The sequence below is a fragment of the Physella acuta genome, unplaced genomic scaffold, assembly GCF_028476545.2.
Source record: "Physella acuta isolate Inbredline_101_S28 unplaced genomic scaffold, ASM2847654v3 ptg000133l, whole genome shotgun sequence".
Classification (NCBI taxonomy): domain Eukaryota; kingdom Metazoa; phylum Mollusca; class Gastropoda; family Physidae; genus Physella; species Physella acuta.
In genome coordinates this window covers 1-72089 of record NW_026731652.1, presented here as the reverse complement: position 1 = coordinate 72089, position 72089 = coordinate 1, and the positions used below count along the sequence as shown (strand labels likewise).

General features: G+C 38.9%; 1 protein-coding gene across 5 annotated transcripts; it reads left to right on the top strand.

Annotated features, from left to right (window-relative positions):
- Positions 1-33536: 33536 nt before the first annotated feature.
- Positions 33537-69293, top strand: LOC131935151 (collagen alpha chain CG42342). 5 transcript variants are annotated; one of them, XM_059291504.1, is made up of 23 exons: positions 33537-33590; positions 33848-33874; positions 36273-36308; positions 36496-36522; positions 36757-36825; positions 39008-39082; positions 41681-41788; positions 41945-42007; positions 48454-48543; positions 49211-49336; positions 49742-49813; positions 49969-50058; positions 51244-51285; positions 51508-51540; positions 51872-51907; positions 52053-52088; positions 52301-52345; positions 53244-53270; positions 54916-55005; positions 60586-60639; positions 62265-62357; positions 67597-67729; positions 68873-69293. In XM_059291504.1, the coding sequence occupies exons 1-22, from the start codon at positions 33579-33581 to the stop codon at positions 67702-67704; spliced, it is 1359 nt and encodes a 452-aa protein (XP_059147487.1). In that variant the 5' UTR covers positions 33537-33578; the 3' UTR covers positions 67705-67729; positions 68873-69293. The 5 variants fall into 5 exon arrangements, with proteins under 5 accessions (XP_059147487.1, XP_059147486.1, XP_059147489.1 ...); XM_059291503.1 differs by having other exon boundaries at positions 68870-69293; XM_059291506.1 differs by lacking the exon at positions 39008-39082 and adding an exon at positions 37756-37788 and having other exon boundaries at positions 68870-69293.
- Positions 69294-72089: the final 2796 nt, after the last annotated feature.

Sequence of the window (72089 nt, the reverse complement as noted above, 5' to 3'; positions counted from 1 at the left end):
AGTGGACATTTGCACACGAGTGTTGAGTTGGGCATTTTATACTGTTGTACACACTGTGTACGTTGACGCCTGGTACACACCTTGTAAGCTGACTTCTACAGTACACCGTGTGAGTTGACGCGTACATCTCAACCGTGTATGCTGACGCCTAGTACACACTATGTAAGCTGACTCTTAAACCACTTCGTGTAAGTCGACATTAGTGTATGGGGATCTTACAGAGCTGTGCAAGGACTATTTCACCAAATAGTTGTATGCGAATGTAACATACATGTTTTACACTACACTTCGCTGTTAATTAGCGGTCTATATCTGTGGTGTATTAGCAATCAACTGTAGTTTTGTATTAGCGGTCTATACTAATTTTAGAGGTATCTGTGATTTTGTTGTATGATGGGGGTGTGGGGGGGGGGTCTATAGCTATGTTGTATGAGGGGGAGGGGGCTATAGACATGTTGTATTAGGGGGAGGGGGCTATAGACATGTTGTATTAGGGGGTCTACAGTCATGTTGTATTAGAGGGCCTACAGTCATTTTGTATTAGGGGTGGGGGTCCTAATATTAACATGTCCTATATATGTCTAATTATTAGCCTGTCCTATTTGTGTGTTACTTATTTTAAGATGCAGGTAAAATATCTGACATCAGATATTGAGAACATGTCATAATCCCCCTCCCTCCCCCACCCCGTATTTTTTGTCATCAGCTATAACAGAGGTAAGACCTCAGAGAAAAGGAAGGGGGGAGGGGGGAGTACATGACGGGCTGAATTTGCAGACGACCCGTCGGCTTTAAGACACAATACAATCAAAATGGCGGCAAATCAAAGGCGGGTTTACCTGACTAAATACCCTGAGGTTTTCTGGCTTAGGGCTGTCTGCAGACGACAGTGGGCAAACACAGATCTCAAACTTTTCGGGGCTCGCCCGGACACGGCCCGCAGATACCCCGTAATTATCTGCTGCGTGCTACTCAGTTATCTGCTCCGTCCTATACAGCTATCTGCTGCGTGCTATACAAATATCTGCTGCGTGCTATCCAGTTGTCAATTTAAAAAAATAACCACATCCACTTTTTTAAATTCATAATTTTGTGAAAAATAACAGAATGATTCCCCTGTACATCGTAAAATGGGGCATTAGGTGGAGGTCGTTTGTGAAAAAAAGCTTTCTGATTATACCTGTGGTGTGTGTGTGTGCAAAACACACACACACATATATTTATATATTATATATATATATATATATATATATATATATATATATATATATACACATAAACACACACACATATATATATATATATATATATATATATATATATATATATATATATATATATATATATATATATGTATATATATATATATATATATATATATATATATATATATCAGGGGTCTCCAAACTACGGCCCGCGGAGATCTTTTTGTCCAAGGAAAAATCCAAGGAAGTTGGACCAGAAAATGGCTGAGGAAGTTGGACCAGAAAAATCAAAGACATGCCTGGTAGAAACTGGCCCCCGAACTGAATTTGATAGTTAATGCGGCCCTCGGACTGAAAAGTTTGGAGACCCCTGATATATATATATATATATATATATATATATATATATATATATATATATATATATATATATATATTTGTATGTGTGTGTGTGTGTGTGTGTGTGTGTATGCGTGTGTGTGTGTTATCGGTTAGGTTGAGGGTTGGAGTTTATAAAGTCATGTAGGCCCTATATCTCTAGCTATGATAACAGTGGAGCACCAACTTAGGTCTTGTTTGGTGTTAGCGAAAGGCCCTTAAGTCGTGATTGGTGTAAACTACACCAAGTCCTACGACTCGTGTTTGGTGTAAACTACACCAAGTTTGCCCCCCACCATTCGGTTTATTATCTCTGTCCACTCCCTGTCGACTCTCACTGGGCCTGCAAACTTCACAAAACAATCAGGTTTTGCACCAAGTTGATTTCAGTGACGAAAGCCACATTTTTTAGCAAACCTGAAAGTTTGGATGTTTTAGCCAACACTTGATGATAGTTTAAAACTATTCTAGAGGTTTATGTTATGTCTAACCCTGACTTAGTGTTAGCGGCATTTGTTCCTAAGGTGGATCAATACGGTGATATTTTAAGGTTGAGTCTTTGTTAGACAGACCATCAGACCTGTGTTTAATGTGAAAACAGTGCCCAGTGCCAATGTTTTCCGAGACAATGCCTTGTGCTATAATGACTTAAGACAGTGCCTAGTGCCCAGACGACATGATATAGTGCCCAGTGCCGTCCACAAATTATCACAAAACCAACCCAACCACCGACCCCCAGTAATCTCTCACAATAAGTCGTTTAGAAAAAAAAACATTTAAAATTTCACTGTTCCAATCCAACATTTCAGTGGCTTCTAGAGTTGTCTCCCTGCCGAGGCTCAGCATATTGGAGGACGAAATGTATCTTTCAGTTTTTTACTTTCTCGTATATACGAAGTATAGAGAAAGTCTTGTAATCGTGCAAAAAAAAAAAAAATCGAGATTTTTGCAAATCTCGACGTTTTACATCTCACTGATACGGAAAAACATAATTTTGCAATCTTGTCCGTATGTCTGTGTGTCCGTGTGTGTGTGTGTGTGTGTGTCCGTGTGTAAACACGATAACTTGAGTACCGTTACAGCTAGGTTGATGAAATTTCATATACAAGTATTATATCAAAATCGTAGATCCGTATCAACTTTTGAGCGATTTCGGATAAGCGGAAGTGGTACTTTTTCTACTTTGAATTTTTCAAAAGCCTATAACTTGAGTACTATTTCAGATAGATAAATGAAATTTCACATGTAAGTAAAAGATCTAAATCTCTACCTTCTGTTAAATTTTGAGTAATTTCCGTTGACCGGAAGTAGTACTTTACGCTACTTCCGATTTCTCAAAAAACTAATGTAAATTTATAAAGTACTAATACTATTGCGCACTATTATACACACCTTTATTAGGCGTTCGCTTGGTGCGCAATTGTTTTTTACTGAGATTCTATTCTATTTTTAAAAGTTTCAGTATTTAAAATGGATTAAAGATCATAACTATATCCCCAGTTACCATCCCCTGTTGTTTTATATAAGAATATTCGAGAAAGTTTAGGGGAGATCACTACCGGTTTATTTTAATTAAGAAATCTGTGACGTGTTTACGTTTTGAAGGTGTTTGATGATCGTGAAGGTTGTAGATGAGTCGTTTAACGTCGACTAACGGTGACAAGACGAGGACCGTTACTTGACACAGGCTACCATAAAACCAAAGGCGACGGCGTTTAACTGTCCTCGGTCGTGTTCAACTATCGGTCTTTGATAGTTTTATGGCCTGTTTATATCTCATGGAGGAGGATTTTATGACAAGATTGTACTTTCTCTTGTTGTTGATGTGTGGGTGTATGGGTGGGTGTGGGTGTATGGATGGGTGTGGGTGATTCACGGTTGGATGTAGGTGTTAACATGTTGTTGATACATAGGTGGATGTAGGTGATCCATGGATGGTTGTGGGCGGGTGATACATATGTGGATGTAGGTAATACATGGGTGGATGTGGGTGATACATAGGTGGATGTAGGTGATACATGGGTGGGTGTAGATGATACATGGATGGTTGTGGGTGGGTGATACATGTGTGGATGTAGGTGATACATGGGTGGATGTAGTTGGATGGGTGGGTGTAGGTGATACATGGGTGGGTGTGGGTGATACGGGAGGGTATAGGTGATACATGGGTGGGTGTAGGTGATAACATGTAGTTGATACATAGGTGGGTGTGGGTGATACATGGGTGAATGTACGTGATACATGGGTGGGTGTGGGTGATACAGGGGTGGGTGTGGGTAATACCTAGGTGGATGTATGTCTCACTATGTATAGTTTGTGTTTGTATGTCTGTGACTATATTTATTTAGTTTGTCTTTGTATGTCTGTCACTGTGTAGATTTAGTTTGTCTGTCTGTATGTCTGTCACGTCGCGTGTTTAGCCTGGTCTTTAAACCCAAATAAAAATGTTGTTTTGTCTCCACATTTCTGATTGAAGTTGTGTCCCATTCACCCTGAACTGTTGTTTCGAAAGAAAAATAAAACCCATTTTACCATACCACAAAAACGTTTTAAAATGTCTGATCACTTTTTCATGCAAATTGTCAATTTCAATTGGCCAAAATCCATCTAAAAAAAAAACAACAGCAGAACCCCGTCTAAAGCCATACCGCGCCTAAAGGACAGCTTCGCTTGAAGCCAAGTTTTTGTTTGAATAAATAAATCTCATTCTTTAGACAGCACCGGATAGAACTAAAACGCCCCAAATCTTTCAGCTGACTTACGAGAAAATTATGCAGGTTCGGAGCCGGGTGAAACTTTCACGTTTTTCAATATCAAACTGTTTGTATAAATGGGTAATACTTTATTCTAATTGAATGGCTTTCTGAATGGCTTTAGAAAACATTAGTTTAAATCACGCGTTGAATACACATCGCAAAGTCCTTTTGTTCGTGGCTTCTCCCGATAATTTATTAGCTCTATAGAATTATTTTATAAAAATAAACTACAATTTGATAAGGTGATTAGATTAAGCAGGTAATAAGCTTTAATTTCCTTTTCAATTATAAATCTATTTCGTAAGATTTCTTTAAGCACACTTGAAAAACTGTTTACTTTTAGCGATTGTTGTTTTTCTCTTATTTAATTTTCGCGTTCGAAATTAGATTCGTAAGACCAGCACCTAGATGAATGTATGTGGTGTTAAAGAAAATCTTCCTAGAGCTTTTTGTCTTCTTGATGACCAGCTTTAGGTAAATCTCCTGAAATGGGAGCCGGAGGGGGGGGGGGGGGGGGGGGAAGGGACAGACGGATTCACGTGACAGGACGTGTATGAAGACAGAATTGAAAACACTCGCTTATTCTTCGAATGAGGGGATGATATTTTTCGAGTTTAAAAAATAATAAGAGAAAGGGGTTGGGGAATTTTGAATACCTGAATCCAATCGTGTACTAATTCTTTGTGCTCCACCTTTCTCTATTGGATCCACCCCCAACCCCCGTACATTGTACGACACCCCTGTAGGGTCCACGCCCTTCTCCCACCACACACACCGTGTTGGGGAAAATGTGAATGTGGTAGAGAACACGAAACTAAGACGGCCTGGCTTTGATATTAAATGAACCATTGGGCTGTCTGTTGAAGATATAGAACTGTACTCTCTTGTAGCCTTATTGTAACATTTTTTACAGGAACCTTACATATTTGTATGGTTTTGGGTGGGGATGTAATGCATGGCTTAAAGGCTTCAACAGCCGGATTTTGCCGGCTCCCAGCTACAAATGCCCCCACCTTTAAGCTGGAAGCTAAGAAAAGAAAAGACCTTTCATGTGACTCGGAGAGGCGCTATGAAGGGCAAAACCAGGTAGAAAAAAACGGGTCATTTACCGAAGTTTTGAGGGGAAAAAATCTGTAGGAGTGGGTGTTGGGGCGATAAGTGTGTGCTAGGTAGGGCAGGAAGTGATGGGGGAGTATCACGTGACAGCAAGTGGTTCCCTGCCCGAGGTTTAACCAGTGCAACATACACCATTTGGTTCAGTGTAGCTGACGCCTTGCGCTTTTGTCTTACTCACTAGATGTTGGTACAGCATGGGACTGTTATGTGTTGATATAGCCTCACGGACAGTGACTCTAAACACACAGAGAGACTTAAGACTCCCCACAAAGCAATGACTCCTTACACACAGAGTGACCCAAGACACTGACTCCCCACAAAGACTCCTGAGTATACACACAATCAATATCCACATACACAAAGAACGAATGCAACTGAAGAAACGCAAACACAGCCCCTAGTCACAGACAAGAAATCTTAACCCAAACATAACACCTGTAAAGAGCTACAACATAATGTTTTCCCCTGTGAAATTATTCTTCAAATGTTGCTCCTTGCTTTGATACCCTAGAGATGAACTAATTCTGTAAATGCGCCCCAGGGTGGGGGCGATACACGAGCTGGCTAGTGTTGTGGGAGGGCGGGGCTGATACGACACCGAATGGTGACAGCCAGTGGCTGCTGTTAGTCCGTACAAGAAAAGTGAGCTCCTTGCTTGAAAACTAATTAAAGTTTGCCACAACAAGGGGAACCAGTAGAACGAACAGACAAGACAGTTCCTTATTGTTGTGTTGAACTGTCTGGTCTCATGTTCCAGCTCAATGGCAGTGCGGGTAGTATCTGCCTCGAGAAAGAAAAGTAGCAAATCTTTTCTTGAAGAGGGCGGCACGCTGTTATGTAGCATAAGTGAGCGTCGAGTTAGAGATATTTGGTGTGAAAATGACAAGATTCAAGTTACTTGTCTAGTTTGGATAGGATCGTGTGGTCGGACGGACGAGCAAACGATTGTTTATCATAGTCCCGAGTTTGGATCTCGGGCACGAAATCGTATTACACCCCTGAGCTAACTCAGCTCTAAGAGGTACCTGACTCACGGTAGGAAAGTAAAAGTGGCTGGACATGGAACTGACCAAATTATTCCATCATAAACCGACACCACAGAAACAGGTTTGTAAGCAAAGAAATCTAGTGTGTTAGAGTGAACACTGTGATGACAACGACAAAAATAGCTGCGGGAAATACCATTGTTGTTGTCACTGAAACAGGCATAAGTACTGGTTGCTACTGTAGGCAGAGGATATATCGGTTTTAACAAATAGCACACAAACTGACGTCACGTTCAATGCATATATTGATGCCGTAGAATAGAACATGTTAGTACTACCATCCATGACTACCCAACAACGCTCTTATTAAAAAAAACAATTACCACCGAGTTCGCACCTCCCCCAATATAATTCAGATGAAAACAATTATCTAGACCTACGTGTTGTTGTATTAAGTTCCGTAGGGCCTTACACCTGAGATTAGGGACACCAGGTGGGGATTAATGCAGCGTGGATCAATTCACTAGAGCCTGAATGCTGTCCTCGCTAACGGCTACACTTGAGATAATCCCAGTCTACCTGCAGCAATACCGCACAGACTGACTTGCTCGTTGTGTAGGGGGCCACCTAACTTTATACGCACAATTGTGCTACCTGTTTTTATACGCACTGTTGTGCCACCTGTCTTAATACGCACCGTTGTGCTGCCCACCATTATACGCACAGTTGTGCCACCCGTCATTATACGCACAGTTGTGCCATCCGTCATTGTAAGCACCGTTGTGCCACCTGTCTTAATACGCACCGTTGTGCCACCCACCATTATACGCACAGTTGTGCCACCCGTCATTATACGCACAGTTGTGCCACCCGTCATTATACGCACATTTGTGCATTAAGATGGGAATACGACTTTTGATACTAAATAGGTAGACTATAAGGCCTATAACTTTTTGAAAAGTCTGCGATGGGGATGACGAATAGAGAGGATAAAATGGGGGGGGGGGGGACGAGTAGGTAGGACACAGAGACTATGATGGGGGTGGGTGGTGGTGGCAGAAAAGTCCCAGAACATACATCTTACTTTGTCCATGATGTCTAAATCTCCTTAAACCCTTGACATTCAACCTCACTTCGCGGATTAAAGCTCTCTCCCCCTCTCTCTCTCTCTCTCTCTGTCTATCTCTGTTTCTCCTTTTCTCTCTCTCTTTTTCACTCTCCAAATCAGTTTTTAACGTGTGGATGCGACACAATGAAAAAATAACTTGAATGAGAAATATTTTTGAAATAATTTTAAAAAAAATGTTTTGGTTGCTGATCAGGAATTGAACCAGGCAGCGAAGGGCACAATTTGTAATGTTAACATGTAGAAATTAGATGCACAAAATAAAAATAATAAGACTAATCCAACCAAAGGAAACCAGGGAAAACGACTCTAGGAGCAAATCTACACCAGGGGCAACAAAACTGGCTGTCTTAGAGGGTTGGGTAGTCGCAATATTAGAGGTTGATTTAAAGAATTTTTAGTCATTTGATTGGTTTTGTTTACGGTTGGATTTTCAAAATTAAATTTCAAAATGGTGGAGTTTTTAAAATTTTTTTTTTACTCTTGATATCGCCACAGTGAACACCTGGTGTAAATTTTAAGTTCAATTTATCAACATTTCAAAAAGCTTTGAAATTCGATCTGCAGGTGCCAGTGCAGGCCTGATGTAGCACCCTGTAGACAACAGGTGGTGCTGCGCAGGTAGAACATTCTAGGGCCGCTGTTGCTTATATGTGACTTGGTAAACCGTGTGGATTGGTTTGAGGATTTTGATCATAAAATGTTTTATATTTAAAGTTACTTGAGTAATATATTTGGCAGTGGCCGCGGCCTTGTTGACGAGAAATGGCTGGACTAAATCGAAGCCAAACCAAACTTGTTTTCACGTGATAACAGATGTTACTTTTTAAAACTGAAACAACACTTTGAACATTAATGTTTTTTTTCCTTTTTAGGACGTGTCCTTAAAATAAGAATTCGTTTTTTTTTATATTTCATGGGTTAATTGCTTGTTTTATTGATGAAGTAATCATAATTAAGTTATCTTAATTAAATACGCTTGATTTGGATTAAATTGTTTTATACAAATCAATGACATCAAGAAGCGCGATTTTTATAGTCATGACGTCATACGTTACTATAGTTACTAAACAAGGACGAAAGATTTTATTAGTCCAATCATAATTTCAGATTTTTTAATGCAAAATCGTAATAAAATTATTATCATCTATACAAAAATATTGTCGTTAGATTTTTCTATTTCTGCTGTCCGTCTCTTGGGTCTCTCCTGAACTGACAGCCGATGTTTTGAGACTTCCTGTAAAAGTGGGTAATGGGTTTAGACTCAGCTCCTCAGTTGGGGGTTGGCCTGTATTAGAATCTCCTCAGTTGGGGGTTGAACTGTATCAGAATCTCCTCAGTTGGGGGTTGGCCTGTATTAGAGTCTCCTCAGTTGGGGGTTGGCCTGTATCAGAGTCTCCTCAGTTGGGGTTTGGCCTGTATTAGAATCTCCTCAGTTGGGGGTTGAACTGTATCAGAATCTCCTCAGTTGGGGGTTGGCCTGTATTAGAGGCACCTTTTTGTACCGGATATAGCAGCATCATCACTGTCATTGGATGTCATTGTCAGGAATCTCTCAGCCGACAGCCACTAACTGTCACATAGAAAGCACTCTGAAAAAACTGAAATCAGGAACATGGGATTCTTTGCTCGCGAGAAATCCTAGCCTCTCCTTGGATCAATCCACTTTTAATATAGACGAACACATTCAGACGGCAAAAAATGATAATAAATGTATAATACATACGCGACACAGACATTCGAAAAATAAACACTCCACAAACACCACACGCACCACACACACCACACATACATTCTACCCCCACCCCCTCCCCACCTCCCCCTGGCCCCTCGCCTCCAGCACGCGTCTAGTTAATTCAAGGAATAAAAAAAAGATGGATCTTCCTGTCGTTCACGAGACAAACATTCTGATTGGCTAATATCGTGGAGCACATCTAACGGTGCTAACACAGGAACATTACCGCGCATGTCAACATCGTCATTTCCGTTCAATGTCCTCACCGGAACTAGAATAAACCGTCGGTACAGCTGCTTTTCTGGCAATCTGTTCGAGGCATGCGTTTAGAGTAGCCAGATTTTTAAACTTTCGCTGCCATTGTTTTGATATTTAAACTTTTATCGCTTTTTACTATCAGATTTTTTTTTACAAATGTCAGCATGAACAACAACACACCTCCCCATCAGCTTCAAACTTTAACAACAACGTCAACATCCACACCACCACTCAACAAACCCGTCCGCCGCTACAAGAGTACTCACCTATCAATGAAACAATCTCAGGTTGTCCGCGCATCATGACACGCATTCACGCACGTGCTGTGAGCAGGATTCCCGGAGACCGCTCAACCAGAGATGTTGAGCGTGTACAAAATACATTCGGCTCGGCTGTCAAAACACGCGCGCGTGAAGCAGACGGCGAGGGTGGTAGGGGGGAGGGGGGAGGGAGATGGGGTGATAAAGTATCTGGACGGGGGATGAGTGGGGGAGGGAGATTGTATACCCCAGGAGAAGAGGCACCCCAGGGTGAAATGGTTTTATAATTGTCACTAACGTTTTCAAGAGCGAGATCAGATTAGCTGCAAATATAAGTCAAATTTTAGTGGAATTATCTTTCCATTCCCAATAGGTTTCGTTCCTACACCAGCTCATGTTTTCCTGTGGAATGTTCTCGACAGCATTTAATCTTTATTTATTTTTAAAAATCGAAACGGAAATTTCAACAAATCTGAACGTTTTACACTTCATAGAGTTTTAAATTACTAACTTTTGAGCGATTTCCGTACCGGAAATGGTACTTTACTTTGTTTCCGGTTATACAAAAACCATCGAAATTTGATAATATTTATATTATATTCTGAAAAAGCAACATATTCTAAGAACTTCCTCACATTTATCATAACACACAAAACTTCCCAAACACACATAATGTGTGAGAGAAAAATAAATTATAGCAAATAGAAAAAAAAAGAAAATATTTATTTTGTAGGGTGGTATTTTGCAGATCTGAATTACGTGCCATATTTTGATGACATTAATTGTTTTTTAAATGCTTATTCGTGTAAACCAGGTTCAACACTAATTGCTATTATTGAGATGGCTTTTCATATTCTGTAGCCTGATAAAAAAAATTCCACTTCGTTGTATCACACGATGCAGTGTTGGAGAACTAATCTTGGTAAAGCTGGGATGAATGTAAGCAGAACTTTGCTTCATCCTCAACATCTCGTCATCCATATAACGTCGTCATTATAAGGGGAACACAGTTCCTCCTTGTGTTAGAGGAACACCTCGTTTTAGTGTAGGGGGAACACACTGTCCTAGTGTAGGGAGAACAGGCCTAGATTAGGGGGAACACATTCCTAGTGTAAGGAACACAGTCCTAGTGTAAGGAGAACACAGTCCTAAGGGGAACACAGTCCTAGTGTAGGGAACACAGTCCTAGTGTAGGGAACAGTCCTAGTGTAGGGAACACAGTCCTAGTTTAGGGAACACAGTCCTAGTGTAGGGGAAACACACCGTCCAGTATAGGAATCTTAGAACTATGATTCTAGAGATTTACATAAAGAGATTGCTGGGGATTAACTTCCTATCATTTCTGTGCGAACTTTTTTTTTATCTCACCATGCATTAAACAGAGAACACGAACATTACAAACACAATGTGATTTGTTATACAGCAACCGATGCCATTTTATTTAACATGTGAAATCTTAGTTCTGTTTTGTTATAGTGTAAAAATGGTTTCACGATATTCGTAAGTCAACCTTCAATAAAAACAAAAGCTCTAAGTTGACCAGCTGGGGTGTCTATGAAGGTGTCTTGGTGTTTAAGTGTGGTGTCTATCCAGGAAGTGTCTGGGTCTGTTTTCTTAAATAACAAGTTTCTCATATCACATATATCACAAGTTTATACGTCTTATATCACAAGTTTATACGTCTTATATCACAAGTGTATACGTCTTATATCACAAGTTTACACGTCTCGTATCACAATTCTCTCAAATCACAAGTTTCATATCACAAGCGTATACGCCTTAAAAGTTTATCACAAGTTTATGTGTCTTATATCACAAGTGAAATAATTCCTCCCTCACTACTTTACAATAATTCTCGTGACCCCCCCCCCCCTCCTTGTTTCTTCCACACGTACCTCCGACCTGGTTACGTAAAGCATCCAGTAGACAATTTTCACCTGTCTGTTGGCTAATTCTCTAGCTTTAATCTCCCACGCACAGGTAAATCAACGTAACAAATGGCCTTGACATTTGACCCTCATTATGTCAAAGTTAACCTGCGCATTAACCTCCACTTAAGACTTCAGGATGTTTTGGAGCGTGACCGATGTGTCTGCTGCGAGACATCTCTAAACTGTCTCCGGCTGGTCACGCTTGAATGGCTCACACAAGACAATCATGTAACAAATGTCCATGTGTTACTGGACATTTTGTCAAACGTATGACTGCTATCTCCGTATCACATGGACATTTTGTCAAACGTATGACTGATATCTCTGTATCAATTTTGTCAAACGCAAGACTGATATGTCAGTATCACATGGGCATTTTGTCAAACGTATGACTGATGTCTCTGTACCACATGGACATTTTGTCAAACGTATGACTGATGTCTCTGTACCACATGGACATTTTGTCAAACGTATGACTGATGTCTCTGTATCACATGGACATTTTGTCAAACGTATGACTGATGTCTCTGTATCACATGGACATTTTGTCAAACGTATGATTGATTTGTCAGTATCACATGGGCATTTTGTCAAACGTATGACTGATGTCTCTGTATCACATGGACATTTTGTCAAACGTATGACTGATGTCTCTGTATCACATGGACATTTTGTCAAACGTATGACTGATATCTCTGTATCAATTTTGTCAAACGCAAGACTGATATGTCAGTATCACATGGGCATTTTGTCAAACGTATGACTGATGTCTCTGTACCACATGGACATTTTGTCAAACGTATGACTGATGTCTCTGTACCACATGGACATTTTGTCAAACGTATGACTGATGTCTCTGTATCACATGGACATTTTGTCAAACGTATGATTGATTTGTCAGTATCACATGGGCATTTTGTCAAACGTATGACTGATGTCTCTGTATCACATGGACATTTTGTCAAACGTATGACTGATGTCTCTGTATCACATGGACATTTTGTCAAACGTATGATTGATTTGTCAGTATCACATGGGCATTTTGTCAAACGTGTGACTTATATGTCAGTATCACATCGACATTTTGTCAAACGTATGACTGATATGTCAGTATCACATGGACTGTTGTCACAACATAATAGAAAGCTTACTAGTTCAAAAAGATGTCGAGTATAAATTACCTAGCTACAAAAATATTTGATGCTCTATGTGCTAATAAACAAACACATCGTTTACATAAAGAATTTGAAATTATATGTATTATGTATGCCTGTATAAAACATATGTAATTTTTATAATCAGTAATCATAAAATTGCAACTTTTAAAAAATCTCATTTTAAACATTGCCTTACTTCCCCTTTTAAAATAATCAAGGGAAGCTACCAACAATTGTGTTCCAAAAATCATTAAAATAAACTGAAATTCAAGTGTAACAGGAGTAAAAGTAATATGCATTGCTATTTGTCTAAATTAACTAGATAATTTTATTTGTCGTACAAAACTATTGTCGACGTTTGATAAGACGTTATACTTGTATTATAACTTGAATCTAGCTTTAACAGAAAAACGGTAAGCTTCATTAGATATGAAATCTATCAACAACAGTTAGTTCAAAGTTAAGTTACTGTGACTCGTCTAATAATACTAATGTTGTTTCTGTTTTTTTGGCCATGTATAGCAAACCTTAGCTTAACGTTTGAGAATGAGGCTACGTCAGGGGTCGGCTACCTGCGGCTAGCGAGCCGCATGCGGCTCGTTTGATATCAAGATGCGGCTCTCCAGCTCCTTGAAAAAATACTAATAATCTTAATAAAAAATTAAAATATTTGAAATAAAAAAATGTTAGTGGCTCTTTAAAACCAGGGAAATTTTGAAAATTGTAACTTTTGGCTCTTCCGCTTCAAAAGGTTGCCGACCCCTGGGCTACGTCAACCAAACAAAATAAACAGAAATGCGGCCATTTTACTTTATCTAATTACTGTATAGATGCACTTCATTATCACGTGTTTGAAGCGGTATATAAGTCTCTTTAAAGAAAAGGTTTTTATTATATTCACAAATCACAAATGGAAAATACACTAAAAAGTAAATTTAGTTTAGTGAAACCTTACTAAAGAAAAAGTTTTTATTATATTCACAAATTACAAATGGAAAATACACTAAAAAGTAAATTTAGTTTGGTGAAACCTTACTAAAGATGCTGGTATGACCAAAAATAAAAGCATGGGCACTCAATTATTAAACATTAAAATTATTAAACTAGGTCTTATATTATGTAAAAGAATGTACACCTATCAATGAACTTCCTATGAAAGGGGATATATTTTCCATAAATGAGCGCCCAGGCTTTAATTTTTAGTCATACCAGTATATATATATATATATATATATATATATATATATATATATATATATATATATATATATATATATATATATATATATATATATATATATATATATATATATATATATATATATATATATAATCGGCCTTAGTTTTTTCTTGGTGTTTAAAGGTAGGCGCAGTGTTAAATACAAGTTATTTCAAGTTGTTTTAATTTAGGTGACCTCTGTGGTTTCCGCTTTAGAAAGCACTCATTCATGTTATTGAATTTCTTTTAACCACTTTTTCCCTGCGTTACAAAGCAAATGACTTGTTACAACCTCGTCCATTGGACTTAGAGAACACCCTAGCAATAAAGCCACGAGGAACAAGCGCTGCTACGTCACTGACATCGCACGTGCCCACTATTGTACCGCTCACTACCCACAGCCTCGTTCTGGCTTTGTTACCATCTCTGACATTAGGACTACTCACGCGCGCACGCGTAAAGCACGCGTAACGGCTCAGCTCTAATCTTGACCATCGCTCACTCTTTATTCCAACCGTCTCGTGTTCTCGTTCAGCTCTCGGTGGCTTTAAAGTCTCGTCTAAAGATCTCCGTCTGAAATGAGGTAATTGATGATTGTAGAGCCGATCTCTGATCTTATTCGGCGCACCGGGAGGGGGGGGGGGGCGCTTCTAACTGCTGGGGTCAAGTGGCTGTTGGTGGTGTATGGTCGGTGTGGTGTGTGGTTAGTTGAGGGTTAGGGTTGGTTGTGGTGGTGGTGTAAGGTCGGTGTGGTGTGTGGTTAGTTTAGGGTTAGCGTTGTGGTCGTGGTGTAAGGTCGGTGTAGTGTGTGGTTAGTTTAGGGTTAGCGTTGTGGTCGTGGTGTAAGGTCGGTGTGGTGTGTGGTTAGTTTAGGGTTAGCGTTGTGGTCGTGGTGTAAGGTCGGTGTGGTGTGTGGTTAGTTTAGGGTTAAAGTTGGTTGTGGTGGTGTGGTGTGTGGTTAGTTTAGGGTTAGCGTTGTGGTCGTGGTGTAAGGTCGGTGTGGTGTGTGGTTAGTTTAGGGTTAGCGTTGTGGTCGTGGTGTAAGGTCGGTGTGGTGTGTGGTTAGTTTAGGGTTAAAGTTGGTTGTGGTGGTGTGGTGTGTGGTTAGTTTAGGTTTAGCGTTGTGGTCGTGGTGTAAGGTCGGTGTGGTGTGTGGTTAGTTGAGTGTTAGGTTTGTGGTTGTGGTGTAAGGTCGGTGTGGTGTGTGGATAGTTGAGTGTTTGGTTTGTGGTGGTGGTGTAAGGTCGGCGTGGTGTGTGGTTAGTTTTGGGTTAGGGTTGTGGTGGTGGTGTAAGGTCGGTGTGGTTAGTTTTGGGTTAGGGTTGTGGTGGTGTGGTGTGTGGGTAGTTTAGGGTTAGCGTTGTGGTCGTGGTGTAAGGTCGGTGTGGTGTGTGGTTAGTTTTGGGTTAGGGTTGTGGTGGTGTGGTGTGTGGTTAGTTGAGTGTTAGGTTTGTGGTGGTGGTGTAAGGTCGGTGTGGTGTGTGGTTAGTTTAGGGTAATGGTTGGTTGCGATGGTGTGGTGTGTGGTTTCATGGTGTTATAAGGTCGGCTGAGTGTGGTGTTAGTCTAGGGTTACAGTTGGTTGTGGTTGTGTGGTGTGTATGGTTGGGTAATGGAAGTGCAACCTTTAGCTTGGCGTGGTGCTTGGTTAATTTTAGTGTTAGCTTTCGGATGAATGTCCATGGGGTAAGGTCGGCGTTGAGCCCTATTTATCATCAGGGTTATCCTGACCAATGTTATGCTGTTTAGGCTTAGACTACGACACATGCACGTGAGAACATATTTCAAACACTATAAGATCGTATTGGAAACATTTTTCTTGTTCGCTTCAACTTTGAATATCTTATCTAACAGCCGTCACTATCACTTTCCAAGAAACTCGAGTGAAATACTCTCCTTTGGATTAGAGTGGCCTCCCGTGGCTCATTATAAATTGAATGGCTCTAAAATGTAAAGAGCAAGAGAAACAACTACGCGTTGCTTGTTTGAAAGGAATATTTATGCGGACCTCTTGGGAAACATTTGCATTGAATATATATTTCCACCCTCTCGAGGAAGATAGAATTTGCTTGTTAATGCCCATTCTTGTTGTGTCCAATAATGTGAAGCAACGTTTGCAAGGTTAGACACCACCAAATGTCCACGACATCATCCCATCAAACATCAACAACAGCTGCCACGGTCAGTTAACCGTAGATATCCTGCCAGTCGCTGATGGTCCATCGTTAATTATTTTTTTAAATGAGCATCTCTCCATCCCCACCCCCACCCCTAGACCACTTACCGTTCTTTCCTCACAAGACCCCGATCCCACACCCTTAATGCTTTCTCCTGGCGACCGGATTGTTAGACACTACACACACACACACACACTCACACACACAAACACTCACACACACTCACACACAAACACACACACAAATATACATATGAGGTAATTATTTGAAAGTACTAAACATTTACTTAATTTCATATTGTTACTTTAATACTATAAATTTCTTTAACTTCGCAATTTATTACAAAACATCAATTTTAAATGCTTAATTGTTTTTAAATTTAATTTTCAATGCTTAAAGAAAGCAATGAACATACAGTCCCTTTTGTCTTTAACTTTAGACATTTTGAATCATGTTAAAAAAAAATACCACAAAGCCCGACATTTTTAAAACGTTTTTCTTAACTCAGCTTCGCGTTTGTTTGTTTGGATGTTTGTTGTTAAAATTGACATCGAAAATTAGCCCACTTCTGATTGCTCTAGAGACCTGAAATTTGGCATGCATGCTACTTTCGCCTAATAATTTCAGATGCAATCATAAAAACTAGCAATTAGTGACCGTAATTAGCTTAATTTAATTACGCCCCAAGGACCATAAAATTGAGGACATGATTTCTAAAGATACCGACAAGACTGAAGTATTGACACAGTTACTTCGGCCCCAATCGATGTGAGCGCGCTGGCCGTGATCGTATAGTGGTTAGTACTTCGCGTTGTGGCCGCGACAACCCAGGTTCGAATCCTGGTCGCTCAAGATTTTTAGTCCGTGTATTTATAAACACTTTTTTAAAAACCACGTTTTTTATATGTAGCAACGGACTAAAAAGGAGAACGGACACGGTAACACATTGTTAACGGTGACACGGTTGGTACGCTGGGCATGCTAAAATACACATAAACACGTTTTTCCTTAACTCAGCTTCGCGTTTATTTGTTTGTTTATGGGAGATTTGATCACGTGATTCGTGAGTAGATCTCCACGCCAGCAACGTAAATTACACCCTTTCTCTGTTTAAAGCGTATCGGTCGCTCAAGATTTTTTTAGTCCGTGTATTTAAAAACACTTAGTCAAGTCATACCTAATCAAGTGATTAGATAAAGTAGAAAATAAACTATATAAAAAACTTTTTAAAAACCACGTTTTTCATGTGTAGCAACGGACTAAAAAGGAGAAAATAAAATACTTAAAAAAAACTTTTTTAAAAACCACGTTTTTCTTGTGGACTAAAAAGTAGAAAATAACTATTTACATACATTTGATGACAAAAAACGTGGGTCGGGCAGATGGGTCGGGAAGTTTGATGGTGAACGTACCCACGTTTTTTGTCATCAAATGTATGTAAATAGTTATTTTCTACTTTTTAGTCCACAAGAAAAACGTGGTTTTTAAAAAAGTTTTTTTTAAGTATTTTATTACCTTAAAAGTGTTTTTTTCTGACAGCCTTAGAAGCGTCTGGGGCTTAACTCTACACACAAATATCATGTAGCGCGGGTTGAAGTTCTCTCCCCTTCCTGAAAGTGATCGCCCCTTTCATTCTCCTGCATGAACAACAGATGGTTGTGGGCCTTGAGTTGTCTGATCTTGGTATGTTTGTTAGTCTTGTGTCGCAGGCTGGGTGGTAGTTGCAAGAATTGTGTGTCGTTCATTAATTGGGTAGTTGCGAGAATTGGTTTTGTGTGTCGTTCATTAATTGGGTGGTTGCGAGAATTGGTTTTGTGTGTCGTTCGTTAATTGGGTAGTTGCGAGAATTGGTTTTGTGTGTCGTTCATTAATTGGGTGGTTGCGAGAATTGGTTTTGTGTGTCGTTCGTTAATTGGGTAGTTGCGAGAATTGGTTTTGTGTGTCGTTCGTTAATTGGGTAGTTGCGAGAATTGTGTGTCGTTCATTAATTGGGTAGTTGCGAGAATTAGTTTTGTGTGTCGTTCACTAATTGGGTAGTTGCGAGAATTGGTTTTGTGTGTCGTTCACTAATTGGGTAGTTGCGAGAATTGGTTTTGTGTGTCGTTCATTAATTGGGTAGTTGCGAGAATTGGTTTTGTGTGTCGGTCATTAATTGGGTAGTTTCGAGAATTGTGTGTCGTTCATTAGTTGGGTAGTTGCGAGAATTGGTTTTGTGTGTCGGTCATTAATTGGGTAGTTGCGAGAATTGGTTTTGTGTGTCGTTCGTTAATTGGATAGTTGCGAGAATTGGTTTTGTGTGTCGTTCATTAATTGGGTAGTTGCGAGAATTGTGTGTCGTTTATTAATTGGGTAGTTGCGCGAATTGGTTTTGTGTGTCGTTCATTGATTGGTTATTTGAGAGAATAGGTTTTGTGTGTCGTTCACTAATTGGGTAGTTGCGAGAATTGGTTTTGTGTGTCGTTCATTGATTGGTTAGTTGCGAGAATTGTGTGTCGTTCATTAATTGGGTAGTTGCGAGAACTGTGTGTCGTTCATTAATTGGGTAGTTGCGAGAATTGTGTGTCGTTTATTAATTGGGTAGTTGCGCGAATTGGTTTTGTGTGTCGTTCATTGATTGGTTATTTGAGAGAATAGGTTTTGTGTGTCGTTCACTAATTGGGTAGTTGCGAGAATTGGTTTTGTGTGTCGTTCATTGATTGGTTAGTTGCGAGAATTGTGTGTCGTTCATTAATTGGGTAGTTGCGAGAACTGTGTGTCGTTCATTAATTGGGTAGTTGCGAGAATTGGTTTTGTGTGTCGTTCGTTAATTGGGTAGTTGCGAGAATTGGTTTTGTGTGTCGTTCTATTATTGGGTAGTTGCGAGAATTGGTTTTGTGTGTCGTTCATTAATTGGGTAGCTGCGAGAATTGGTTTTGTGTGTCGGTCATTCATTGGTTAGTTGCGAGAATTGGTTTTGTGTGTCGTTCATTAATTGGTTAGTTGCGGGAATTGGTTTTGTGTGTCGTTCATTAATTGGGTAGTTGCGAGAATTGGTTTATTGTGTCGTTCATTAATTGGGTAGTTGCAAGAATTGGTTTTGTGTGTCGTTCATTAATTGGGTAGTTGCGAGAATTGGTTTTGTGTGTCGTTCATTAATTGGGTAGTTGCAAGAATTGGTTTTGTGTGTCGTTCATTAATTGAATAGTTGCAAGAATAGGTTTTGTGTGTCGTTCGCTAGGTCTTTCACTATTGGACTTTTAATTACGAAAACATTAATTAGTGTATTAGAACAGTTAAAAACAGTGGAAGAACAGCAACCAAAATAGAAAACCAATCGTAGATGTCTTGCTTTGAAAGAATTATAATTGTGACTTTACTAATCATTATTAATTCAATAATTTAGTTTCTTTTAGTCGTTTTCTTGTTTTTTTTTGTTACATTTTATATTTTAATGCAACTTTAGAATTTTGGTTTCAAAAAGTTGGATACTGTACGTAGTGAATTCACTTAAAAGATAAGAAAAACAAAATAACGTAAATGTGAAGACTGCTTAGCTTCGACATGATCACAAGGGGAAGCAACTCACACCTTGTCGAACACAGCTTGGAGTTATCGGTCCTGTTGCCAGGTAAACGGTTCCGTGTGCCGTGTAACGATTCGGCGTGGAGTCCTATCTATTGTTTCTGCTAATGGCCTGCGTCTGTTCAGCGTGGCACCGGAAATGACTTCTACCCCCTCCTCCCTCACCCCGCCATGGGTTGTAAAATTTAACTACGCCGGTAGTTAACCTTTACCTTTACCTGTCGTTACTCGTACCTGTACCCCGCGTTTTGTAAACCTGTCAGTTCTATTTTTAGAACAACGTTCCCTATGTCCCCCATATATTGGCTAAAAAAAAAACTCCTTGCTCACCGGCTCGCTTTGAAACCCAACTCTCCAGAAGATGACGATGTTTTAAGCATAGTTTCATGCAATTAGAGTTGTTTACGGTCGTGATTAGAGATGTAGATACGATTTTTGCAAGGGCAAATTGGCTGGTCGGATATTTAATTTTTGTACAGGAAGTAATTTTCTTGTTTTTATTGGCTAAAAATTATAATATATTTTTTTTTCAACCTGCTGAAAATTTAGCAGAACTAGAATTTTTTACAACAAACATGTCGTAGATTTCTTTTCAACTTGAAATGAAACATGAGTCTAGTTAAACTACGTGCGTTGAAGAAAATATAAACAATTCTAATAGGAGAACAACAAAGAAGCTCTAATAACTGTATACATTAGGATTGTGGCATTTTAAGATAGTTTTTAAAGATTTTAGTTACCTTCTGGTTAAATGTAACATTGATTTATATTTTCCGAAAATAGCTATTGAGTTTATTTACTTTTAAATAAAATTCTTTTAACATTTTAACACGTTTTTATTAACTCAGCTTCGCGTGTGTTTGTTGTTAAAATTGACATCGAAAATTAGCCCACTTCTGATTGCTCTATAGATCTGAAATTTGGCATGCAGGCTACTTTCGCCTAACAATTTCAGATGCAATCATAAAAACTAGCAATTAGAGACCGCAATTAGCTTAATTTAATTACGCCCTAAGGACCATAAAATTGAGGACATGATTTCTAAAGATACCGACAAGACTGGAGGCCTATTGACACAGTAACTTCGGCCCCAATCGATGTGAGCGCGCTGGCCGTGATCGTATAGTGGTTAGTACTTCGCGTTGTGGCCGCGACAACCCAGGTTCGAATCCTGGTCGCTCAAGATTTTTAGTCCGTGTATTTATAAACACTTAGTCAAGTCATACTTAATCAAGTCATTAGATAAAGTAGAAAATAAACTATATAAAAAACTTTTTTAAAAACCACGTTTTTCATGTGTAGCAACGGACTAAAAAGGAGAAAATAAAATACTTAAAAAAAACTTTTTAAAAAACCACGTTTTTCTTGTGGACTAAAAAGTAGAAAATAACTATTTACATACATTTGATGACAAAAAAACGTGGGTCGGGCAGATGGGTCGGGAAATTTGATGGAGAACGTACCCACGTTTTTTGTCATCAAATGTATGTAAATAGTTATTTTCTACTTTTTAGTCCACAAGAAAAACGTGGTTTTTTAAAAAGTTTTTTTTAAGTATTTTATTTTTTTAAAATTACATTTATCTATGAATCTGAAGAAGTACTTTTACAAACACTCTACACACCAAAGCTAAGACCTTGTATAATTTCCAAATAGCCAATTGACACTAAATAAGTTGAAAGTTGGAAAGGTTTCTAACGTTGAAACATTGTGTTGTAACATATCAAACATTCATTTCATGTTAAATCGTTACCTTGTACTACCTCCAGCGCCGAACTAAACCTCCCACAAATTCGTACCTTAATTAAGGGGTCGTCTATAAACCAAGTCACACTCCAAAGGAGTGACGAGATGGGTTTCACTTTTGTGTCGGCACACTTATGAAGTTTAAAAGTAATGTTAGAAACCGGATTTCAGCCGTTATATCGCGTTTTTTTTTAAAGACTGTTGTGGAAATTGTAATAGAAATTGATTACAATACTGCAGAAATCGATGCTTTTAAAAAACCAAAACTAATTTTGAAGGGTATTAGGGGCTGAGTTGTAACATCATTTTCTAGCTATTTGTGACGATTTGTGATGATGGGGAGGAGGGGGGGGGGTAAAACTATCAAAATAACATGACGTCATTTGTGGATGCCCCCTAACTGCTCTCTGTTTACTGTGGTCGTTTAAGCTCTTCTCTGTTGGAATTTTAAAGATATAAACAACCCAGGGATTAGACGATAAAGTGAAAGCCAGTACGACATACAAGCTCACGTTGTAAATTCAGTCATCCCTCGCTACTTCGCGGTTCAGTTATCCCGGCCTCAGTACATCGCGGATTGTTCAAAAATACATAAAATGCATGGAGTTCAAAACTTAAGAATTATTATTGCTATTATACATACACATAAAATGTACGTTTGTTAAAAATGAGAGGGTTACACTACTTCGCGGTTTTCATCTATCGCGACCGGTTCTGGTTCATATTAACAGCACTCTGATACACAGAGTAAATGCAACAACCCCTCACTCCGTGTTAACACGACACTCCGAATTGATGTAAGTACGACACTCATACACTCCAACAAAACCACAACAATCCCATGCACGGTGTAGATACAACACAAATACACACTAAATAACCGCGAAACCCCACACTCGGTGTATAAATTTGACACTCCTATACTGTTAAATAACCGCGAAACCCCCCCCCTCCACTCGGTGTATAAATATGACACTCCTATACTGTTAAATAACCGCGACACCCCCCACACTCGGTGTATAAATATGACACTCCTATACTGTTAAATAACCGCGATAGCCCCACACTCGGTGTATAAATATGACACTCCTATACATTTAAATAAACACGACACTCCCACACACCGTCCTTACGTAAACAACCTGATGCCACTCACCTTTGTACTAACCAGGTCATGGACCCGTGTTGCTATGGAAACGTCATTAAGTGGTCATTAGAAACATCCGGGACGCTCGTTAGGAACATCAGATTATTTGTGATACCATCACTAATTTTTAGCCGTATAATAAAAGTACTTTTTAACGCCATTTAGTAATTAAGAAATCAGGTGAGGTGAGGTGGGGGGAGGTGTGGAAGTACCCTGACCCAGGTCAGGGATACCTCAAACATGGGTGAGCAGATGAGAGGGCGCGTGCGACCACACGTGCAAGTTTTTTGCCCTCACTCTCCAGGTGCAGACAACTCCAGTGGGGTGATACAACACGAGTTACCTCACCTGTTGACAGTGGGGTGATACAATACGAGTTACCTCACCTGTTGACAGTGGGGTGATACAATACGAGTTACCTCACCTGTTGACAGTGGGGTGATACAATACGAGTTACCTCACCTGTTGACAGTGGGGTGATACAACACGAGTTACCTCACCTGTTGACAGTGGGGTGATACAACACTGATATTTTGTACTATCTGTTTAGTTCATGAATTTTACACGTGTATTCTTATATTACCAGAGTTTAAACTATATCCTAATTTTTTTTTTTAATATTGTGAAGTCAAGTGATTGAATTAATTAATACTCCACAAGGTATAACGCAAGGAGTCCCATATCTTGCGAATAAAGTTTTCCCAAAGCAGGGAGGGGATGTAATTTTATATAAATTAACATTTTAAATTTCGTCTAAGAGGTGGGGTGGGACTGCGGTAGACATGATCCTAATGGGGTGGATGAGGTCACTTCCTCTCCGCTCGAAGATAGGCCTGAAAGAAACTCTGATCCCTGTGTTATACGGAAGACGACCCCTATATCTTACGGATGTAAACTAACCTAAACAGAAGCAAGCCACGGCTCACCCCAGCATGAATAGATTACAGGTCACGCCCCTGGAACAGCTGGTACCTGTACGGCCACCCGGGAGTTTAGATTGTTGCCCTGAACTTTACATGATGCATGACGCGGAGATAGGTAAATGTCCCAAACATGCATCTCCCCCTCCCCCCTCCGTCACCCACACCTCTTGTTTGTTGATGAGTGGGGATGTGAGCGATGACATCACACTATGACATTGTTTGCACGTGCTGATCACAATGTGAGTCGTACAGGTATTCACAGGTGTGGAGGGTACACAAATAAGGTTTCACTTTCACGGATTTTGTTCGATTATGCTCGTGTACATTGTACCTTGTACCGTTTTACACCCAAATTATGCCATCCATATGCTAATCAACATTAATTAGTGTATGTGGTCGAAAGTACAAAATAAAAACCATTTAAGAAAAAATTGGCTCCATGTTTCGTCAGATATGGGACGGCGTGGCCTACTGGTAGCGAGCTAGACTGTTAGCCCGGGAGTCTCGAGTTCGAATCCGTGGAACTTACTTGAGGCCAATCAGCTCTGATGGGTACCTTTTTCACGTTAGGGAAAACAAAGGCGGCTGTGTATAGTGCTGATCACGCTATCCCTTCATATGTCGAGGTCTCTGAAGCAGTTGAACTCAACTATATCTGCCCCAAGTGCTTTGATGATGATAATGATTTTGCCGGATATCGAGAGAAGAGATGAAAACAAAAAACATTTCTCCTAAGAATGCTTGACTTGACCTGATTCTAGTTGATCTAAATTTCATCTAAATAATGTGCTAATATTAAGTTATGCGATTCATTGTCAAAATAGAAGATTGTTACAAAGAGTATTGTTACAAAGAGTATTGTTACAAAGAGTATTGCCACAAAGATGATTGTCACATGACTACCACAAGGATGAACATCCCGAAGAAGGATCTAGCCAGACGTCAACCAAACGAACGTTTTAAAAAACTGCGCCAAACCACGACGTTTCGAAGATGGCTTCTACTGTGTAATGACAATAAAATACCAAGAAAATATAATCCTTATAGATCTAAATATTTTCGGTAGTTTTTTTTTCCATTTATTCCGTCCATGTTTTAACATCATTACTTTAATATTATATTGAACATGGCTTTAATTTTAACGCTGTTCTTTTTTACACGCCCCCCACCCTCCGGCATTGTCATTAGACCCGCTGATCTAGACAACACTGACATGATAAGCGTATAGAATCCCGTCTGGGCGGTACTCTGGGGGGGGGGGGGGAGGGGGGGCGGCTTTAACGCCCCCCCCCCATCCCGACCCCCTACGTGGATGTCCGGGCCAGCCGGATGAGCTGGTTTAAGTAATTGATGGACTCAGCCGGACAGCATGCCGGAATAATCCGGCCGTGGCGCCTGGCATGATAACGGAAGGACAACAGCTTTGTCAAACTCCATCACTGCGCATGTCTGTCAGGGGCTTGGTGGAACTAACTCCATACGTTCTTGCTAAGACATACCTTTTACGTTTCCTTGTGTTTTCTTTTTATCAATTTTTTTAAAGATAAATCCCACTCACAAAAATGGCGTAAGAAGTTAGATATTTGTCAAGAAAAAAAATACATGTAACGCAACTAGTTCTATTTAAGGTGGGGATATCTGGTTAAGATATAGATATCAGCAGCGGCTTGGGTCGGTTGTCATTGGCAACCGGGTGTTGCAGATAATTTGGGAAAACAATTTATTTTAGAGAGACACAACCAGCGTTTGAAGTTATCAAGTTTTGTAACATGGCTACTTTTTTAACATCGCTAGTTTTGTAACATCGCTAGTTTTGTAACGTCGCTAGTTTTGTAACATCGCTAGTTTTGTAACATCGCTTGTTTTGTAACATCGCAAGTTTTGTAACATCGCTAGTTTTGTAACATCGCAAGTTTTGTAACATCGATAGTTTTGTAACATCGCTAGTCCGTCAGATGGTTGGTTTAAATAATGGTTATTTCAGAAGGTGATCATTTGAACAAAAAGCTAGCTGGTAAGATGGTCAGCTTCCAACAAGACACCACTCCAGGCCATCCGTAAAGCTTGAAGGTGTCAGCCTCCCGTCCATCCCTTGTCTCCCCCCGACACAAAACAAACGAGTTTGAGGGCCAGATCTTGTAGATGTGCTAGGGGCAGATTTTGTAGATGTGCCCCGCCATGTCAGGTGCCAATTAGTCAGCCGGCGGCAAGTCTCAGGCACTAAGCCAAGCCGGTGTAAACTTAAACCCGGCCATAGACCAGCGCTGTTAGATTAACCCTAACCCATACCTCTATGACACTCCAGATAAGTTAACCATACACTCAGAACAGTGCTGTTAGATTAACCCTAACCCATACCTCTATGACACTCCAGATAAGTTAACATCAACCTTAGACCAGCGCTGTTAGATTAACCCTAACCCATACCTCTATGGCAGTCATGATAAGTTGACCATATCCTCAGAACAGTGCTGTTAGATTAACCCTAACCCATACCTATATGACAGTAATGATAAGTTAACCATACCATCAGAACAGCGCTGTTAGATTAACCCTAACCCAGCCCTCTATGACAGTCATAATAAGTTAACCATACCCTCAGAACAGCGCTGTTAGATTAACCCTAACCCATACCTATATGACAGTAATGATAAGTTAACCATACCATCAGAACAGCGCTGTTAGATTAACCCTAACCCATACCTCCATGACACTCCAGATAAGTTAACCATACCCTCAGAACAGTGCTGTTAGATTAACCCTAACCCATACCTATATGACAGTAAGGATAAGTTAACCATACCATCAGAACAGCGGTGTTAGGTTAACCCTAACCCATACCTCTATAATAAACCGAATAAGCAATAACCTCAAAACAGACAAGACAGTTCCCCTAACTCCTGATAACAATACTGATATAAACTATAACCAAATAACAAGCTCATTGATCAACCCCGGTCTATTGTTAGGCTAAACATAACTCCAAAACTGTTTTTCTGGTTAACTTTTGGTGTCCTTAACACCGTTGCTGTGTCAAACTAAGCTGATATGTTAGGATGTACTAACACTGTATGGTAACACATCTGTCTAAATGCTTGCCTCATTCCAAGACGTCTAGTGAATAACATATGGTATTGAAACCTTCATATACTAGAACACATCCTATATTAAAGCACATCCTAAATTTAAAACACATTGGCCCACAGATCTCTAAGACAACGAACGCCCTCAAAAGTTTACCCTACCCCACTCGACAAATTTAGCCTCGGCCCATCTCTAAAATCGTCGCTCAAGTTCAGTAACACATTCAAAACAAAATTCCACGCTGCTTATAGCTTCCCTTTACTCGAACATTTTCCTTTTGAAACATTTAGTTTTCTAACCAAATACGATCCCGACGGTCGAAAGCAAACATCGAGGGTCAGAAGTGCTCTTTTACCTGAATAAAGGTAAACTTAAGTCTCTTAATGAAGGATTTAACAACATAATTAAATAAGGGGAGACGGCGGCAGCGGTTTGCTGTCAGCTGAGAGGGTCGCTCGGCCATTGAGGGCGGCAAATCGCAGGCGCGGGGCGGGTTTATTCATAGGGCCGCGGGAGCCGGGGCCGCGATCTGAACAAACATGTACTAGTCTGAGCAAGCGGCTCCTGTTTCAGCTCTGCTTTCAGCGGGAGTTGCCGTTCTTTGGCTGTTTGGTTAGAGACGAGAGGGTCAGTAAGGTTTTCTACGACAGGGGTACAAGTTGACTTCGTGTAGGGGTGGGGTTGGGGGGGTGGGGTTGGGGTTGGGGGGATCTTCATTCTACACTAAATATAAAAGGAAGATTTACCACAGCAATATAAAAAAAGTAAGATACAGTCTAGCAACACTCCCCTAAATAATGCCCCCCCCCCCCCATCACGACCCATAGCACTAACAAGACATACCAAAGCACGATAGACCCTATTAAGACATATTCAAACAAGACCCACCCAACAAGACACCCCCCAAACAAGTCTCACCCTGCCAAGAACCACCACAACATGACCCACGCCCTACACACCAGCCACAAAAACCCACGCCAAAAAGATTCACCACAAAATTCCCACCAACAACCGCACACACACACATAAAAAAGACCCATCCCAACAAGACCTATTACTATAAAACCAAACCCAACATAACCCACCCACCAAGACCCACCCAACAAGACCCACCCACCAAGACCGACCCAACAAGAGCCACCCCCCAAGACCCACCCACCAAAACCCACCCAACAAGACCCACCCCAACATAACCCACCCAACAAGACCCACCCACCAAGACCCACCCAACAAGACCCACCCACCAAGACCCACCCACCAAGACCCACCCAACAAGAACCACCCACCAAGACCCACCCAACAAGACCCACCCACCAAGACCCACCCACCAAGACCCACCCACCAAGACCCACCCACCAAGACCCACCCAACAAGACCCACCCACCAAGACCCACCCACCAAGACCCACCCAACAAGAACCACCCACCAAGACCCACCCAACAAGACCCACCCACCAAGACCCACCCACCAAGACCCACCCACCAAGACCCACCCACCAAGATCCACCCAACAAGACCCACCCAACAAGACCCGCCCACCAAGACCCACCTATAAAGACCCACCCACCAAGACCCACCCAACAAGACCCACCCAACAAGACCGACCCAACAAGACCCACCCAACAAGACCCACCCAACAAGACCCACCCACCAAGACCCACCCACCAAGACCCACCCTAACAAGACCCACCCAACAAGACCCACCCAACAAGACCCACCCCAACAAGACCCACCCACCAAGACCCACCCAACAAGACCCACCCCAACAAGACCCACCCACCAAGACCCACCCACCAAGACCCACCCACCAAGACCGACCCAACAAGACCCACCCACCAAGACCCACCCAACAAGACCCACCCAACAAGACCCACCCAACAAGACCCACCCAACAAGACCCACCCACCAAGACCCACCCACCAAGACCGACCCACCAAGACCCACCCAACAAGACCCACCCACCAAGACCCACCCACCAAGACCCACCCAACAAGACCCACCCAACAAGACCCACCCACCAAGACCCACCCACCAAGACCGACCCAACAAGACCCACCCAACAAGACCCACCCAACAAGACCCACCCAACAAGACCCACCCAACAAGACCCACCCACCAAGACCCACCCACCAAGACCCACCTATAAAGACCCACCCACCAAGACCCACCCACCAAGACCCACCCACCAAGACCCACCCACCAAGACCCACCCAACAAGACCCACCCATTATAACCCACCCAACAAGACCCACCCACCAAGACCCACCCACCAAGACCCACCCACCAAGACCGACCCAACAAGACCCACCCACCAAGACCCACCCAACAAGACCCACCCAACAAGACCCACCCAACAAGACCCACCCAACAAGACCCACCCACCAAGACCGACCCAACAAGACCCACCCACCAAGACCCACCTATAAAGACCCACCCAACAAGACCCACCCACCAAGACCCACCCACCAAAACCCACCCACCAAGACCCACCCACCAAGACCGACCCAACAAGACCCACCCAACAAGACCCACCCAACAAGACCCACCCATTATAACCCACCCAACAAGACCCACCCATTATAACCCACCCACCAAGACCCACCCACCAAGACCGACCCAACAAGACCCACCCAACAAGACCCACCCAACAAGACCCACCCAACAAGACCCACCCACCAAGACCCACCCACCAAAACCCACCCACCAAGACCCACCCACCAAGACCGACCCAACAAGACCCACCCAACAAGACCCACCCAACAAGACCCACCCAACAAGACCCACCCACCAAGACCCACCCACCAAGACCGACCCAACAAGACCCACCCAACAAGACCCACCCACCAAGACCCACCTATAAAGACCCACCCACCAAGACCCACCCACCAAGACCCACCCACCAAGACCCACCCACCAAGACCCACCCAACAAGACCCACCCACCAAGACCCACCCCAACAAGACCCACCCAACAAGACCCACCCAACAAGACCCACCCAACAAGACCCACCCGCAAAGACCCACCTACCAAGACCCACCTACCAAGACCCACCCAACAAGACCCACCCAACAAGACCCACCCACCAAGACCCACCCAACAAGACCCACCCAACAAGACCCACCCACCAAGACCCACCTACCAAGACCCACCCCACCCAACAAGACCCACCTACCAAGACCCACCCCACCCAACAAGACCCACCCAACAAGACCCACCCACCAAGACCCACCCAACAAGACCCACCCAACAAGAACCACCCACCAAGACCCACCCAACAAGACCCACCCACCAAGACCCACCCAACAAGACCCACCCAACAAGACCCACCCACCAAGACCCACCCAACAAGACCCACCCAACAAGACCCACCCAACAAGACCCACCCACCAAGACCCACCCAACAAGACCCACCCACCAACTTCTATGACCCCTACATCCTGTCCTACAAAAAATGAAAAACAAAATGACACAACGACATCCTAGAAAGCTCCGGTGTCTAATCTCCGGTCATCGCTTTCTGCGCAGTCCCTATGGCGTAATTGCATATCCGTTTATGTAATTACCTCACAAACAACGTGTCATGGGAGACATTATCTCTAGCAAGTTTTTTTTTTTTAATCTGTCATAATCCAGCATTAAACCTACAGAAACCTGATCCTTATATTGTTGTGGTAAAAAGATGCAGAACTGCTTTCATTGGATGCTATGCTTGAATTGTCTAGTGAAAGTATGGGCTATTGTTACTGACTTGCCTCGTCTCTTTATTCATAATTCACATAAAAATGGAACGGTTACAACACACTTGCCGTCCTTACTAACACATCAATACGTCATCATACAATTTTCCTACGTCACATACTTTTATGTGCAACGTTGTGCACCTAATGATACGCAAACATTACGTAACAGCACGTAAAAAAAAAACCCAGTGTACGTCACAGGTTCTGCTTACGTCACGAGCTCATTCATACGGCGCTGGTGTCTACCACCGACCGACAAAACACGACCTTGACATTGTCAAAGTGACCTCGCCTCATTACCCCCACATCATCGGGGCTCTAATTTGTGCCATTCACCAAACCAGGGACGATAAGGATCCCCCACCCCGCTCCCCTCCCTTCGCTTGACCCTCTGGTGCGTCATGCCAACTCCCCCCCCCCCCTCCCTCCACCCAAGGAGACCAACCTTTCAGCCCTCATCAGTCCCATTGCATTACGCATCATCACCAGACCCACGGACCCGGATAAAAGGATTCCTTTTAAAAGAAAACTGAATAAACATTCATATGATTCACTTGGTCAACTACTTGGTCAACAAACCATAAAACACCTACAGTCGGTTGTTTAACAAAAGTGAGATGTATCATTTGTCTCTCAAAGTTTTAATAAACGAGTAGTTTTGTTACACCTATAACATTAGTGTGGACAGTCAAAGACTAGACTCGCCTTATTTTATTTTTTTTACATCTCAGATACTGGCTTTAACCTAACATTTAATAACAGAACACAAGTAGAATAGAATCTGATTTTTATTGTTAGAGTTAATCTTACAGCACAAGTAGCCTACTCTCTAAAACTTTAAGCATCTCAATCTTATACACCAGAATCTAAAGGAGGAAGAAATCTCTAATATACGTTCAGCGCACAAACCGATAACTCATGGTTTATGAAACGTCTCAAATATAATTTCCCGTAACTAAATCAAAACGAATGTTGAACTCCCGACAAGTGGGGATGTTATAAGTCTTTATTCAGCTTGTTAGCTGGCCAAGGGGGAGAATCGCTAAGGGAAATAACCGGGCTAGGATGTAAAGTATTATACAGGCTTGCCTTGTGAGGAGCTTTATTTCTTCCATGAACGTGAGGAACACGTGTTTGGTTGGGGATGGATCTTGTCAGTGGCGTAGGCAGGGGGGGGGGGTTAGGGGGGGTCATAACCCCCCCCATAGACCCCTCGGTATATATAAAAAGTATGAGGGGGGGGTGCAAATCGAAAGTTTGAGGGGGGGTGCAAATCGAAAGTTTGAGGGGGGGGGGGTGCAAATCGAAAGTTTGAGGGGGGGTGCAAATCGAAAGTTTGAGGGGGGGGGGGGTGCAAATCGAAAGTTTGAGGGGGGGGGGTGCAAATCGAAAGTTTGAGGGGGGGGGGTGCAAATCGAAAGTTTGAGGGGGGGGGGTGCAAATCGAAAGTTTGAGGGGGGGGGGGTGCAAATCGAAAGTTTGAGGGGGGGGGGGTGCAAATCGAAAGTTTGTCCCCGGGTAAAAATTGGAACCCCCCCCCCTTGAGACGATCCTGGCTACGCCACTGGATCTTGTGTTTGATGAAAGTTGTTAAAAATATCCTTTAATAATTCCAACTATGGCATAGAATGAAAGGAAAAAAAAGTACACGAACTGATCACTATCTTAGAGACAGAATATGAGGACCCAGAAAGTTGGGGGGGGGGGGGGGGAATTTTCTATTAAATCGGTAAAATGTTTGGCAAACCGGATAAGTTTCGCGAGCTTTGACTGCATCATTGGAGCGCCTTCTTGTATCATAATAACATCTCTACATAAACCTAACGCAATCTTTACCACTTTACATTAGTCTACTATAATCACAACCCTTCTGTGTACGTCCATTCTCATTATGACCCCTCTATTTGTCCAATCTATTCACGACCCCTGTATAATCCTAGTCAAGTCCTAACCCACTGTGTCCAGTCAAGTCCTAAAACATATTCTGATCGTTGTACTTAAGTGTTGCTGTGTTGTACAGCTAGCACAATAGTTGTATTAGATTGGCGTTGTCAAGTATCAACCATCAACGATTGGTCTATTGGCTAGAGCATCACGTGTTACCCGTCTACGATTGTACTCTTAGTAAAGATGTTCGTTCTATCAAAATAATCAGCGTATTAAAACTAAAAATAACTAAACTTACTTGTACACAAATCAGTGTAGACACAAACGAGAATTGACGAGACGTATGACGAGAGAAATGGCGAGAAGACACGAGATTTCACGAGAAAAAGCAAGCAGCAACACGACACGAAGACAAATATCCTCTACAGGCTCACGTTGTGTTTACCGTTGCTCTAATTAGTTAATTTGTTTTTTTAATTAACTCATAATTTTAGCAAAGTGCCCCCTTAAAACAACAAGAGTTATCTGCTCCGAGATTTTTTTAGGGGGCTGGGTTTTAAAATGTTTTACCTGGAATGTTTGAGTTGTTCAGTAATGACCCACTTTCTGAAGAATGACCCACTTCCAGCAGAATTTTTTTAGCTGCGAGCAAACATTAGACATATAGATTAGCATACTTGATAACTTCATCCTATAAAGCACCAGATGTTAATGTTTCTACACAACACCCCATATGCAACTAGAATAAAACTTAGAGTAAGATATGTAAGAACATACAAATACATGTATCTATTCAGTCTGTATTACCTTATATGTTACCACATGTATCTATTCAGTCTGTATTACCTTATATGTAAGCACATGTATCTATTCAGTCTGTATTACCTTATATGTAATCACATGTATCTAGTCAGTCTGTATTACCTTATATGTAAGCACATGTATCTATTCAGTCTGTATTACCTTATATGTAAGCACATGTATCTATTCAGTCTGTATTACCTTATATGTAAGCACATGTATCTATTCAGTCTGTATTACCTTGTATGTAAGCACATGTATCTATTCAGTCTGTATTACCTTACATGTAAGCACATGTATCTATTCAGTCTGTATTACCTTATATGTAATGATTTTATTCCTCAGGTATCCCAGGAACACCAGGTGAGAAAGGTAACAAAGGAGACATGGGACCTTTGGTAAGTATGGATGTCTTATGTAACATATGGTGGACTTTTTTTAAAACCAGTAAAACATAGGATATTGACTATTTCTAGACCAGCAAAATATTAACTTTATCTGTTCAATATATTTTAAAGATTATTCAGAATTCAAAGCTGGTAATCAAAAAATTAATGATGTTTATGTGTTTAATTGGTTATGAAGGGGTTAATAAATAATGTTTTAAGTGTTTAGTTAAGCACCACAGAGTTAACACCTTTTATTTATTTTTCAGGGGCCGAAAGGAGAAAATGGTTTTCCGGTAAATAAAAACTGACTTTGTCGTTAATAACATTTGTGTTGTGGTTATTGTTTATTATTTTACATTCGTAATTATTTTAATTAATAAAGTGAGATTTTATTACAGTTAGGAATATTTTTTACTGTCTTGTGCGCGGGGATTTATATTTACATTTTTTTACATCCTAATTAACTTTTTTTTATCTCGACGATAGATGTAGATTTAATACTTGCCTGAAGTGTACGTAGCTCGGATACTTATAGAATACTTTAAGTGGGCCTACCGTTATTACTTGAATGAAGTTAACCCATTAAATACCAAGGGAAGGTGTCAACTATATACTGTTGTTACCTGCTAGATTAAATCCTTGTATTCAACGATTGCTCTCGTGTTCTTATTATATAACTGATTGTGCAGTGAAGCCGCTCAGTTGAGACTCACCCTATCCCCCCACTAACTGTAGTGGTATGTTAGTGTTAGCGGTACTTTATTGCCTCCCCCCCACCCGTCGGACACCATCATACAATGTTGAAATCATCACGGGTTATAGTTAAATCTAATCCGACGCGAATTGGTATATGGTAGCACACCATCTTGAACATGATTTATGGCAACACACCATCTTAAATTTGATTTATGGCAACCCATGACCTTGAACTTGCAAGCAAAGATCTTAACATATCATTTCAGGGCAGTGTTGGGTTTCCAGGATATCCGGTGATAATCCCATGTGACATGTTCTCTTATTTACATTTCTCTCAATTAAAATTAAAAACTTTTTAAAAAATTTTTCTCATAAAGATCTTTGCAGTCTTTTATTTCATCTTCCGAAAATTTGCTTCCATTTTTCCCACGTTTTCTTTAACTTGCTTTCTCTGTTTGTCTTTCCAATCAAATCTTGCGATCGAAATTTCTGGCACTTCCCAGTTAGCTAGCGCGCTGAAATTTTCAGGGAAGCTTTCTTTTGGATGACCATAGAATATTCAATTGTTATTATTACTAAATTGATCAATGGAAACATTTTATTGAGCATTTTAGACCGCTATATAATCTATATATATAATTCTCCTCTGCGAGCCATTAGAAAAAAAACGAGCGACGCGTAGCTCGCCTCTCTCTTGCCGCGCGCAGTGACGCGAAACGATCCCACGTCGCGACAGGCTTAGGGGCAGATAATTTAGTTTGAACCGACTTTAAACTTACAGGAGGTAACTATTACCACTGGTGGCCAGTTTGGGGGAGACGATATGGTCGAGTGGTTGGGCACACGATTGCTATCCCACTCGACACGGGTTCAAATCTATGTGTTCTAGTCAGTAACCAGCCCTCGTCCTAACCGCTATCAACTAACCTCTGACAATCATTCACTTGCGATTGAGACCGAAGAAGAAAGGGTCTCTCGTATTTTACGAGTTGTCTTTTTACGAGTTGTCTTCGTTTACCCAAAAAAAAAGTGAAAAGATAAAATCGATAGCAAGATTTCAATGCAAACAAACAGACAAAGACTAAAAAGTAGAAAATAATAATCATTAAAAAAGCTTTAAAAAACCCACGTTTTCTGATTGAACTAAAAAGTAGAAAATAAATACTATACATCACAATAATGCAAGCGATCACTCTACTATAAGCGATGAAAAACGTGGGGCGCCGTGATTTTCTTACAGTTTCTAATACTGTTGACTCTCTACAAGCTCCCTAATAAAAGTCAATAGTATTATCTAATCAATAGTAATATAACTTTTACTTCGGCGCCCCACGTTTTTCATCGCTTATAGTAGAGTGATCGCTTGCATTATTGTGATGTATAGTATTTATTTTCTACTTTTTAGTTCAATCAGAAAACGTGGGTTTTTTAAAACTTTTTTAATGATTATTATTTGTTATTTTGTTTAAATTTTAAAATACAATTTTTCATATGACAATATATTTTTTTATTTGTTTTTGGACTGCTTGATGAACACTGCTCATGACAAAGATTTTTAGTTTAACAATTTTCTAACTTTTCTTGTATTATGGTAAAATTTTATTTTTTAACTTTTTATTATTATTTTAATAAAGCATGGCTCGATTTTACTATTTTATAAGTACTATTTTGAGAATTTTAAGTAATTTATTTATTAAATTTTAGATCTTTCGATATATATATATATATATATATATATATATATATATATATATATATATATATATATATATATATATATATATATATATATATATATATATATATATACACACACACTGTATTAATTCATGATTTTAATTTGGATAATGCTATTGACCTTGACAATGACCTTAATATTCACCTTGTAATTGGCCTTGATATTGACTCTGTATTGACCTTTGTGTTGACCCTTATATTGACTTGTATGTTAATCTTAATGTTGACCTTGAATTTGCTGCTGCCTATCATCTACAGGGTGCCATGGGACCACAGGGCAAGCCTGGCGATGTGGTGAGTCAATTAGCGTATCGTCTAATTGCTGGCTGACTAATTAATTCCAATTAGTAGATTAGTTACATACAACTTTAAAATAATAAAGATCATATCGTCTTAGTTCGAGTTGTCTTTTAATTCACCTCACTCATATCACGTTTGTTCAACAATTGTTCAATTTTTTCTTATTACTTTTCTCACTCAGGGTCCAAAAGGAGACAAGGGTCTAAAGGTAAAGTTGTGTACAATTTTTAAACGGTAAATTTATTTTTGGAAAAGGTAGAAGTGCATTGTTCTAGAATATTAGATGTAGACAAGTGACGAACAAATCACTTGAAGTTATCGATCTTTCAGCAAATGTATTACTGTTTGCCGCTCAGCTCCTATATTTAAATACAATTCGACAACTAACAATCATCGTAATGTTTATGTATTCGTGTTTGACTTGAAATTGCTTATTTGGCAGGGAGATAAAGGGTTACAAGGAGATAAAGGAGAGGCCGGGTTGCCAGGATATGATGCCAGGGGACAAAAGGTAGGCCAAACTCATAATTACGTTTATTTAATTAATTAAATAGTTCTGCTCACTGATTACATTTCTTTTCATGTAAACATTTAGCTTTCTCATTGTATATATAAATACACAACATACATACATACACACACTCACACACACACACTCATATATATATATATATATATATATATATATATATATATATATATATATATATATATATATATATATATATATGTGTGTGTGTGTGTGTGTATGACAATTCTGGTTTACATGACCTTTCTGTGTGTTATAATACTGTCACCACTCGCTATCGTAGATAGAGAACATCAACTCTCCCCTCAATTCTCACTTGACGGTTTATCAACTCTCACCTCACTTGATATCTTATCTCGCTGCCATTTTTTTCTCTGCCTCTCTAGCTTATCACCTGTCCACTTCATCTGCCCTCTCAGCCTGTCAACTGCCCACTCAGCCTATCGTAATCTCGCGCTTCCTACACTACCTGTCCCCTCCTCAACTACCTGTCCCCGGGGGGTGACTAGGGACACACATCTTCACCCCCGTCCTCTCGACTTTATGACATATCAGTCATTTAGTAACAGGGTGCATATCATAAAATTTATGACATTTTTTTCTAATTTATTTTAATTAAATTAACGGATATACAATTTAAAGTTAATACTTGTTATTTTCTGTTTTGTTTTAAAATTTCATTGTATTTTTAAAAAAAAAACATCTATGAGATTGAAAATAATGACTGTGTAAACGCAATTTTAGAAACGATATTGATAATGATTATATATTTCACTGTTACATATATTACCGTTTGTCTTTAAGGATTAATCTGTCGTAACTTCGCTTACTATCGTACATTTTGAAATAATGTAAAGTTATCGAGATAAATCAAAATAATCCTAAACAATTTTTAATATTTTTTTTGTCTAGGAGTTAAACGGGACGAAGGTTGTTTATCTTAAGGTTAGAAAACCGCATGAATATTTTGAAATTTTATACTGCTAGGTCTGTGCTACTAATGAACGCATGGAATTAACACTGGTATAATTGGAAAATATTTAATTTTTAGAATAAGTTTCAACAAAACCCGCTTTGGTAACCATCGTTCGTATTGTTCTTTAGTTAAATGTTTTTAGAGACTTATTACACAACTGGTTGGAAACTCTATCTAAAGATGTAGAAAACATCACATAAAGATGTAGGAGACACTATCTAAAGATGTAGAAAACATCACATAAAGATGTAGGAGACACTATCTTAAGATGTAGAAAACATCACATAAAGATGTAGGAGACACTATCTTAAGATTTACCCTAATAATTAGAACCTGCATTCTAATATCAAACATTATACTTAAAACAGTCCACGACCACAACATGATGTTTCTTAGCCTTAAATATGGTCACAAAGTCAACTGTCGTCCGTTACTTAAAGTCACACTGTTGCCGTTACTTAAAGTCACACTGTTGCCGTTACTTGTTACTTAAGTCAAACTGTTGCCGTAACTTGATGTTGTAACTATGACAACCAAGTCAAACTGTCGTCGCCAGTTACCTGATATGAACGATGCTGCTATAATTATCTGACAATAATAACCTGACGCCTGAGTCACGCGTCCGTCTACCTGTCTATGAGTCACAATTTCTCATACTCCCCTAACCACGTGACGCCCGGTTTATCGATCTCACACTCATCCATTATTGATCACAGACTCTACCCCCCCCCCTCTACCCAATGCACGTGAATAATTTAACAGGCTATCATTACAAGACAATAAAAAGGTGCTAGAAATTTGAGCTAGCTTACATAAGAGACCTTCAACTTTTGCAAGAAATAAGAACTTACCCAAATTAAAATTTCTTGACCAAAGTCCTGTAGGATATTTAAAACTTATGAAAATTTCTTGACCATAGTGCTGTAGGATATTTACAACTTATGAAAATTTCTTGACCAAAGTCCTGTAGGATATTTACAACAGAACTCTCGCTCAGTTGTGATGATTAACTTGCATGGTAACCCCAATGATCGGGTACCCGCTAACGGAAATGACATCTGTTTACTAACACAATTTCTAAACTTTATTTGCTTCTAATTTGTCTATTTTAAACAAGAAAAATAACTCCTGCACGACTTACTAAGAGAACTAACTCTTGCATGATTCTACTTTCTGCTTGATCAACAGGGTGAACGTGGGCCACCCGGCCTTCCAGCGGGACTTGATGCTGCAGAGTGGGAGCTTAAAATTATTGAACTCAAAGTAATACAATATATAAACTTTTTAACTCTTTTGTTTCATGGGAGCTAAAATTATTGAACTCAAAGTAATACAACTTTTAACTTTGTAACTCTTTTGTTTCATGGGAGCTAAAATTATTGAACTCAAAGTAATGTAAACTATAACGTTAAGCTCTAACTATAACAACATTTTTGTTTAATGGGAGCTCAAAATTATTGAACTCAAAGTAATGTAAACTATAACGTTAAGCTGTAACTATAACAACATTTTGGTTTAGTGGGAGCTAAAATTATTGAACTCAAAGTAATGTAAACTATAACGTTAAGCTGTAACTATAACAACATTTTTGTTTAATGGGAGCTTAAAATTATTGAACTCAATGTAATACAATATATAAACTTTTTAACTCTTTTGTTTCATGGGAGCTAAAATTATTGAACTCAATGTAATACAATATATAAACTTTTTAACTCTTTTGTTTCATGGGAGCTAAAATGATTGAACTCAATGTAATACAATATATAAACTTTTTAACTCTTTTGTTTCATGGGAGCTAAAATGATTGAACTCAAAGTAATACAACCTATAGCCTTAAACTTTGTAACTTTTTTTGTTCAATGGGAGCTCAAAATTATTGAACTCAAAGTAATGTAAACTATAACTTTAAGCTGTAACTATAACAACATTTTGGTTTAATGGGAGCTCAAAATTATTGAACTCAAAGTAATGTAAACTATAACTTTAAGCTGTAACTATAACAACATTTTGGTTTAATGAGAGCTCAAAATTAATGAACTCAAAGTAATGTAAACTATAACGTTAAGCTGTAACTATAACAACATTTTGGTTTAATGGGAGCTTAAAATTATTGAACTCAAAGTAATACAATCTATAGCTTTCAACTTTGTAACTTTTTTTTTGTTTTTAGGGAGCTAAAGTAATTGAACTCAAAGTAATACAATCTATAGCTTTAAACTTTTGTTTCATGGGAGCTAAAAGTTATTGAACTCAAGTAATGCTACCAAAGACTTTAACATTTGTTTCTGTAATGAGTATATTGCTTAGTTGAGATTTAAAAAATAATAAGTTGAGTTAAAAATGTAGGTATCGAATTTATTGTAAGTTATGTTCAGCTTAAAATAAATTCTGTTGATTTATGTAAAAAAAAAAAAATTGGATTGCGTAGAATTTGCTAAATAATATACACTAAAACTAACCATGTTGAAGTTAGGCAATAAAATTTATTGAGGCCAATTCCTATCTTTACGTGATGAAACTTTATCTAGCTCAAATGTTGTGTAAACGGTAGCATTCTTTAGAGAGAGCACAAATAATTAAAAGAAGAGGTAAAATAACATTGATAATTCTCTAAAATTTAAATAAAAACTCAAGGAAAAAGGATAAAATCTAAGAATGGATTAAACAAGCTAATTATCACCGTGTTAATTAGTCTAATAGAAATCACCATTAATTACTAAAAGCTATACCGCTGGTAGTAAAAACGTAAAGGGGAGTTAACAAGAGCATGTGGGTTGCTGAACGTGGGTGAAACGCTTTTCTGCTCAGTTCTTTCCCTTAATTTAGCTAATAAAGTTTATTTTTGTAAGGGGAATCAACTGGGCCTGGAGTTTCAAACTTTCTCACATGTTAGCATTACCCCTCTTGGATAAGTTATTTTGTTCCGTTTTAAAAGTAATATCATGATTTATTATTTATTTTTCTTAACGTTCTTTTTTTTCTTTTTTTTTCTTGAAGTTTGGAAAATAACTAATTATTTAACCCCCGACCCATGGGCGAATTGCAATGTTTAAAAAAAAAAGCTGAATGTATGACTGCGGCATGGCAATTTCTTTCATTAACCCCTGTCAATTTTTTAGCCCACATCAAAGCCCGCATGCCTGTGTAATTAACCTTTCATAGTTTAATTAGCTGTATTTAATTATTTTAATAGAACAGAATATCCCTAACACCTGGGTAAAGTCTTAGAGGATTATCAGGCTTTGAGCATCCTTTGAAACTTTTTTTAACAAACGAAAGATGTTTTTAAAAGTTTATTTTCAAATGTTTGTGTGTTGGGGTTTTATCATACAAATTTTGCAAATAATGTTAACATATAAATGTCGCATACAAAAAAACACAATCTCACGTTCGCACAATCATACATGTACACGATCACGCGCAATCCTATCTGTACATAATAATTCTAGTACACAAACACACGTACACAAACACACGCTGCAAAGCAATATATGTTCACAACATACTTAATATTTTATCATATATGCACGTCATCAAACACGTAGCCTACACCATGATAACTATGAATACATATGTAGGTCTACCCACACGCCCACACTTTTTGATGTTCCCACACACCCACACGTTTTGATGTTTTCACACACCCACACGTTGTGATGTTCCCACACACCCACACTTTGTGATGTTTCCACACACCCACACTTTGTGATGTTTCCACACACCCACACTTTGTGATGTTTCCACACACCCACACTTTGTGATGTTTCCACACGCCCACACGTTGTGATGTTTCCACACGCCCACACGTGTTGATGTTTCCACACTCCCACACGTTTTGATGTTTGCCTCCATATTCCCCAGGGTGACAGAGGTGAGCCGGGACCCTCGGGCCCTAAAGGTGACAAGGGTGACCTTGGCTCACCTGGACTCAACGGTTTTGACGGCATGGTCGGGCCGCGAGGTGAACAGGTCAGTCACGTGTTAGATAATTAGTAGATTCTTATTTTAATTAATTAATTTGGCCTCGTATTAGCCATCATGTCAGCGGTGATTCCCCTGTCAACATAGAATTAAACGGCTAACATCAGAGGCTTGACATTATTGTAGTTTCTGGTTGTATTTCAGGGCCCACCGGGACCCCCAGGACCAAAGGGCCCCCCTGGTAAAGATGGAGATCCGGGGCCACCAGTAAGTGTTTCACTTGTGTCTTAAGACTTAAGTAATCTTGTTGTCTTACTTCTTACTTAGGTGTTAAGCCTTCAAGTAATCATTTTGTCTTATTAAGACTTTAAGCAGCCATTTTGTCTTATTTCTAAATTTGCATGCTAATTATAAGCTAAGAAATATTTTATAAACAGTCACCATAGTACATCACCACCATGTATATTTATGTATAATATCATTGTTTAATTTTAATTCAAATATAATATTTATCTGCTCGCATTTATGCATTGTACTATTTCATTCAACCTCACTATCAGTTCCTTGCATTATCAGACATCTGTCTCTTACATTTTTACCATTATATTTTTTCTACTTTCACTCTATCTTACCTGCCTCTTATTTCTCCACATACAAGTGTGTAAATACTATATATATATATATATATATATATATATATATATATATATATATATATATATATATATATATATATATATATATATATATATATATATATATATATATATATATATATATATATATATATATATATATATATATATATATATATACATCGATTAAAATGGAGTAAAGATCAGCTGTTGCTAACTTACCTAATGCTGGTGGAAGGCGCTTACTAATCAACAAACACCTATCGCTCTTAGCTTATTGCTTTAATTAATTAACATTTAGCTTGTTAAATGGAGGTGAAACTAGGCTTCGCTCTAAATTTAAATTAATTATTTGAGTGGTTCTCAATTAGTTTTGTATTCATTCCGACATTTGTAGCTTATGTATTTAAGTAGGGCATTAGCAAAATGAAATAAATAAACCACGAAATGTGGCGTAAAATAGTTTTAAAATCCTACATAAAGCAGTCAGATACCAACGATACATACCTGGTTAAAACATGAATTGATATGTTGGGAGGGGGGGGGGGATGGGATGGGGAAACTAGATACAACCTACACATACCAGCATTAGACTTGTATTTAATACGTGTAGGGGGTGGTGGGCAGGTAGGCTTCTCCTACACATACCAGCATATGCCAACAGGGCCCCCTAAGGGCATTTAGGATTGCCCGGCCTAAAGGACAGGCTGTAAACGGTCCCAGAGGCCTCTCAGTATTCTGTGGGCTAATCAAACCATAGTGAGCTGCCAAGAGAGACAATCGCATTAATTTTAATTTTTCGTTTTGTTTTGTTATCTCCCTTGGATTCAAAATGTAAAATGTCCAAATGAAAACTAGAAAATTGTTTCCTAACTTTCTTTGTTTTATCAAAACTAAAGACCTAAACTAAATGAATAATTTATTTTCTTGTAAATCATCTTTTAATGAATGAGATTATTGTTTAAGAAAAGACTAATTCCGCTGAATGTCTTAAATAATCTTTAAGCATTATGTGCAATCTTGTGCATGTAGGCAGTGTTTCTTCCAGACTTTTTTCTCCGGGGGGGCACTTGAAATTTTCGGGGGGGGGGGGGCGGTAGACTTTCTTCGGGGGGGGGGAGGGGTGGACACTGTTAAAAGTATATATTTTCTATATAAATTATATAAATTTCATTTCGTTCGGGGGGGGGGGGGGCGGTAAAAAAATTTCGGGGGGGGGGGGGGCGAAGAGAGATACCTGGAAGAAACTCTGCATGTAGGTGACATCTTGGAAACATGCATGATATAGATCTAACTCTGACTCTATAGGCAGTAGTGGCTGAAATATAAGGCTGAAAGCATAAATGGCTAGTTTCAGGTCGTTTAAAATCAAGTGAATTAATAGCGTTCATGTGAAACCACAATAGAGGTCAGCTCTTCTAAAGGTTACGCGAAATTACGAAAATTGGAGCGCAAAATATTTTAATTGAATTATGAGAAAATTATATCAAAATTGGAAATTACGATGTTTATATTCATTGTTCACTAATGTCTCTTAATTTTGAATTCAATAGTTTAATACATCGATCGTTTCATTTCAGGTAAATTGATATTATTCCTACTCATGCGGAACTATTTGTATTGTATTGTATGTCTTACACATTCCTTGTCTATACTTCACACATATACAAACCGGTGGAAAATTCCTGCCAAGATTTATTTTTCTAGAATCAGCGTAGATGTGACGTCATACTTCACCGTGCTCGCAGAGCCTGCATGTCAGGACAGCTGTTACCTGTCTACAGGGCTTCGCAAACTGACCTCTACTTTTCTAACCTTCACCAAACTGACCTCTCTACTTCTCTGATCTCTACCAAACTGACCTCTCTACTCCTCTGATCTCTACCAAACTGACCTCTCTACTTCTCTAACCTTCACCAAACTGACCTCTCTACTCCTCTGATCTCTACCAAACTGACCTCTCTACTCCTCTGACCTTCACCAAACTGACCTCTCTACTTCTCTGACCTTCACCAAACTGACCTCTCTACTCCTCTGACCTCTACCAAATTGTCCTATGACCTCTACCAAATTGTCCTCTACCCCTCTGACCAACAAACTATCTCTGACCTCTACCAAACTGACCTCTACCAAACTCTGACCTCTACCATATTTTCCAGGGCGATAAGGGGTCAAAGGGCGGCAGGGGTGAGCGCGGCCTGGGCTACCAAATGCCGGACAATTTTCCGGCCGGGTACATTCAGGGCCCTAAAGGTGAACCCGGCGTCCAGGGCCCACCTGGGAAACGAGGGAAGAAGGTGAACAGTCACCTGGTGTGTTGCACCTGGTGTCGCACCTGGTGTCGCACCTGGTATCACACCTGGCCCACCTGTCTCACGTGCACCTGTCGTACCAGTGCCACAGCGCCATATTGTTTGATATCGCTTTATATTGTTGTTTTGTTACATTCAATACGTGACTTAAGCTACACATCCTAAAGTCATAAAGTGACTTCAGACACTTTTTTCCCAGCCAAATGCGTGTTCTGAAGTGACTTAGGCCACCATTTAACATACTTTGCTGCAGTCATCCATATAACGCACCATTTGAATTTGACTTTTGGAAAATCTAACTTAGATCTTGTAGACTGTAGCAAGTGTATGTTAAATGATGTATCCACGCGTTTGAAAATTTGTAAACAAACATTAGGATGACTGCAGCAAAAGGATTGTAGGGCTCACCTTTGATAAGGTGCTTCCAATTAGGGCTCACCTTTGATAAGGTGCTTCCAGTTAGGGCCCAAGTTTGTTAAGATAGTTTCTTTTAGCTCTCAGGTTTGTTAAGGTAATCTAAGTTCAGACCTAGCTTTCTGTTGACTGGGTACCGATGATGTTGAGTAGTACTGCGATTTATAACTTTGAATTGGAATGAACAAAACTCAATTTTTCTAAACAATAAGTTAAAAATAAACAATTGTTGACATTTTTTCTAAAGCATCGCCGGCGCACGTGTCGTTTAGAGGTCAAGGACATAAGCTCGATAAAAAAGAAGAAATCTTCCCGCTCTGAACGAACGGCGGACCGGTGGGATTGTGCGTCACTAGAGGTACAGGATAGGTGTCTCGTCGTCGTTATCCCAGGATAGGTGTCTCATCGTCGTTATCCTAAGATAGATGTCTTTTTCCATTCCATCTATTTTTGTTAGATTTTTTTCCTTTTTTTTAATTTTTTAGTTAAATTCGCGAATCTGCCTATATATTTGGCTAAATAAATCGCGTCTACTTTGCCTCAGAAGGCTCCGCTCGATCAAGTTCAATGCTTTTGCTGCAGTCAGATGAATGCTTGTTATATCTTCGTTGTCTAGCTACCAATGGTGTATACCAATTTGTTGTATAGCTACCATACGTTGTATCGATATTTTCTAGCTACCATACGTTGTATCGATGTTTTCTAGCTACCAACGGTGTATCTATGTCTCCAGCTTTTGGTGTTGTCTAGGTGTTTGATGTTCAATTTTGGAATTTCCCGTTATGCCAATTTAAAGTTTTCTACAACAAATGTTTAAAATGATTTCAAATTTAATTACCCTGTATAATACTGTTGTGTTGAACTGAAAAAAAGTTGTGACATTTTATTTCAGCGCAGTCTTGATGGTACCACATGGAAGAATTCTGTTCTACTTTTTTTTTGGTGTCATTCTATGTAGCGATAATATTCTATCAAACTTTGAACTGCATTTTCTCAACGTTTGTACATGCCGCGGCTGGAATATAACAGGATGAAACATGATGTCGATTTCAATTTTAATAAAAAAAACTAGCACTCATCGCAATTGCTTTTTTAACAAGTAAAACAGACCCCAGCAAATTACCAAACTAGAATAATGTTGAATCGTTCTTTTAAATTCTTTTTTTACATGTTTGTGTCCCTTGGGGGTTAAACTATTCAATACTAAAAACAGAATCAGTTGATGTAGAGCCAATTTTTTTTTATAATTGAAGCAGCCAATATACTTTGAGAACCGTTGTTTAAAAATAAAAGCCGTATCACCGCATCAAACTAAACAAAGTTAAATCAGATCGTAGTTACGCCCTAACTTTAATCCCGGCCAGAGCCGGCGTTAGGGGGTGGCGAACGGGGCCCCGCGCTTCAGCAATGTCATTGTTATCTGAATTAGTTCGTAAACTTAAAAAAAATGGTTGCTGAATTCAATTGGGAAAAACTAAATGGTGGAATGCCGACGTTGTTGATTGTTATAACTGAGGCCACGGTTGATGTTGGTGAGTCCCACCTGAACTGGGACAGGCCGTAATTCGATACAAAAATAGTGTCACACCTACCCTTTGTGTAGGGTACGGTCGCCTGGCATTTGACCTGAGCTGACTGGAGATAGCGGTCGAGAATTAGCCCACGACGTAAAGAGATACCCTATTGTATGCGGACCGATGAAGACGTCCTTTTAGTGAGCAGACGGGATGTCTATAGTAGACAGTTAGTGACCTGATGAACTCTAGTCCTGACTTTCTTGTTGTAGATGTCGTATAATGTCGTATATGTACAGTGTTTCTTCCAGACTTTTTTCTTAGGGGGGGGGGAGGGGCACTTGAAATTTTTTTTTTGGGGGGGGGGGGGGTGCGGGCACTGTTAAAAGTATATATTTTCTCCATAAATTATATAAATTTCATTTCGTTTTCGGGGGGGGGGGGGCTACTCTATATGTAGGCCTACTTGTCTTGGTATAACAAAATTAACATTCAGTTGCGTGCAGAGGGGTGGGAGGAGGGCGACGAGGATGGGGGGGGGGGCCTTAGGATCTATATCAGGCGGCATTAAACAGAGTGATTTATTATTATTTTTTGGAAGAAAGTTAAAACTGTTGTTATGTTGTGTCACCTTAAGGATTCACACCTTCAATAATTAAGACAATAATGATTTTGGTTTTAAAATATTGTATGAATTCTAAACAAATTTTGAAGTCTATACTGTTTTGATACATCAGGCCGAGTTCGCTGTATTGTAAACTTTATTTTCCTAATTATTCGGCACGTGATTAAATTTTCTTAAGTGATCTGGTATGAATTACATAACTGTTAAAAGTGATTTAATATCTTAGCAAAGGGAAAAAAACCCTACGAACATTGGGTTAATACATGGAAGAGATAAAAATCTGTTATTATAGTGGAAAGTTTGACATTAGCTTATAAACTCCAAAACATTTGTGTTATTATGTGGGTACATCACTTTATATAGGCCTTTTTACACACACACACATATATATATATATATATATATATATATATATATATATATATATATATATATATATATATATATATATATATATATATATAATGGAAAGACCCCGCGCGGATGGTTGGCCCTAGGCCCCGCGTATTCCTAACGCCGGCTCTGATCCCGGCGTACCTTCAACAGTGTATTGTACTCAAATCTTTCGAGCTGACTATACGTGTAAACGTAAATGAACAGCACCGCAATAGGGCTACATTTTGAGAACCACTATTTGAAGATAGAAGCAGTGCTTAACCCTTGAGAGCTAGCGTTTAAAAGCTTGGAAAACCATTTCTGCATACATTTTGCATTTTGCTCTCTAACCTAGATGCATCTTTGGTAATTAACATCCCTACTTCACAAACCTCCACACAATAGCACACAGACAACACGACGAAGTGCACAATGTCTAACAGATGTTTGGGTAGCGACAACCAAGCTACCAGCGTAAAATTCAGTCTACATACATAACCTCTATTCGACTTTGCTTTTTGACTAAAACAATCGTTCCCAATCTCCTAATGAGCTATCATTAACCCGCTTCATTAACAGCTAATTAAACACAATTAATAAACTAGCTTTACAGACAGTTTAAGATGCATTTTTAAATGTATAACGAAAACTGACCCAGTTAATTATATATGTACGTATATATTTACATAATTATGTGACACTTTAGCTGTATTTCATATCGTCAGCTGTTTGTGACGTCTTGTGGAGTCTCGTTTTTTTCTTTCTTGCTCCTCCTTGTGACCTAATTTCGTGTCTTCTCTGTGAGCATGCGCACACCATATTGCCTTTGTGTCCGCAGGGGTCACAGGGCAAGCCCGGAAGGACCGGCCCCATGGGGCCCCCTGGACCCTCTGGTGAGAAGGGGGACAGGGGCAGGAGGGGCCTCAGGGTAAATAAAAAATCAGGAAACTGTTGAGCAGCTTTTAACTGATAGAATCAATCTCGGAGAAGTGGTTTTTTTTTTGTTCCCTTTCTTAAATTAAAACTGAATTTAATTTAAATTTAATTACGTCACTCATAATGTTATATTTCTCCTACCATTTCAAATCTTAAATACTATTAAAAGAAAGTTTTAGTGTAAGTCTGACAAGTCTGCATTTTTCAAATTTTATTTCTACTTACAATAATATATCTGGCATTTGGATGCACCTTGAAATATTAGACTTAACTCATTTTTTGTAGACGTTGCTGACGATGTATGCTGATTAACATGATTTAATCTAGGCTTATTTTAATTAAAGCCCCGAAATTTAAACTTCTAATCAGTGGGTTAACTAGACATACAGGCTGATATTGATAGCTTAGTTTAACGCTGGATAGTCAGCAGTAACTGCTATTGATAGCTTAGTTAAAACTCTGGATAGCCAGAAGTAACTAACTCTGCTATTGATAGGTTAGTTGAACTCTAGATAGTCAGCAGTAACTAACTCTGCTATTGATAGCTTAGTTAAACGTTGGATAGTCAGCAGTAACTAACATTCACAAGCCTGTACAGGCGTGATGTAGCAGACAGACAAACAAACAAACAGACATATTACCCGAACCTTCCTAAACAGGGCCGGCGTGGGGAGCGCGGCAAAACTGGATATACAGGGTTCCCAGGGCCTCAAGGCCCCCCTGGTGAGCCTGGGTCAACGGGGCCCAAGGGGTCAAAGGGCGGATTAGGCTTACCAGGACAGCAGGTAGGTTGATGCTACTCTACTGTTGATCTTGATTACATTAAAACACTACTTGATTATACAATTTTACATTTTAGCATGGTTTTTTTTTTCAATTATGAAAAATAATTTTGTGCATTTGAAAGAATTATTTTTTTAATTTTTTTTTCTTGAAAACAAAATGCTTAGCTAATTATAAGTTAAGTAGTTAACTATAAATTAAGTATATATATATATATATATATATATATATATATATATATATATATACAATAAAATAGTGTATAATAGAGTCAATTTACCCAAGGAGCATGAATCTGAACCATGTAAATGACCACACACAAACAAACCCATGAATTAAACACATACACAACACTATTTGTACAAAATCTTAAAAGAACTCTAACCTAACCACTTATGATATTCCAGGGCCCCAAGGGGACCCCAGGTGTTCCAGGTAGAAACGGCATAGATGGCACGCCTGGCCACAATGGCCCTCCGGTAAGTGGCCCACGGCCATCTCTGGGCCATGCTATAAGCTAGCGGTAAGCTGGCCCCAATCTGTGTGAATATCGGTTTAATGTTTAAACTTTCCGTCTGTTAATTTAGGTCACGTGTAATGATGTAATTACCTGACCATGTTTATTTGATTACAGGGCGAGCCAGGGCGTAAAGGTGAATCTGGCGAGTTTGGACACCCCGGGGTTCCCGGCATGATCGGACCCCCGGGATTACCCGGCCCACCGGTAAGTTGTCGTTACTGGTTATATCATGAGTTGTCGTTACTGGGTATGTAATGGGTTGTCGTTACTGTTTATGTCGTGAGTTGTCGTTACTGGTTATGTCGTGGGTTGTCGTTACTGGTTATGTAGTGGGTTGTCGTTACTGGCTATGTAGTGAGTTGTCGTTACTGGTTATGTCGTGGGTTGTCGTTACTGGTTATGTAGTGGGTTGTCGTTACTGGCTATGTAGTGAGTTGTCGTTACTGGTTATGTCGTGGGTTGTCGTTACTGGCTATGTAGTGGGTTGTCGTTACTGGGTATGTCATGAGTTGTCGTTACTGGGTATATGGTGGGTTGTCGTTACTGGCTATGTCATGAGTTGTCGTTACTGATTCTGTAGTAGGTTGTCGCTACTGGTTATGTAATGGGTTGTCGTTACTGGTTATGTAATGGGTTGTCGTTACTGGTTATGTAATGGGTTGTCGTTACTGGTTATGTAATGGGTTGTCGTTACTGGTTATGTAATGGGTTGTCGTTACTGGTTATGTAATGGGTTGTCGTTACTGGTTATGTCATGAGTTGTCGTTACTGGTTATGTAATGGGTTGTCGTTACTGGTTATGTAATAGGTTGTCGTTACTGGTTATGTAATAGGTTGTCGTTAGTGGTTATGTAATGGGTTGTCGTTACTGGTTATTTCATGGGTTGTCGTTACTGGCTATGTAGTGGGTTGTCGTTACTGGTTATGTGGTGGGTTATCGTTACTGGTTATGTGGTCTGTTAGTAATTTATCTCACTGAATGTATGGTCTGTTAGTGAGTTGTCATTATTGATTATGTGGTCTGCTGGTGGGTTGTCGTTACTGGTTTTTTAGTGGGTTGTCGTTACTGGTTGTGTAATGGGTTGACGTTACAGGTGGTGTAATGGGTTGTCGTTACTGGTTGTGTAATGGGTTGTCGTTACTGGTTGTGTAATGGGTTGTCGTTACTGGTTGTGTAATGGGTTGTCGTTACTGGTTGTGTAATGGGTTGTCGTTTCTGGTTGTGTAATGGGTTGTCGTTACTGGTTGTGTAGCGGGTTGTCGTTACTGGTTATGTGATTTGGTTTTGAGTTGTCTTTAGACCCTGGCACTAATCCGTTTTATTTGTTTATCCTACCTACATATTACGAATGCTCACCTTGTTTCATCATTTTCTTTTATTCTCATAAGGGTGAGCCAGGCATTATAGAAGGTGGAGGAAGTGGCGAAATGGTGAGTAAAGTGGTCGTCTGCTGACCCTAGTTTCGTCTTGCTGCTGTCGTCTGCTACCCTCGTCTTGCTGCTGTCGTCTGCTTGTCTGTTGGCTAGATCAGCTTACAGCTGCCGTTCTTTCTATTTCTTTTCTCCTAGACGTGTCTGACTCATAGATCCACCTGAAAAATTCTTTAGAACGTGTAATAAAAGAAAACTTACTTGTGATTTTTCTCATTTCAGTTCCCTGGCCCTCCAGGACCCCCCGGTCCAATGGTAAGTTCCTTCTTGGTTCCTTCTTGGTTCCTTCTTGGTTCCTTCTTGGTTTGCTTCACATGTTCCCCTTAAAAACTGTTAAAAAATAATCGTGTAACATAACTGTGTCACCACTTGCTGTAATGGGCATGTAGCACATGCTACAAGACAAATATGTCACTCCCTGCTGTAAAAACATAAACAACAGCCAGTATTAATAAAATAGAGAATTTTCTATTATCCCGACCGAGTTACCTCCCCTTAAAAACCCATTCACACTTACTGCCCTTTCCTCCTTAAGATTTACTACAACCTTCTACCTGTTAGAATATACTTTGTATGTTTTACTTAGGGCCCTATGGGATTACAAGGACCTCCAGGTATTAAGGTAATTAAATCATCTCATCTTTAACTTTTAGAAAAACTCACACACGAAATATCTGTACCTTGATTGATTCAAGAGTTAAATCTAATGTCACACTTGACACAATTTACCTGTTCTGAATGTAATTGAACCGTGTCTTACCTTACAGGGTGACCGAGGACCTATGGGACCAGAAGGTGATCAGGTAAGTCATAAAATCTGACGTAAGATGGTGACGTCAGTATCTCAAGACGATGACATGAAACTGACGTAGACAACACAGAAGTCACGTGTTACTTGATATTTTTATTGTCATCAACAAGTGATAAAAAAATTTGTAATCGTTTTTATAGTTATTTTTCTAATAATAAATACTTTTTTTCAAAATTGTGATCATTTTTTTTTTTATTCTTTTAGGGCCAAAAGGGCGAACATGGCGACCCAGGTGTTATAGGACTGCCTGTAAGTCTGAGACTAAACGTCACTTTTTACCTGAGTTTAACTAATTTTATACAGTAATTTATATAATAAACATTAATCACAATAATATTTGTCCAGCAGTGAATACAAACATACTCAATATATTTTTTCGTACATAAATTTGCCAAACATTTTTGCATCAAATAATTTTAACGTTTAATTACTCTCACATCCAAATACTTAACAAATCGAGAAATCAATACAGGGATAACAAAAGAAAATATTTCTAAGTTGTATTTAATTTAATTAGGCTAAACCTAAATCTTTAGACTAATAGTAATAATAGTCTAAAGTTTGATTGCGAAATATTTTTAAAACACATTTTGTGACTTAACCATTAATCATGGCATCGCTTTTTGTCTACTTTTGCTGCTTCTAACTGGATCAAACCAAACTGGAGCAAGTTAATGTCACTGTGACCTGTTAGCTTAAAGCTAAATCTATGCCTGTTTTGTCCGCTGTGCAAGGTTGACGGTCTCGTCTGCAACCTTTGTGTGTACTCACGTGTGTGTGTGTGCGTGTGTGTGCGTGTGTGTGTGTTTTATGGCTATGTTTGTGTGTCACGTGTTAGCCTGTGTAATTAATTACAAACTGATACTTAACTACAGGTATACTTATCTAAATATTAATGTTTGTTTCACACACAGGCGCATATATATATATATATATATATATATATATATATATATGCCTATTTATACACATATATATTTAACAACTCACTTATAACAGATACACCATCGACTCTCATTTAATCCTTACAAAAACTCTACTGCCACAAATCACATTGTAGATATGTTTTCTATTGATTGAATACAATCTCAGACCTACGACTACAAATATTTATTTGAGACTGGACTAACCCATCCTATGTCTGTAGGGTCCAATAGGTTTCACAGGGGCGGCGGTGAGTTGGACTGTTCCATTTCCTTTCATTCTCAGAACTGACAGCATGACTGGTCAATTAATCTCAAACTGTCAACATACATCCATGATCTTCACAACAGCATGACTGGTCGACTAATCCCAAACCATCAACATACATCTATGATCTTGATAACTCTGCTAGCATTACGTCAGCTAATCCCAAACCATCAACATACACCTCTGATCTTCACAACAGCATGACGTCAGCTAATCCCAAACCGTCAACATACACCTCTGATCTTCACAACTCTGATAGCATGACGTCAGCTAATCCGCTCCTGGCTCGAAAATTGTATTACAAAACTACTTTTCGATCTTGAAGTTATCAAAAAGATCGCAAAGTTTCTACAATAAATTTAATACACTATGGGCGATTTCTCTTTTGATAGAAGGAACTGAAATAAAGATTTGTTTTTAAAATGTGAAGCTATTGTCTAAGGAAAAAAAATGCTTTTTTAATGGAAGAAATAATCAGCGAATACAATTTTCAATTTATTTAGGGGATCGCTAAAAATTACAAATTCACATCTTGTTGTAAATAGGACTCGAAAAATTATCATGGTCCACATGGTCGAAATTGGTCACATCTATAAAACAATCCTTTTTTTCTGAATAAATCAGTCTGTGAATGCTTTTTGTTCTGAAATACCATGCCGTCTTTTTCCTTTATTCATTAACTGCATTAGTCTTCTATCTTGACAAATTTTAGTTAGACTAATTAACTGTAGAGGTTGTGTTTACCTCAACGTTAACCTCACTCAACATCAGCTGTTTTGTGATAGACAATATTTATTTTATTTTAAAAAAAATAACTGCTAGAATAACTTTTAAACTCTTCTCTCACGACTGTTTTCTAACTAATGTAATGCATTTTACTGTCGTCTTTTCTTTGTTTCGTTGCTATGCTAAGATTGTTCGGTAAGTGAAACTAACTCCATATTTTCTAATTACCTTTCTATTTAGTTCTACAGGTTACCAATAGCAGCAATATTTTTTTTCTTTTAAAACTAATGCATGACAAATATCCATTTCTTTGTTTTTGCAGAATCTTACCAAGATTTTAAAAATCTTTCTCAACTTTATTTGTTCATCTATTTTTATCTTAATGAAATTAATTAAACTGATTTTATTACAGGTTTATTTATCGCCTATTAGTTATACCTCTGTTTTGTATTAAAAGCATGAATACAAATATTATTTCTACGTCTTCTATCGTTGCATAATATGATTAAAATTAATAAAGAAACTATGTGAATGGCATAACGAGAAATTCCAAGTTAATTATTTTTTCTAATTAATTTTAAATGTCTTGCTCTGATTTATGTACGATAACAATTAATATACCTGGTGTAGTTTTGTGATTTTTTTTCTGTTTAGCTTGTGTGTCGGTCTGGCCTTGCTAGTTGTCCCCCCTTCCTACACACACTTATAGATCTATTTACTTTAATTCAAATCTTTAAATAATCAGTAAAACAAGTGTTTGTTAAGACACTAACCACGATTTTTAAAAAAACTGTTATCAGTTTACTAGTCAGATAAGCGTTAAGTTGGATAGGTTTAACGTTTTGTTCCTTAGTTGTCTCCCTTAAGTTGTGGCTAATTGTATTGACTGTCATCCCACCCAGGGCCCTCCAGGACCCCCGGGGATAGCCACAGGGGACGACGGAGCCAACTGTCAGTGCACTAAAGGCGAGAAAGGTGACCGAGGACCACCGGTAGGTTACAGTTACCTCCCTTTCTTACATAATATTATAATATTATCTACCTCTTTCTTGCATAATTTTGATGGATTTTCTCTCTTTGTACAGAAAGCTACATGATTATCTCCCTCTTCCTTATATAATGCAACATTATTATCACCCTTCATTATATATGTTACATTATTTTCTTCCGTTCTTACAGTATTATCTTCCGTTATTAAATAATGTTACCGGATTATTTCCCTTTCTTACATAATATTACAGGATTTTCTCCTTCTTTCTTACATGATTATCCCACCTTTTCTCACCTTATACCAGAATAATTATACTATGACGTGTTCGAAGATTGGGGTTCGGTTGCTAGGCATTGGCAAGGGTTTAGGTGATGAAAGTTAGGTAGGGTTCGGCTGCTGAAGATTAGGGTTCGAATGGTTAAGACTTGGATTCCTGTGTAGAGGATGTAGAAAGTTCTAGCTGTATCCATTCATAAGTTGTGTGTGCTGTAGTAAGTTCTAGCTGTATCCATTCATAAGTTGTGTGTGCTGTAGTAAGTTCTAGCCGTATCCATTCATAAGTTGTGTGTGCTGTAGAAAGTTCTAGATGTATCCATTCATAAGTCGTGTGTGCTGTAGAAAGTTCTAGCTGTATCCACTCATACGTTGTGTGTGCTGTAGAAAGTTCTAGCCGTATCCATTCATAAGTTGTGTGTGCTGTAGAAAGTTCTAGCTGTATCCATTCATAAGTTGTGTGTGCTGATACGGTCAGTATCATGAGCTGACCCTTCATGTCTTGATAAGCTGATCAGCTGGTTGTTTACTGTGACCCAGCCTCCACACCAAGGTCACTGACTTGACGTGTCACACGTAAGTGACCTTGAAAGCCACCAGAAATAAGACGAAAATAGAACAAGGCGCCGTTTTTAAAAGCTGACCTCTGTGACGTCACGCGGTGGAAAGTTTTTAATCTCTTCGCCTTGAACTTAAAGAAGGTGTATTGATAACGATGACCTACCTTCTAGGGGCGTCCACCACTCTGGTCAACGTGGGTCATCCAGTGGCGTTGTCAGGTGGTGTGGAGGGGGGGGGTTGACGCCCCAGCCGTCGATCATAGGGGCGCCAAAAAAAATTAAAAAGCTCATTAGATTAAACTACACACAGTCGAGATATAGTAACTAGTCACAGGAGATTTTAAAAACGTAGGAAACCTATTCACATTGAACGTAAAACAGCAAAAAAAAAAAAATACCGGTGACAAAATACACCCTGCGCCCTCCACCTTTATGCCTAACTTTCGCTAACTTACACCCTAAAGATTTTCATCAAATTATAAGTTGATGTTACTCATGGAGGCTGTTCTAAACTGTATTTATGAGATCTAAAAAAACACTCCACTCATCGCTTTTATCTGCATACACAACAGTTCTTATAATAATACCTTGCACCTTTAAAAGATACGAAGCATGTCAAGTGAGACGTTGACTGATACGGTCCATATTTGTGAGGACGTGGTCTAAAGTACATCCATAACCTCGCTACGTCTCTCTATAGTCCATAGTTTGTTGTTTTCGTGGCCAGATAAATAAAGGCATGACAAAGCCACACTGGAAAACAAGAGAATTGCTCACACAGAAAAGTTGCGCACATAGAAAATTGCGCATTGAGTAAAATAAAAGCATATAAATTTTAAAATGTAAAATGGCAGAAAATCAATACCTTGCAATACTCCTGCAATTTTTGTTTTTCGATGCAATTTTTTCCATGTCGATTTTTCTTTTGGGAATAGCTTAAAATATAATCATAGGTTTTGGAGTGGATGAAACACCACTAGGCTAAATTTTTATAAAAATCAATGCCCTTCCCATGCCCTATCCAAAACCTATCCATACTCTATCAATGCCCTTCCCAAGCCATATCCAAGCCCTATTCGTACCCTAGACATAACCCTAGACTAATAACACAACCTCAGCACCTGTCATAATGCCAAAAGTTTAATTAGTATTAATTAGTTTAATTAGTATTATCTGTCATACAAGGAATGTGTGGGTAAGTCTGATAAGAACCGAAAAAACAACTTTATCATGGAAATTCTAAATAACAAACAAATATAGCACTGTTACAAAAAAAAAACTATACCAACCGATTTAATTTAGGTAGAGAAGTACATGTTCTAAAATGTTATGAATTGTTTTTTAAACGACCTGGATATCGGCCGATGATTATGTTGTTTTTTATTGACACAACTATTTTGTTATCAGCTGTTTTGTTCCTCAGATGTGGTTATGCCATAACCCAGACATTAAAAAAAAAACCCTAGGGTGTCTGTTACTACCATTGTACTTTAACATGCCAGCCACAAATAACGATAGGACACGGGCATGTTGTGTAAGGGAAGTAGAACATTTGCCAAAATGTGTTGTGTTGGGAGTATGGGGTCTCAGCTTCAAGATAACTATAATCACATCCAGTGTTTCTTCTAGACTTTTTTCACCGGGGTGGGTGGGGGGGGGGGGCACTTGAAATTTTCGGGGGGGGGGGGCGACACTGTTAAAAGTATATATTTTCTATATGAATTCCATTTCGTTCAGAGGGGGGGGGGGGGGCGGTAGACTTTCTTCGGGGTGGGGGGAGGGGGCGAAGAGATGCCTGGAAGGAACTCTGATCACATAGCAGAACACATACAAAACCCCTCCCACCAACCTTTACACCAACCTCTTCACTGCTATAAAAGAAAAAAAAACATAGTTAGATCGGCCTATATTTAATGATGACGTGATTTGTAAATGGTATGTTTTGTTAGTACTTGGTCACTAACGACAGTTAAATCAAATTAAACCAGTCACTGACAGAACAGGGGGAGCAGAGTACACCATTTTTTTCAACTTAAAATTAGTAGGTATTGATTGGCTGCCCTAAAGAACAGTTGGGTTCTAATTATGGGTGGTCTAGTAATAGCCTACAAAACCCCACATACTGACCGAGATTCGAACCTGGGGCTGTAAGCTAGTGTGGGGTGATGTCAACACTGCCCTAGCTCTGAGCTATACACGTGCTGCTCATTAGTTTAATTAATTATGAGGGGTAACTTCACGTGCTAGGCTTATCTAGAGCTTGTGTTATAATTAGGATGATTTGTATTTTCTAAAAATGTACAGTGTTACTTTTTTAGTACGATTTTTTATGCTACGCTTTAGCTAGTAGCTTCGAGTTCGGGTGAAATCTGGGTTATAAAGTCGGTCAAATAACACACCAGGTTATGGTGTGTTGGTTTTGTTGTTGGTTTTTGTTTGATATTTTTGGGAGCGTCATCACAGTTAAATGTGAACAACAACAGACTTAATGTCAGACAGAGGCTGACCTTTGTGGGGTCACTGACGATGGGAAAATGTCATGGGTGGTGGGGTGATCAGAGAGGGGGTGGGGGTGTTTATAGTGTAGGATTGTAAGCGGGGGGGGGGGAGTTTATAGTGTAGGATTGTAAGGGGGGGGGGAGTTTATAATGTAGGATTGTAAGGGGGGCGGTTTATAGTGTAAGATTGTAAGGGGGGAGGAGTTTATAGTGTAGGATAGTAAGGGGGGGGCTTTATAGTGTAGGATTGTAAGGAGGGGGGCTTTATAGTGTAGGATTGTAAGGGGGGGTGGAGTTTATAGTGTAAGATTGTAAGGGGGGGGGGGGTTTATAGTGTAAGATAGTAAGGGGGGGGGGGCTTTATAGTGTAGGATTGTAAGGGGGGGGGGGGGCTTTATAGCGTAGGATTGTAAGGGGGTGGAGTTTATAGTGTAAGATTGTAAGGGGGGAGTTTATAGTGTAGGATTGTGAGGGGGGGAGGTCGATTTAGATAGTAGGTGGTATAGTTGTTAGCTGGTACAGTAGTTACTAGGTGGTACAATATACAGTGGTACAGCACTGTTGATAGGTTGTACAGTAGTTAGTACAGCCGTTTGTTACTTGTAACGTTGATAGTATGTAGCACGAGCAGCTGTTGATATCAATATGTCGGTTAATCTGAAAGGACGAGTGTAAACATGCACGTGCACAAAGCACGTTCTGCTCACCATATTTTCTCGCACACTATCTTACATGACGTCATGCACGGTCCCGACTGTTTCACACGTGAAAGCCTAAAGTTAACTTCTGTCTTCAGTTAAAGTTATTTGCTTCTGGTCAAGTTTAACCGAATTGTTACTTTTATATATGTCGGGTTAAATACAATATGAGAAGACTAGTGGTGGTGACTCTTGGACACATTATAGTAAATGGTGACACAGACTGTGTAGTGAGTGGTGACACATGGACGTGGTAGTGAGTGTTGACACATGGACGTAGTAGTGAGTGTTGACACGTGGACTGGGTAGTGAGTGGTGACACATGGACGTGGTAGTGAGTGGTGACACATGGACGTAGTAGTGAGTGTTGACACGTGGACTGGGTAGTGAGTGGTGACACATGGACTGGGTAGTGGGTGGTGACACATGGACGTGGTAGTGAGTGGTGACACATGGACGTAGTAGTGAGTGTTGACACGTGGACTGGGTAGTGGGTGGTGACACATTACGTGGCTAGTGAAAGGTGACACGTAGACGTCGTAGTGAGTGGTAACCTTTTGTGTGTGATAGTATCACACGCTATCACATTCATACATCTTATACTGGTGACTGTTGTGTGTGAATGAGAGGAGGGGAAGTGGTGGAGGGATAGCTTTAGGGCGTGTGTTGGGAGCGTGTTGATGCAGAGGAGGTCGATGGGTGTGTGTCTGTGAGGGTGAGGTTGTTGGTCTGTAAGCTTGTTATAGTAGGTGGAGTAAGTTGTGTGTGTGCGTGTTGGTAGAGGAAGAAATCGAATAGCAAAAAGTTGTGTTGATGAATACAACGTCTAGAAAAGTAATTGAGCAAGACAAGCTACACACATGTAAAAATGTGACCCAAAGAAAAACCAATATTAAACAACGCACAACAAAACTGATTCGTTAACTTTAACTGGCAACCATAAGATTTAAACTTTTCTATCACAATGAATGTTATTTAATCTTCAGAACGTTCAATCGAAAAACCAAGCTGTTTTAAGCAGAATAAAATATTCTATTTAGTGTTTTATTGTGCAAATTTTAGTTACAGGTGCAATTGTTGTATTTAGCAGGAAATTTTATGACACCGATATGCGTCACAGCGGTGTTCAACTGGTGCATCGCTGGTGCATCACTTGTGTGTCCCTAAGCGAGCTAAGCATGGAACACTAATGATAGATAGCCGCCTTCGTCCCCTCGATATGTTGTTCGAGTGGTGTCAGAAGTAATCCGTTAATCTCTCGTTATGCAAATAATTCAAGACATAATGCCTACCACGTGCTTGTTGAATTATTGATTCATTTTTCTGATCAATAAAAGAACAAATTAATTTACATTTTAAACTTAAATATCACTATTTACTTAAAAATGTTTTAAATATAGGACGACGAATGCATTTTTTAAATAATTCTTTGCCACTTACTGAACAAAGCTTTAATTTTTTTAAAAAAATTATGCTTTTAACTTATTAAAAAAATGTATACCCGTATTAATTCAAATTTTTTAAAACTATACTGTCAATTTCTCTATTTCAGGGTAAAAAAGGAAAAAAAGGAAAGAAAGGTTTCAAAGGCGACAAAGGAGACCCGGTAAGATTTTTCTTCCCGTTTTTCTACCTGTTGTTTTCTATCTCTAGATTCTAGTAGATATTTTATCGTCAGCCCACCTAGTCCGTAGTTCACCTGATCACAATCATCATCACGATAACTAAGTCAACGACCTCTGTTCTTAGCCAGCACATTTTTTTATGCACCAATTGTTGCTGACTTTTTGAAAGACAAGTGTCCTGTTAGTTGTAAAATTGTTGTTCCACTGTTGTGACATTGTTGTTACAACACCACTAGACTCTAGATACACGCATTTGGTGTTGCTGTAGCGAGGTTAAGCCAATTTCAAAAGCTGTCAATTTTTGGCTGATGTTAACATTGTGCGGACACATTAAGAACAGGTTAATTAAAGTTAAAAACATTGTTGGCTCTTGTTTGGTATATTTTAATGGTAGGGTGGGGGTAGGGGCAGGAGAGGGCACATAATACAAATGTGTTTGTGCGATAATGAGTAGTTTTAAATTATATTTACGTAATGATAACGGTATCAGCAGTTTAAAAGATCTTAACAGAATGTGTTTTCAGTAGAAAAAAAAATAGTTATGTGGGTGGATTCTACCACACATTTCAGCTGTCACACACAAGTCATTCACACACAAGTCATTCACACACAAGTCATTCACACACAAGTCATTCACACACAAGTCATTCACACACAAGTCATTCACACACAAGCCATTCACACACAAGTCATTCACACACAAGTCATTCACACACAAGTCATTCACACACAAGTCACACACAAGTCATTAACACACAAGTCATTCACACACAAGTCATTCACACACAAGTCATTCACACACAAGCCATTCACACACAAGTCATTCACACACAAGTCATTTGCACACAAGTCACTCACAAGGCATTCACACACAAGCCATACACAAGTCACACACAAGTCACTCACACACAAGTCACCCATACAATTTAAACAATTTATATAAGCCACACTTATAAAATTCACACCGATTACTCTGACACCGTTCATTCAAGCCATTCACACAAGCCAATCACACAAGTCATCAAATATTCACACATAATAATGTTACTATGCTAATTTACTTAACAGCTCAATCTTTGTAGTTATATGTTACATATATATTTGTGTATGTATGAAATGCAGTAACACCTCCGACCACCAGTTTTACAGCCTAACTCTGCTGCCTCTACGCCTCTACCATCTGCTTAACTGTTTATTCCGCACTTGCAGCATAGCTTGACTTTTCGCACATTTCGCACAACCAGTGTGGTGCACAATTGTGTGGTTGCACAATTTCTAACAATTCATTTCTTAACTTATCGCTTCTCTCTATACAAAGTCAGCCAATATTTCTTATAGGCCTACTCTACATTTAAATCGTAGAATGAATGCAAGTCTAAACTCAACTTTTTAATTCAGCTATTAAATTAATTCATCAATTTCTTTTCTATCAATATGAAAAGAATGTTAAAAATTAGACGATTTAATTAGTTTCAACACAAAAATAAAATTGTTAAAGTATAAATTTCTCCTTAAATAAACGCAACATGTACTTTATCTACAATGCTCCTGGTGGCGCTTTAACAAAAAATGGCGACCAAACAAACAAAACTGGCAACTACTCTAGGGCGCCCCTGGCTTGGACGCCCCCTGTCCACTGGACGCAGATGGGCTTCCAATACCCGGATGTATGATGTTGCCGTCTGAACCCAACTCCCAGGTATGCGGGCATGTCCAGATACGGTCAAGTTTATTTTTAGAATGCTGAACAATTTTAAGAGAAGTATTTTCCAAGAGCTAACGTGAATGTCATATCAAACTAAAATGTCATGGTACTTAAACACAATATTAGGCTCGTCTTGAATGCTCGCTCTTAACGTCGTTGTAATTTCAAAACAATTTTAACAACAGTTTTAACGCTCCAACTAGGTTAATCTAATTCAAATAAAATTGCGCTTAGCAAACGTATTAACATCTTGTAACTAATTCTCTACCTAATAACTTAAAAACTAGATAACTTAAACTAATAACTTACCTAATCATTTAACCTCATAACTAGACACCAACCTGAGATTTATATTTCCCCACACAGTCAGGAATCTACAACTTTAGCTACATCTAGCTAAATCTGACAACTTTTTATATACCTGCTAGCTAAATCTGACAACTTTTTATATACCTGCTAGCAAAATGTGGCAACTTTTTATATACCTGCTAGCTAAATCTGACAACTTTTTATATACCTGCTAGCTAAATCTGGCAACTTTTTGTATATCTGCTTGCTAAATCAGGCAACTTTTTGTATACCTGCTAGCTAAATCTGACAACTTTTTATATACCTGCTAGCAAAATGTGGCAACTTTTTATATACCTGCTAGCTAAATCTGACAACTTTTTATATACCTGCTAGCTAAATCTGGCAACTTTTTGTATATCTGCTTGCTAAATCAGGCAACTTTTTGTATACCTGCTAGCTAAATCTGACAACTTTTTATATACCTGCTAGCAAAATGTGGCAACTTTTTATATACCTGCTAGCTAAATCTGACAACTTTTTATATACCTGCTAGCTAAATCTGGCAACTTTTTGTATATCTGCTTGCTAAATCAGGCAACTTTTTGTATACCTGCTAGCTAAATCTGACAACTTTTTATATACCTGCTAGCAAAATGTGGCAACTTTTTATATACCTGCTAGCTAAATCTGACAACTTTTTATATACCTGCTAGCTAAATCTGGCAACTTTTTGTATATCTGCTTGCTAAATCAGGCAACTTTTTGTATACCTGCTAGCTAAATCTGACAACTTTTTATATACCTGCTATCTAAATCTAACCAGGTTTCATGAACCTACTATCTAAATCTAACCAGGTTTCTAACGACTAACATCTTGTCCATCTCGTTATTAAAATATTTCTCAGCCTGATTTAGTCAGTACACCATCATTGCATGTGCATGCAGTGCATCTTGCCATACTGCACCATACTGTCACTGCGCACATCATTGGATCACGCCAAGGTGTAATTGTTGAGACATCATTGGATCACGCCAATTTGTTTTTGTTGACCTAAATTAGATCATGCAAACTTGTATTTGTTAGCCTCGTTACATCGGTTTGTTCTGTGCATGCAGAGATTTATTCATGAAACAATCTACATGTGCAGTTTTATTATAAAAATTAGTAAAAAAAATGTAACATAGCATTAAATAATAATAATTTTCTTTATACCAGCACAGCCTCCATTTTTTTTCTATTCAATATTTTTACTATCAATATAATAATATAAAACAAGTTACATCAACATGTGTGTAAGCGCATTAGTTTGCAGTAACATTTAAGTTTTACAGCAACAAAATTTACATTATGGTGAAGCCAATGGTGATAATTAGTAAAGTGAATTTGTGCTCAAACAACATAGATTAAATTGAAACCAGCCTAAGTAATATTCTCAACGTTAAAAGAACAATTTTATCTAGCAAGAAATGCTTGGTTTTTAATAATCAAAGCCACTCCTTTTTTTTTAACACGTTTTTATTAACTCAGCTTCGCGTGTGTTTGTTGTTAAAATTGACATCGAAAATTAACCCACTTCTGATTGCTCAATAGATCTGAAATTTGGCATGTAGGCTACTTTCGCCTAACAATTTCAGATGCAATCATAAAAACTAGCAATTAGAGACGGTAATTAGCTTAATTTAATTACGCCCCAAGGACCATAAAATTGAGGACATGATTTCTAAAGATACCGACAAGACTGGAGGCTTATAGACACAGTTACTTCGGCCCCAATCGATGTGAGCGCGCTGGCCGTGATCGTATAGTGGTTAGTACTTCGCGTTGTGGCCGCGACAACCCAGGTTCGAATCCTGGTCGCTCAAGATTTTTTTAGTCCGTGTATTTATAAACACTTAGTCAATTCATACTTAATCAAGTCATTAGATAAAGTAGAAAATAAACTATATAAAAAACTTTTTTAAAAACCACGTTTTTCATGTGTAGCAACGGACTAAAAAGGAGAAAATAAAATACTTAAAAAAAACTTTTTAAAAAACCACGTTTTTCTTGTGGACTAAAAAGTAGAAAATAACTATTTACATACATTTGATGACAAAAAACGTGGGTCGGGCAGATGGGTCGGGAAATTTGATGGTGAACGTACCCACGTTTTTTGTCATCAAATGTATGTAAATAGTTATTTTCTACTTTTTAGTCCACAAGAAAAACGTGGTTTTTTAAAAAGTTTTTTTTAAGTATTTTATTTTTACTTTCTCGTATATACAAAGTATAGAGAAAGTATTGTAATCGTGCAAAAAAAAAAAAAAAAAAAAATCGAGATTTTTACAAATCTCGACGTTTTACACCTCACTGATACGGAAAAACGTAATTTTGCAATCTTGTCCGTATGTCTGTGTGTCTGTGTGTGTGTCTGTGTGTGTGTGTGTGTCTGTGTGTAAACACGATTACTTGAGTACCGTTACAGCTAGGTTGATGAAATTTCATATATAAGTATTTTATCAAAATCGTAGATCCGTATCAACTTTTGAGCGATTTCCGATAACCGGAAGTGGTACTTTTTCTACTTTGAATTTTTCAAAAGCCTATAACTTGAGTACTATTTCAGATAGATAAATGAAATTTCACATGTAAGTAAAAGATCTAATTCTCTACGTTCTATCAAATTTTGAGTAATTTCCGTTGACCGGAAGTACTAATTTACGCTATGTCCGATTTCTCAAAAAACGCATGTAAATTTATAAAGAACTAGCCGTCCCGGCCAGGCCCTGCTCTGTGAAAAACCTTTCTGTTAAAGACCATTACCTGTGTGATTAGTAATCATCATTAACCCGGCATTGCCCACCCAAACCACAACCAACCAAAACCAAAACAACAAAACGCAAACATAACGCTAACACAATTACAAATACAAACGAAAACAAAAACCTAACAACAAACCCACCCACAACCACAAACACCAATACCAACCAATAACAACACAAAAAAGAACAAAGACGAACCAAATCAAACCGCAACCACTAACGCAAACCCAACGGAATCGCCTGTTTTAGCTTAATAAACGACTATAGTACCCAACTTATTCATAGTCTTTTGCACTCACTTAAACGAACGCGCCTGTTTCAATTTAATGAACAATTTTAATACTCCAAGCTTATCCGTAAAATACCTACAACATTTGCACTTGATCAATCCCCGCTAATTATGTAATTATTTTTTTCCCAACACCAAAACAAAGTAATAAAAAGTAAATTCTTTTCCACTAATGCAATGGTTTTATAAAGGGAAGTAATTGTGTTTTCCTAATTTATCAAAGGGAAGTAAATGCTATAGGACTAAATAAATACATAATTAGAATTTTTGTAAAAGATGATATTTTTTTAAAACTTGTGTTTAATGAACATGCCGACAATTATTACTATCAGTTTGAAAAATAAAAATTATTTCTCAACACTTTCAATAGTAATTTTTTAACTCATAAATTTAGACAAATGCGCACGATAATAGTCTAACACTTTAATCCATCGAAGTATGTCAACGACAAACATATTTATTTTTACATACAGAATTGAGCTTTATATATTAGACTAATAATATTGCGCACTATTATGCGCTTTTTGCTTTGGCGTTCACTTGGTGCGCAATTCTTTTTTCTACTAGATTTTATTCTATTTTTAAAAGTTTAAGTAAACAAAAATCATGTCTATATTCCGAGTTGCCATCCCACGTAGTGTTATATTAGAATATTCGAGAAAGTTTAGGGGAGATCACTCCCGGTTTATTTACCTTTATAATATACTTGCAACAAAGGATTATGTTTTATGATGAGTTACATTTTAACTCATTAGCTTTGTAACAGCCTTTTGATCGCATGTTTGTTTTAGTCTTTAATGCACAACCCCCATCTTCCTATTTACGATCGGAGGTAGTTATAGATCCTGATGCATTGGGAAGAACTGGGTTATGTCCCTTATCCTCAATTTATAAAAGCACAGATAAAATTTGATAAAATGTTTTGCTATTTTAAAATGTGTGAACCACGTAGGTAAATAATGTTGCCCTATTACAATATTAATTATTATCAAGTTGGGATGAAACAACATCATAGTAAAACTTGAGACAAGCATTAAGAGTAATTTCTCTTGGTATTTTAATTTCAAGTAGATAAATAAACCCATTTCTGTAACTTGTAGATGAAAATCTATGACTAGCCCCAATTGCTCCCCCTGACAATACAAATCCATGACTAGCCCCAATTGCTCCCCCTGACGATATAAATCTATAACTAGCCCCATATGCCCCCCCCCCCTGACGATACAAAACTATGACTAGCCCCAATTGCTCCCCCTGACGATACAAATCTATGACTAGCCCCAATTGCTCCCCCTGACAATACAAATCCATGACTAGCCCCAATTGCTCCCCCTGACGATATAAATCTATAACTAGCCCCAATTGCTCCCACTGACGATACAAAACTATGACTAGCCCCAATTGCTCCCCCTGACGATACAAATCTATGACTAGCCCCAATTGCTTCCCCTGACAATAAGAATCTATGACTAGCCTCAGTTGCTCCCCCTGACGATACAAATCTATGACTAGCCCCAATTGCTCCCCCTGACGATATATAACTATGAATAGCGTCAGTTTTCTATCCTGTATATATAAATTTACAACTAGCTTCAATTGCCTATCAACCTATATTACATAATATAAATATATCAGTAGCCCCCGCTACCTCCCTTGTAAATATAAATCTATGACTAGCGTACATTGCTCTCCCTTATAATATAATTCAACGAATAGCCCCAGTCCCATCCCTAGTACTACTTGTAGATTTAAATCCTTTAGTATGTCCATTTCCCTCCCTTGTAGAAATAAATCTATCCACAGTTGCCTCCCTGTAGTCACCAATCTATGCATGCTTATACGTTGTTCTAGGGCTCGCCTGGTCTAGATGCACCTTGTCCAACAGACGCCGAGGGGGTCCAGTTACCCGGATGTGGCACTCGACCTAACGTTGACATCGCGAAGAAGACACGACCTTGACCCACAAACTAGCCCCACAATGAAGGTAAACCCTAGTTGCCACGTTAACGTGTGGTGTTAGGTTACTACAGCGGTGTAGACCTTTGTCTTTAGTCTGTGTCAGTATCGTTTGCATTCTCGTTGTATTTTAAATTGTTATTCAGCACTTTTAAACTGCATTTTAGGATAATTTTTTTTACATTTTATTATCATTAAATATTTTTGAATGATTGCATATTGATCTACACATAGGCCTACATTAAGACGAAGTTTATTTACATTTTCTAAATGTAATGTTAATCAGAATGTTATACAAACTGTTATTTAAAAGGAATTTGTTATATTCTACTTCGTGGGGAGGTTCCCACCTCACCCCTCGAACTAAATAGAACATATACGTATACTTCACGTTAATTTTTAGTTTAATTAGACGACCAAATAAATCGTGTGTCTTTGGAAGAAACTTGGAGAATAAGGGATATGGTGTAAATGGGAGGGGGGGTGGGTGGGAATTAATGATTTGATCATAGGCAATCAGTAGTACACTGAACATACCTGCTAGGGGTGGGTAGGATCGTGATTAGCTCATTGTTTACACTATGGGCGGGTGAACAAACGTTTGTGTACATTTGATCCTCACACAAACCAGCAATTTACATCGTTACAGCTCTTGGGATTTTCTGAAGTAGGGTAACTTATGTGAATAGTTTCATCTTAATCTGGGGGGGGGGGGGGTAATGGTGAAACTATAGCCTGTAGCTTCTAGGGTGGTTTAGAACTCGGTTGAAGAGCATTGTTGACCGACAATCAACTCTTCTGAAAGTAGGCTATTGGGTTGTTAGTACTATTGTAATTCAGGTTTTGGTGTTTAAGTTATAAATTAGGACTAGCGCTGTGGTAAGATTTGGGTTAGATATAGGGTTAGTGTTAATATTAGCTCATTATATTTGTAGTTAGTTTACCTCCAATAGCCTATCACTCCTTTTCATAGTAGATTTCATTAATGTGGGATTATGGGATTATGGGACACGGGTATAACACTAGCCTCTAGGTTACTAACCCAATAGGTGGCTTGTAGCTGCTGGTATACCCTCGATGGAAACAATCCTTAATTTATAATGGTTAAAAAATTGTTTATTGTAATGCCTGGCACATGTCTAATGCCCTATGATGTGATCTGTTTCAGAAGAAGCTGCCCTGATGTTTAATGCAAGTTGTTTCACTGAGGAGCAGGTGAAACCATTGCAAAACTTGATGCTCATTGGATCAACAATGTCACGTGATGTGTTCGGGCCAATGGCCGCCCTGCATGAGCAGACGACTCAAGTGGACATATTACCGTTAAAACATTTTTACTCTGCCAGAATGCGGTGTATCTAATTAATATATTTATAATTAAATGTCAACTAATTAGCTGCTGTATTTTCATTTTTAATGTCCAAATAAAAAAAAAAATAATTGCGCAAACTTAAAACTGATATTCCTACAAATAAAAACGTCAATCAAACTAATTGGTCGCTGTAAATTCACAATAGAGTCCAATTAACTTTGATTGTATAGTCATTAAACAAATGGAATGTGACAAAAACCTAAACTAGAACAACTTTTGAAAATGATTACCTTTTTTTTTAAAACTCCATCAATTATTCTATAAATTGGTCAATATGGTAATATGTTGACAACCCAACAACTAGTATTAGCTTGTGCTTTAATCATCATTCTCTGCCCACATCCCTCCTCCCCCCCCCCTCCCCCACTGTATCACTATGGTTTCTGAGTTTATTAATATCTTCTCGCATCAACGTTTTCTCATGACCAAATTATTAAAAAAACAACTGTGTCAGTAGATGTTGTTGCTGTTTACATAGCTTGAATGTGATGGTTCATGTGTGGCTAGGAACATTTGACATTTTAAACTGCTGTCCTTGATATACGTGGATGACTACAGAGTTATCTCGTCAAGGGACATAACTGTGTATATTTTTATTACAATTTTTGCGCAATCTTTTTGATATATTTATTGTGTTAGTTCCTCCATTTTTCTCTGTGTCAGCGTAATGTAGTAGTATCGATTCTTGAATTTGCTGGTCAGTAGTCGTTGCCAAGCAGATCAATACCAGTTCACTGTCTGTAAATAATTAACTAATTAACTAATTACCGTACTAAATATTTATGACAAAGGTCGTGTATTTGTATGTACCTGTAGTGTTGCATTATGTTGTTAATTATAGAATAATTGTTTTATAGTTTTAATCAAAACTTTGTTCGGGCGTCTCAAGGCGGAGGTGCGAACCGCACAGGGTGACACCAGGGGTGATACCAAATAAGTGGCGACACTGTCTAAAGGGTGATACATCTAGGGGGTGAAATCAATTAAGTGGTGACAAATCTAAGGGGTGACATGAACTAGCTGGTGACACCATTTTACCGTCTGAAGGGTTACACCAATAATAAATTCCCAACTTAAATATTAAAAATGGATTCATCCAGTTAATTAAACAACGAATTAACAAGGTGACATATCCGGGGTGGGGTGACACCAAATTATATACAGTTTTAGTACAGTGTACATGAAGTGGTGACACCACGAGCCACCAACCGGTGTCACCCGACCTAGTGACGCCACTGTTAGTTTAGATAAACAAAAAATTTGCTGACGACTTGTGAAACAAAGTTCATCCAAACCGCACCGCTGATTTGTTTCAGCTAACCCTAGGCTTGGCAACAAGTGGCCAGATTTAAAAAAAAAAACTAGTGTCATAAAAAATCGTATTTTACTTTGTTGTAAAGCTGATTATCATCATGTAAATTTCAGTGTAAATTCGGTGTGTATATTCAGTGTGTAAAATTGTATTGTGACCAGTGCGTTAAATAATTAATTATTTGTTACATTGTACACAGTGATACATTTATTCACATGTTTTAATTTTATATTGATGTATTATATTTAAAAAGTCCTGATGTAATTAAATTTTTATTTTGACGATACAAATCTGGTGCGAGATTAATTAGCTGAACCGTTGACATAAATAACGTGTTTGGCTTTTATAATGAAACCAGGTCAAATATAGGTCATGTGACTGGAGTTAAGTGAAAAAAACATGGGGAGCCAATCTGTTCTATGTCCAAAGTACAAAGGTCAGGGACAACTCTCCAGTTCAAATTTTAAAAGTACGTTCCTCAATAGTTATATTGATTAATTTTTTTGATGGTTTGTAGTAAGACATAGAAACATTGGATTATTGAGAAGTTTTGGTGGCACTTACAGATGTCGCGTGTTTTAATGGTGTGGGGTGTCCTAAACAGAATGACGTCGTGGGTGTCAAAGAAAATGTCATTAAGCTAATGACATTAGTGTTGATAAAAGAGGTGGCATATTCATGAGTGCAGTTGGTCATTTGTAGATCATGACGTCAGGTGGATGGGGGGGGGGGGGTCTAAGGAATCACTCGAGTTCGTCCTGATCAGAAAAGTTTCTGGAGTTTTCGATCCACTCCATCTAGATGCAGACGACCATTCAGTGACACGTCAGCACTGGTCTGCCCAAGTCAAGTCACACACGTCAGCACTGGTCTGCCCAAGTCAAGTCACACACGTGACACCGGCTCACGTGAGTGCGCGTGATTTAAAGCGAGTTGACAGATCCGCCGCTGCTATTTTTAGATCTGAATAATTGAGCTTCTGTGACGTCATGGGAGGAGGATATCTGGTGCCATTTTGTTAGCGGAGGAAATGTTTCGTGTGGAGGACTTTTTACCTAAATCATGTGACAAAATGTATAGAAGCCACTTGAAAATTAAGTAAAAAAATGTTGTGTTTTTAAAAAGAATTCCCATCCCATCTCATAACCACATCCTCATTCCGATCCCACTCTCATTTCTAGCTTCACTCCCTCCCCACACACTCCCACCTTTCACTCCCTCCCCACACACTCCCATTCCGTCTCACTCACACCTCGGTCTTATTTCCACCCTAGAACCCCCCCCCCCTTTAAAATTACACCACTCTCACATCCACCCCAGTCTTACAACCGCCATCTAGCACCCACCCCCACTCTCACTTCAGCCTAGTCCCCCCCCCCCGCCTTACACCTCAGTTGAACTTACACCCCAGTCGAACTTACACCTTAATCCCACTTTAATCCCAATCACCTTCACTGCACCAACCAACATCCCCTCCCTAGCCCCACCCCACTACCTTACTTTAAACTCCACCAATAAATACAGCACCCTTAGGTTTCTGAACAACGACTAGCCAAACGCCAGCATAAATGTACAAAAACCCCATACACACATAACTATGCATTTGTTAAAATTCATCTCTCACCTCGATTCATCAATCAATTAATATGCCCATGTTAGTAACAATGACTTCATTGACAAAGTTCTAACTTGTAAGACGATTAC

Excerpts from the sequence above, each read along its gene's own strand:
- LOC131935151 (XM_059291504.1), top strand. Across the intron at positions 49,337-49,741 it reads TAGGCTTACCAGGACAGCAG|GGCCCCAAGGGGACCCCAGG; the intron begins GTAGGTTGATGC and ends ATGATATTCCAG. Across the intron at positions 55,006-60,585 it reads AAGGTGACCGAGGACCACCG|GGTAAAAAAGGAAAAAAAGG; the intron begins GTAGGTTACAGT and ends TCTCTATTTCAG.